Source organism: Sus scrofa, chromosome 2 (assembly GCF_054392235.1).
Source record: "Sus scrofa isolate SSC_HxYL_T2T_F1_AM1 chromosome 2, Sscrofa_HxYL_maternal_Yorkshire_Landrace_v2.0, whole genome shotgun sequence".
NCBI classification, from domain to species: domain Eukaryota; kingdom Metazoa; phylum Chordata; class Mammalia; order Artiodactyla; family Suidae; genus Sus; species Sus scrofa.
This window is the reverse complement of record NC_139384.1, coordinates 71,993,496-72,054,443: the sequence shown is the minus strand read 5'-3', so window position 1 is coordinate 72,054,443 and position 60,948 is coordinate 71,993,496. Positions and strand designations below refer to the sequence as shown.

The following is a 60,948-nucleotide window of genomic DNA, read 5'->3' as shown; positions in this document are numbered from 1 at the left end:
GAGAATCACTGCCCTGGAGTTTAAGAACTGGGAACACCCTGACAAATTATAGTCAACAGTCCATCCCTTACTTTGTTTAAATCTTCTGTCAGAACATTAAATCCCTATGAGTTCTGTTTCTCCTATGGAGAATGGAATTCAGAAAAGTACTGCCCCATAGGGCACACTGCTGTAAAAATTATATTTGATAGTCATAATAGTATGGTAACTAGTGGTACATGATAGTACATATGTCTTTTACAGTTACAAAATTTTATAATGAGAGATGTAGTGACAGTTCTCAACTTCTAATATAAGTAAGAAATTCCTCATTGGCTTGGAAAAACTGTAATGAATCCAAGGTGTCTAATACAAATATTTTATATAAAAGAGAAATTTTATCCTCTCCTTTGAAAGGTGAATAGTAATTTTTAGAGCTTTCTGTGGTCCTGCCCCCATGTAACACAAGTCAATGTTTTGATGACCCAGGGGACCTAGTGAAGACAAATCCTCAGTATTATCCTTTTGAGAAAACTTATACTCAGGAACATGATGAGGTTCTGGGAGGCTTAGAGCTTTGGTAGCAATGTAGTTCAAAGAGAAGTTGTAATAAAAACAATTCACCTAACTAATAATGCAGTCTCCTAGGAATAGAGAATCACCTTAAAATAAATTCCATTCTGTCCAGACCATTGTCTCCAAGGGAAATCAAGTAGTTAGAGGTTTAGAATAAAGTTACAAAGCAGGTGAGTCTGAGAGCTACACAGATACAGCAGGAGAGGATCACAGATGGTGGAAGCCAAGAACTTTTACCAGAGGTACCCTGAGAACCAACGCATAATAGCCCAGATGCCAGAGATGACTATGTTTGTTTGTTGGCTTTTTATGTTGCATTTATTTATGATGATGAAAAAGTGAACACTGCACTTGGAAATGCAACTTTAGATGTTGACAATTAAATGGTATTTGTGAAAGCTCAAGTAGAAGAAGAAACAGAAGACAGGAACTGCTTCCAATAAAACATGAACATAAGTCCAGGGATCTTATTGTTTAACAGATCAATAGGATATTACTTGTGAAGGGACATATAGTGGAAGTGAAGGCATTTCTCTTCATTTTAGGATGGGTTCTATTAGTCTATATTTCCACATTTATGAGTAACATCTAGACAAAAGACTCTTTGCAAATACATACTTACAATAGATGTGTATGTAACACACATGTCACAGCATCCTTTCTCCTTCTGGGTGTGCACATAAGAAAAATCTTATTTATGTATGTGAAAATGTTTATATTAATGAGGTTTACTTTGCCAATATTTTACTACCTGTCAGGCTGAATATAGTTGTGGATTTGGTTAACATTCAGTGTTTTTCTATTGACAAATGTCTCTAGAAATTTTGTTTTATATAATGGTGTCAGAAGACTGTTATTCCTTTTTTTTTTGTCTTGTGTCCTTTGAGGGCCACACCTGAAGCATATGGAGGTTCCCAGGCTAGGGGTCTCATTGGAGCTGTTGATGCCAGCCTAGGCCAGAGCCACAATAATGCCAGATCTAAGCCACATCTGCAACCTACACCACAGCTCACGGCAATGATGGATCCTTAACCCAGTGAGTGAGGCCAGGGATTGAACCCACAACCTCATAGTTCCTAGTCGGATTCATTTCCACAGTGCCATGACAGGAACTCCTACAATTTATTTCTTGTGATGAAAACTTTAGGATCTACTGTCTTCTAGCAACTTTCAAATATTTCATAATGCATTAGGAACTATAGCCATCATGTTGTATACACACAATCCATTAATTGCTCTTTGTATTGTAATTTTTCTTACTGAAAAAATTTAGTTGTCATTTTCCTATTCTTACTATGTCAGTCTTTGTGTAAACAAATGGAAAATGAAAATTATTTAGCATTCTTAGTGATAATAGATGCCTATGCTTCTAGTTTCACATCTGTTATTCTGTACTATTTGTTTGGGCTTTCAGATTAAATCTATTTTTAAAAGTTACATAATCTCTGGCCAGAATTTGGAAGACATCCTTTTTATCTTAGCACTAAACATAAGCTTTATATTCTATAAGCATATTTGAATCCATCTATCACCATGTCAGATGAAAGTATAACTTATATACTGCTTCTTCCCCACATTTTAAATGTCCTTCTATCATACTCTTTCATTTCCAAGGCTGTAACAGTTTAATGTTGAATTTGGGACCCATGTTTGTATTATTAAAATTTTACTATTTTTGTCTTTTTATCTATGATTTCTGGATTTGCAGTTTTGTTACTTACTGTTCAGAAAATACTGTACTTAACCTAATCTCACTGTCACCAATATTTTTTGTTCCATAAATTCTTAGTTTCCTTTAAAACCACCTTCTAAATTTTACACTTACACATATTTCACACACTTTTCCACAAATGGATGAATACAATCCTGAATACATCATGAAGGCCATTTATGTTTTAGTGAAGTCTTTTTCGTATAATTTGTCCCCTTCTCTTTCTTTCTCAAGAATACCTCAAGGGCTTGTCTCCATTTACCTAGTATAACTCTGGTTCTTTATTTCAATATCTGTATAACATAGCATGGTGTGGCTGATACACATGTGGGGGTCTATCATATTATTTCTCAAACAATTCCCGATATACCACTGCTACAAATACATCTGATATTGCCACTTTAAAACTTTGCTTCTCCAAGAGGACAATTTTGTCTCCCAGGGGACGCAATAATATAGATAGACTTTTTTTTTCTTTTTTTTTTTTTTTTTTTACTGAGGTGATACTGAGGTGTGGTGGGTGATGGGCAAGGAGGCTGCTAAACATCCTACAGTGCACAGGACAGAATATCTTGGGATATTCAATCTGTATAGTTTTTCATATCATATAGATATCACTGTTTCTGTCTTTGGGGAAAAAATGTATTTTTCTTTATTATTTTTCTTGGGCAACAAGGTGATGTAGGTGAAGGTGGAATGCTGACAAACCAAGGAAGCTTTTATTCATCACATTGTCTCAGGGGCACTTTGAGCTTATTAGATCTTTTTCCTTCATTTTATCTCTCTCTCTCTAACTCTCTTTCATACTTTTTATAATTTTTAAATACAGGGCAGAATGTGGTCATATCAAAAGGAATCCTAGTTTTACTGTTTTTTTCAGAAAATTGTGAACTGAAATTTCTGTGTACCATTTATATATCCTTTAGGAGAAACTTAATCTATCTGATTAGCTTAAGTTGTAACCACTCATGGCCTGAGGAGGGTGTTTCTTGATGATAACTGGGTGTTAGTAACAACATAGGAGGTCATGGCATGTGTGTGCATGCATGCACATGCGTGTGTGTGTGTGTGTGTGTGTGTGTGTGTGTGTATGTGTGTGTGTGTGCGTGCACGCATGTGTGTCTGTGCTTTGTGGAGTGAGCACAGTTCTCAAAGAAGCAATTGAACTCATGCATTAAGGTGACAGAATACATAGGCCAGAATTTAATCTACAGATGGTACTACGATTGAGATATGCTTTACTTCATAAGATGCCTTTGCACCAGAGTTAATAAAGTACAGGGAACAGCATGAGAACAAGGGATTCTCTCTTCACCGAAGTTGTAGCTGTAGCAAGGAGGCCACCTTGTCCCACAACATCCTCTAACACCATCTCTCATTACTCTTCCCTGCTGGCTTCCTTGTTTGGGTTTGAACATATGGAACAAGCATGTTCCTCAGGTTCTTTGCAGTGGCCCATCCCTCTGCTAGGCACACACTCCTCCTGAATTATGCTAAATCCTTCTCTCTCTCTCAAAGGCTTTTTTCAGATAATACCTTGTTTGGAGGCATTGCCTGAACAACAGCACACGTAACACTTCTTACCACTCTCTCCTTTCTACATTATATTTTTTCTTCATAGCATCTGTCACCTTCTGACATATTATGTGATATTTTAATTTGAATATAATCTTGAAATATCCTTGTATGTGTGGGATTTGTTTTTCAGTACTCTCCATTTATTTCCTACATGTTCTCAGAACATGGTTGGCACTCAATATATATTTCTCAAATGCATGAAATAATTTCTCACTAAAATTGTAAATACATGAACTCTTTGGAAATGCACTGAGAATAGGACAAAAGATACCCTCAAGGAGAACTTATCTGTACCTATAATATTAAAATCAAATTCTTGCCAGCAAAATATAAATTGAAGTGTTTCTGCCATGTGACATATGTACCTTGTGTGAAAGTTATGTCATTTTCTTTTCGTTTCCCAATAGTCACCTCCACCCCATGGAACCAGGGACTAATACCCACATTTAAAAATTTCTTCTAGAGGGAATTTCAGAGGAATCAGAACTTCGGCCCCTCATATATGGACATTTGCTTTCCATGTACCGAATCATGGTGTTTGGGAACCTGCTCACCATCCTGGCTGTCAGCTCAGACTCCACCTCCACACACCCATGTACTTCTTCCTCTCCAACCTGTCCTTTACAGACATCTGTTTCACTACCACCACCATCCCAAACATGCTGTGAACATCTAGACACAGAGCAGAGTAATCACCTATGGAGGCTGCATCACCCAGATATATTTTCACATACTCTTTGCAGGATTATATGACCTGCTCCTGGGTGTGATGGCTTATGACAAGTTTGTGGCCATTTGCCACCTCTGCACTATTTAGTTATCATGAATATCCAACTCTCTGGACTTCTGGTTCTGCTCTCCTGGACACTGAGTGACATGCATTTGTTGTTACACAGCTTAGTGATGTTGTGATTGTCCTTCTGCCCAGATTTATGATTCCCATCCTTTTTCTGTGAACTCAATCAGGTGGTGCAATTTGCCAGTTCTGACACATTTCTCATAACATGGTGATGTATTTTTCATCTGTTCTTATGGGTGGGTGTCATTTTGCTGGAATCCTTCATTCTTATTCTAAAAATGTTTCCTGTGTACATGGAATCTCATAGGCTCAGGAAAGTATAAACCATTTTCCACCTGTGCATCTCACCTCTTGGTTGTCTCATTATTTTGTTGTCCCATCTTAGGTACAATATTTTGTATTGTATAATAAGGTACAATTATTTTGTACTTTTATTGTACTTTATCTCTTCTTCATACCCACAGGTAAAAATCAAGTAAAAGAACCTCAGTGATATACACTTGTGGTCATGCCCATACTGAACCACTTCATCTCTAGTCTGAAGAATAAATACATAAAGACCATTCTGAAGAGATACTCTTTGTTGCCCAATGCAAAGGCCCAATTGTATACTCGGTGTTGAAGTGCTCTTGTTGCATGGCTTAAAGCTATGGAACCAGGAATTGTGATTCTTTTATCATAGTGGAATAAAACTTGCCCTTTTATTTATTTCCAAGGATATGCATTTTTTTAGTATTCAACTACTCTATGCAATTTCAATAGCTCGCTTTATTAAGCTTTTTCTCTGAATGATATATATGCAATTTGTACTTTTCCCTACTTCAAAACTGTCCTAATTTTGGATTAGAAATATTTGTAAATCCATTTCTTTGAAGGTACATCCTAGATGCAAGAATAACTACTCCTGAAATGAAAGATGTTCATCCCCAACAATTTTCTCTTGTCTTCCTGAAAGAATAGTCACGAGTTGCATTACTCATGTGAAAAACTACAGATGGCAACCTGGGCAATTTATGTTATTTTTAATAATCTTTATTGTATTGGCAGATATGAGAAATGGCCATAAAGTTATATGAGGATTTTTGACTATGCAGTGTGCAGATGCCCAATCTCTTATGTGGTTTCAGGATCAAGTCTATATGCACATACATATATATATGTGCCATAATGATCCAAAAGTGGCTCATTGGACAGCTTGAATACCTGCATAGTCATGTGGTTCAGGGTCACAGTTTATGAAAACCACAGGTCTTCCAATCTCCTACCTACCTGGAAGGAAACCTCAGAGGAGTCACTTTTTTTTCATTTTTTAATATTTTGTTGAAGTTGAGTTGATTTAAAATGTTGTGATAATTTCTGCTGTACAAAAAAGTGATTTAGTGATTAATGTACACATATCCATTCTCTTCCATATTCTTTTACTGTATACATTATCACACACAATTGGATAAAATTCTATGTGTTGTACAGCAGGTCTTTTTGGCCAGTTATTTCATATAGCACAATATGCATATGTCAATCCCAAACTCCCAGTTTATCCCTCTCCTGCAACCCATCCCCTTTGCTAAACATAATTTTGTTTACACAGTTTGTGAGTCTTATTTTTTGTTGTACAAATATGTTCAGTTGTATCCTTTTTAAAAGTTATATATATATATGTATATATATATATATATATATATATATATAAGTGATGTCATGTGACGTTTGTCTTTTACTATCTAATTTCACTTAGTGTGATAATCTCTAAGTCCATCAATGTTGCTGCAAAAGGCATTATTTCACTTTTTATGGCTTAATAATATTCTACTGTATATATCCACCACATCTTCTTTATCCATTACTCTTTGGATGGACATTTAGATTTCTTTCATGTCTTGGCTATTGTGAATAGTGTTATAGTGAACATTGGTGTGAATGTATCATTTTGAATTATGGTTTTCTCTGGATATATGCCCAGGAGTGGGATGCAACATGTTATGGTAGTTCTATTTTTAGTTCTTTGTGGAAGCTCCATTCTCTTATCCATAGTTGTTTCACCAATTTACATTCCCACCAACAGTATAAGAGGGTTCCCTTTTCTTGGTACCCTCTCCAGCCTACATTGTTTGTAGACTTTTTGATGCTGGCCATTCTGGCTGGTGTAAGATGTTACCTCATAGTAGTTTGATTTGCATTTCTCAAATAATTGGTGATGTTGAGCATCGTTTCATGTGTTTTGTCCATCTGTTATGTCTTCTTTGGAGAAATGTCTATTTAGATCTTCTGCCATTTTTTTGATAGGGTTGTTTTGTTTTTTCCTCTTTAGCTGCATGAGTTGTTTGTATCTTTTGGAGATTAATCCCATGTAAGTGTTTTCATGTGAAAAGATTTTTCTCCCATTCTGTGGGTTGTCTTTTCATTTTGTTTGTGACTTCCATTGCTGTGCAAAAACTTAAGTTTAATTGGGTTCCATTTGTTTATTTTTTCTTTTACCTTCATTATTCTAGGAGATGGAACAAAAAGATACTACTTCTGTTTATGTCAGTGTTTGGCCTATGCTTTCCTCTAAGTCTTATAGTATCTGGTATTATATTTATGTCTTTACTCTATTTTGTGTTTATTTTGTGTATGTGGTTTTAGAGAGTGTTCAGATTTTGTTCTTTTAAATATAGTTGTCCAGTTTTTCCAATACCACTTATTGAAGAGACTGTCATTTCTCCATTGTACATTCTTAACTTCTTTGTCATAAATTACTTGACTATTGGTTTGTGTGTTTATTTCTTGGCTTTCTGTCAATTTCCATTGATCTACATTTCTGATTTTGTGCCAATACCATGCTGTTTTGATCACTGTATCTTTGTAGTGTACTCTGGAGTTAGGGAGCCTGATTCCTCCAGCTCCATTTTTCTTTCTCAGGATTTTTTTGGATATTTGGGGTCTTTTCTGTTTCCATATAAATAAAAAACATTACTTTCTAGTTCTGTGAAAAATGCCTTTGGTAATTTAATAGGGATTAACTTGAATATGCAGATTGCCTTGTATACTATAGTTGTTTTGGCAATATTGATTATTCTAATTCAAGAGCATGGTATATCTCTGCATATGTTTGTGTTGTCTTAGATTCGTTTCATCAGTGTCTTATGGTTTTCAGAGTACAGACTTTAATCTCTTTAGTTAGGTTTATTCCTAGGTATTTCATTATTTTTCATGTAATGGAAAATTGGATAGTTTCCCTAATTTATCTTTCTCATCTTTCATTGTTGGTCTATAGACTTTAAAATTGATTTCTGTATATTAATTTTGTATGCTGCAACTTTATGTCATTCATTGTTGAGTTCTAACATTTTCTAATGGCCATTTAGGATTTTCTTTGTATAATGTCATCTGCAAACAGTGATAGTTTTATTTCCTCCTTTCCAATCTGGAGTCCCTTTATTTCTTTTTCTTCTCTGATTGATGTGGCTAAGACTTCCAATACTATGGTGAATACAACTGGTGATAGTGGACGTCGTTGTCTTGTTCCTGATCTTGGAATCTGTTCAGCTTTTCCCCACTGAGAATGACATTAGCTGTGGGTTTGTCATATATGGGCTGTATCATGTTGAAGTAGTTTCCCGCTATGTTCATTTTCTGGATTTTCTTTTATTTTTTAGGACTTCACTCATGGCATATGGAAGTCCCCAGACTAGGGGTCAAATTGGAGCTGTAGCCATGGACCTACACCACAGCCACAGCAATGTGGTGTCAACCCATTCAGCAAAGCCAGGGATTAAACCTGCATCCTTGTGGATACTAGTCAGATTTATTACTGCTAAACCAGGAAGGAAATGGAGGTTATTTGTTTTTTATCATAAGTGTGTGTTGGATTTTGTCAAAAGATTTTTCTATGTCTATTGATATGATCATATGGTTTTTATTCTTCAATTTATGGATGTGCTGTATCACACTGATTGATTTGCAGATATTATAGGATCCTTGAATTGCTGGGGTAAATCCCACTTGATCATGTTGTATTATCCTTCTAAGTATTAATGGATTAACTTTGATATATTTTGTAGAGCATTTTTTCCATCTATGTTCATCAGTGATATTGGACTATAATTTTCTTTTTTGTGGTACCTGTCTGGATGATATATCCATTGATGTAAGTGAGGTGTTCAAGTTCCCCACTATTATTGTGTTATCATCAGTTTCTCTTTTTATGGCTGTGAGATATTGGCATATATATTCAGGTTCTCCTATATTGGGGACATATATATTTACAATTGTTATATCTTCTTGGATTGATCCTTTGATCATTATGCAATGTCTCTTGTAACCATCTTTATTTTAAGACATTTGGTCTGATATGAGTGTTGCTACTCTAGCTTTATTTTTATTTCCATGTGCATAGAATATCTTCTTCCATCCTCTCACTTTCAGTTTGTTTGTGTCCATAGAACTGAAATGGTTCTCTTGTAGACAACATATATAGGGGTCTTGTTTTATTTTATCCACTCAGCAAGTCTATATCTTGGTTGAAGCAGTTAGTCCATTTACAGTTAAAGTAATTATTAATGTGGATGTTCTAATGGCCATGTTGTTCATTGTTTTAGATTTATTTTGTTGATCTTTTTTTACTTCTGTTCTTCTGTTGTTCTATTCTCTTATGGTTTGATGACTATCTTCAGTGTTGTGTTTGGGTTGATTTTTCTTACATGTGTGTGTATGTCTTAATAGATTTTTGATTTGCAATTACCATGAGGTTTTGATATAGGAATCTCCATATATACATATATGTATGATTGTTTTAAGATGATGGTCTCTTATTAGCAAATGCATTTCAAATATCCAGCATTTGTATCCTGCTCTTCTCATTATTGCTTGTTTTGTTATATATTGTGTGTAGGTGATTTCCTAACTTTATATTTGGCTTTACCAGTAAGTTTCTGATTAGTAATTTTCCTCTTTCTAGTTGTAACCTTTTCTTTTCCACCTAGAGAAGTTCCTTTAGTATTAATGTAAAGTTAATTTAGTGGTACTGAATTCTCTTAGTGTTTGCTGGTCTGTAAAATCTTTGGTTTCTCTTAAAGAATCAATTAGAGCCTTGCTGCATAGAGTATTCTTGGTTGCAGGTTTTTTTCCTTTTATCACTTTATTTTATTTTTTCAATGTTTTGTAACTCCTTATCATCCTTAATGATTTAGTGTTGATGGTTTTTCAACTGTTAATTGTAATGTTGACATTTTTTTGAAGGGAGGTGAGCTTGAGTCCTTCTACCCTGCCATTCTCTGAAGTCACTTTTTAATGTAATTATCTGAAATAAACTCTAAAAACAGAGTAATTATGAATGCTATATTTAAATATCATAACAAATTCCTAGTATGAGATGGAGTAGATTATTATAATTGATTTCAGTTCTGCTAACTTTTGTTTTGTAATAGTTAGCCATTTCTGCATTAGACCTCATCCAAACAGTAAATTATAATGACTACTATCATATAAGACTGTGTAGAGAGGAGTTATTCTGATCTGTGCTGGGCTCTTCATTAGTCTATATTCACTTGTAATTCTCTATTTGCACAGCAAAATCAAACTTCATTCTTAGTCCACTCCGTCACCCTCTCACATTTTCTCTCTCTTGCATTATTACAGTTAGAAATGATTACACTCTAATAAGAATAGTAAAATGCACCTGACGTTTACTTCTCCAAGAAAGCACTCCCTAACACTCCATACTTTGTGAGCATTCTTCACTCTTCACTCTAGAATAAAGCACACAGTACAGTAACAACAAGGACCACTGAGGGCAGTCCAGGGACCATCTGATGCCACCTTTGATGTTTTTGAAAATTTTCCCTAAGTAAAGAATTAGGAAGACTTGCATCCTTATCCATGGCCTTATTTTCCACTCCTAGATTATAAGAACCCTTTCTACTCTCTCTCAAGGGAGGGCACAGTCTTGAGGGCATTTATCTGTTGTGGCTTCCTTTGCCTGGCAAAGCAATAAATCCACTCTTTTCTACTTCACCCCCAAAGTCTTTCTTCATGTTTCTATTCATCACTGGTGCAGACGCCTAGGAATAGAGAATAAACAGAAAAAACTTCCATTCTATCCAGAAGAGTGTTTCCAAGGGAAATCATGTGCTTAGAGGTGGGAATAATAAGAGGAAAAGAGACCTAATGAGCAGGCATAGGAAGCTGTAAATATCTCCTCTGCTGCAGTCCCTCAGCCCCTGCAATTCATGCCTGGACACAATATGGTCCTTGCTCTTGGAGTCCTAAGTCTGGATCAATTCTTGAGCTCCTCCTGTTGTCTTGTTTTGAGATAAAGTTTCACCTGCATCATCAATCATTCAAGGAGGAATTTTCACTTCCACAAGAAAAGCTTTCTCTCAGATTTCCCAAGCAGGTAAGTCTGAGGGCTCCACAGACACTTCAGGAGAGGATCAGAGAAGAAGGAAGCCAAGAATTTCTACCTGAAGTCACAGGAGAAGCAACACTATAATAGCCCAGATACCAGAGATCACTGTAGTTGTTGCTTTCCCCATCACATATTTACTTATGATGTTGAAAAAAAGAACATGCAAATGGAAATATATGTGTCAATGTTGACAATTATATGATATTAGTGAAAGCTTAATTAAAAGAAGAAATGGGGAGTTCCCGTCGTGGCACAGTGGTTAATGAATCCGACTAGCAACCATGAGGTTGCGGGTTCGATCCCTGGCCTTGCTCAGTGGGTTAAGGATCTGGCGTTGCCATGAGCTGTGGTGTAGGTTGCAGACAGTGCTCAGATCCTGCGTTGCTGTGGCTGTGGTGTAGGCTGGTGGCTACAGCTCTGATTCGTCCCCTATCCTGGGAACCTCCATATGCCGTGAGAGTGGACCAAGAAATGGCAAAAAGACAAAAAAAAAAAAAAAAAAAAAGAAAGAAAGAAATGGGAGGCATAAACAGCTTCCATTTAAAGTTGAACATTAGTCCAAGGATCTTATTATTTAACAGGAGTAAGTCAATAGGGGTTACCATTACCTATGGAGTGGTATATAGTGAATAGAAGGCATTTCTCTTTATTTTGGGGTGAGTCCTATTAGTCTATGTTTCCACATGCATGAGAAAGATCTAGACCAAAGATTCTTTGCAAATACATCCTTGCAAGTGCTGTGTATGAAACACAAGTTATTATCTCTTCTCTCACACTCTTAAAAAAAATGTAGTTACATAGGTGAAAATGTATATAGTAATTAGGTTTACTTTGCCCTTAATTTCTTTACCTGTCATACTAAATATATTTGTGGATTGTTAGCCATTCAGTGTCTCTCCATTGAAAAATGTCTCTATAACTTTTTGTTTTATATAGAAGTGACACATTATTGCTATTTCCTTTTAAAATTGAATTTTTTGAAAGAATGAATTGTCTTTTTATAAAAACAGAAAATTTGTCTTTAAGTTCATATGCATGGGGGACTGTATAAATTTGATTGTCAAATCTATCAGTCAGTCACCCAGTATTCCTCTTAAAGGAGAATCCTAAGTATAATTGACATATAAAAATATGTATTAAAGGTGTACAGCATAATGATTCAACATTTGTTTAATATTGCCAAATCATCACCATCTGTAGTTACAATTTATTTATTTTAATGAATACTTTAGGATCTACTGTCTTTTAGCATATTTCAAATACATTATAAAGTATTACAAACTATAGTCATCACGCCATATATTACTTCCCATTCATTGCTTTTTTATTGCTTTTGTCTTACTGAAATAATTTAGTTATCACTTTCATTTTCTTACTATGTCAATCTTTACTGTAAACAAATGGAAAATTTAAGTTTTGACAATTTTAGCGGTAATATATAATACTTTATGCATGTCTATTTCTAGTTTCACACCTGTTATTCTTTATTGTTTCTTTGGGCCTTCAGATTAAACATATTTTTTAAAAGTTGCACCATCAGTGGCAAGAATTTGGAAAACATTCTCTTTATCTTTTCACTACACATAACCTTTATATTCTATAAGCATATTTGAATCCATCTATCTCTATGTAAGATGAAATTCTAAGTTATATACTGCTTTTTCCCCACATTTTAAATGTCCTTCTATAATATTATTTCATTTCCAAGGCTTTGGCAATTAAATCTTGAACTAGGGACCATGTCTGCATCATTAAAATCTTACTATTCTATGTCTTTTTATCAGTGAGTTGTAGATTTTTAATTTTGTTACCTACTGTTGTTCAGGAAACTACTTAACCTAATTTCACTGTCACCAATATTTTCTGTTCTCTAAATTCTTAGTTTCCTTCAAAACCTCCTTCTAAAATATATACTTTTTCTGTGGTTAAGAGATGCACACTTTTGCATTTGGAGTGGATAAGCAATGAGACCCTGCTGATGGCACAGGGAACTATATCCAGTCGATTGTGATGCAAAGTTAATGTGAGGAAAAAAAAATATGTATGTATGACTGGGTCACTTTGCTGTACAGCAGAAATTGACAGAATGCTGTAAATCAAATATAATGGAAAAAATAAAAATAAAATCATAAAAATATATACATATTGAACACTTTTCCACAAAATCAATGATTACAATCCTGAAAATATCATGAAGGCCCTTTATGTTTTAGTGAATTCTTTTTTCTAAAATTTGTCCCCTTTTGTTTCTTTCTCAAGAATACCCCAGGGGCTTGTTTCCATTCACCTAGTATAATCCTGGTTCATTATTTCAGTGTCTGCCTAACGTTTCATGGTATGGCCGTGATACTCTCACTTGTGGTGGTCTATCATATTATTTCTCAACCATTTCCAAATATATCACTGCTACAAATATATTTGAGGAGAGTTAATTTAAAACTATGCTTCTCCAACAAGGACAATTTTATCTCCCAGGGGACATTGTACAATATACATAGACATATTTTGCTACGAAACTGAGGTGTGGTAGGTGATGGGCAAGGAGGCTGCTAAACATCCTAGAATACAAAGGACAGAGGGCAGAACAGAGAACCATCTGTCCCAGAATATCCAACAGTGCAGAAGTCGAGGTGACCTGAGTAAATGAACATCCATGTTGGTAATATTTATAGCTGTTCTCGGGTTGTTTCCCCAGTGTTTCCAACTTCACATTTCTGCCAGCAAAATTAGAGTGTACCCCTTGTGCCTGGACTACTTTTTTTAACCCCAGTCCACATAGCAGCTCTGTAAATTTCTCCCAGACTGATGGTTGTGAAGGAGATTTATTGTTGTTGTCTTTTAAACTATCACTCACTTTAAGCAAAATTTCACTTATTTGATCAGCATGTTATTTTCTGTTATTACATGCATCTATATATTTTGTACCTCTTTCTCAACAGCTCTGTTTCCAATGATTTTTACAATTTATTGTTCTGTAATTAACTTTTTGTTGGGTACTTGTGACCATAAGTATGTTTTAAACTTTTGAAAGTTGAATATATCTCTCTTCTTACATTTGATTGTATCCCCTTACTTATGATAGTTTTTCTCCTGCAGAATTTACATGTAATTGTTAATATGTTCATCTAAAATTCACTCTTCTCTGGGGTCTTAAGTCCCTATGAACTTTTAAAGATATGTTAGGTAAGGAACCATTTCATTTCCTTACAGATAAATGGCCTTCTATTCCAGCTTTTACTCAACAATCCAGCCTTTTCTAACCAGATTAAAATACATCCTTCCTGTGGTACGTACTTGATAGGGTAGTGTTCATATCTAAGGGTACCAAGTTCCCAGTCAATCACCAGATAAACTAAGTCCTCTTCTAAATCCAAAAAGTTTAAGGTATATTACATGTTATTTTCTCTTAGTCAATGTCATTTCTAAATTAACTGTTAATTAATGTTTTAATTGTTCAATTACTGCTATTGTATATCGCATTTTAGTTAGTAGCTTGTGTTCCATTCAGTTTTGTTAAATGCATTTATATGAAATCGCCTTTTTACTTGGTTTGATAATTTTTGCCATTCCTTTTATTTTATACTTTCTTGTTTTGTTAAGTGTTTTTTTTTTCAATAAATGAACATGTATTTAGATACCTTTGGGAAAATAAGACGTGAAAAATGCAGGTGTAGTCTCTGATGCTTAGGATCTTGCATTAGAGTGGCAAAGTCACAGTTCAGTGAAATAAATGTGTATTTGATATAGTGTCCACAGGCTTAAGTCATTTGAAGAAATGCATAATAAAAGGATGAAATTTCATGTTGGTAAAAGACCAGAAATCATATTAAAGTGTGTCCATTGGATTTATTTAAAAAAGTAAAAACACTTAACCCAAGTATAACAAATAAAGTATGTACTATAAGAAAACAGAAACAGGGCTTTGCTTAATTCACTATGAGACCACAAAAAAATGCAGTTGGTCAAATCATATGTAAAAGGCACAGGACAAACAAATCTTCTGCTGTTTCACATAAAATGCCCAACTTTTGTTATATTTTATGTATTTCTGGTTTTGAATTATTATTTTACTTACTTTACTTATTTTTCTCTTCAGATATTCAATCTGTATAATTTTTCAAGCTATATAGGTAGCACTATTTCTATCTTACAATAAAAAAAAGGTATTCTTCTTTATTTTTTTTTTCTGGGCATCATGGAGATGTAGCTGAAGTTGGAATGTTGCCGAACCAGGGAAAATTTCTTCATCATATTGTCTCAGGGACTTATTAGCTCTTTTTCCTTCGTCCCCCAACCCCAACATCCATATCTCTGTATCTCTCTGATACTTTTTATACTTCTTTAAATACAGGGCAGAAAATGTCATAACAAAAGGAAACCCAAGTTTATTGTTCCCTTGGAAGTTTATGAACTGGAATTTCTGGGTATCATTTATATATTTTTTAGGAGAAATCCAATTTGATCTGAGCAGCTTGAATTGTAACCACTCATGGCCTAAGGAGGGTGTTTCTGGGTGAGAAGGGTGTGGTAGTATCTCAGCCCAGGAGGCCATTGTGTGTGTGTGTGTGTGTGTGCCTTGGGGAGTGAGTGCAGTTCTCAAAGCAGAAGCACCTCAACTCTTGCGTTAAGATGACATAATACAGAGGCCAGAATTCAATCAACACGTGGTACTAAGGTTGGGATCTGCTTTAATTCATAGGATACCTTTACACAAGAATTAATAAAGAATAGGGAAAAGCATGCAAATGAGGGATTCTCTGTGTACTGAAGTTGTAGGTATAGCAGGAAGGCTGCATTGTTCCTCAGCATCCTCTGACACCAGCTCTCATCACTCCTCCTCTCACTTATTCCTCTGCCCCATGGGCTTCCTTGTTTGGATTTCCATATATCAAACCTGCATGTTCCTCAGGCCCTTTTCAGGGGCTCTTCACTCTGCTAGGTACACACTTCTCCTGCTGGCATATTAATTATTTTCTTTCTTTCTTGAAGTCTGTGTTCAAATATAACTTTGTGTGCAGAATTTGTTTCAACTGTCTACAAAAAATAAAGCTTCCTACCTCCTGCTTTTACCAGATTTGTTTTCAAAATGCATGCTTCAGAGTATTTTTCACCCTCTGACATAATATGGAATATTTTTTATTTGAATATCATCTTTTTCCATCCTTGGATTGTGGGAGATTTGTTTTTCAGCACTATTTATTCAGTCAATGTGCTTCAAACATGATTGACACTCAATATATATTTCTTATTTCATGCTGAGAATGGACAAAAATTCCTAGTCAGAGATTAAGTGGGGATATCCTCAAGGAGAAGTTATCTCTATGTAAATTTTTTTGTGTGTGTGACTTTTTTGCTATTTCTTGGGCTGCTGCCATGGCATATGGAGGTTCCCAGGCTAGGGGTCGAATCAGAGCTGTAGCTGCCAGCCTATGCCAGAGCCACAGCAACGCAGGATCCGAGCCGCGTCTGCAACCTATACCACAGCTCACAGCAACGCCGGATCGTTAACCCACTGAGCAAGGGCAGGGACCGAACCCGCAACCTCATGGATCCTAGTCGGATTCGTTAACCACTGCGCCACGATGAGAACTCCATAAAATATAAACATCATTTTCTTGCCAGTAAAATAGAAACTGAAGTATTTCAGCTATATGAGTTATGTCAGTTTAGGTGAAAACTCGTTATGTTATTTTCCTTTTTTCCCAATAGTCACATCCATCACATGGAACCAGGGAACAATACACACATTTCAAAATTTCTTCTAGAAGGACTTTCAGAGGATCCAAAATTGCAGCCCCTCATATTTTCACTTTTCCTCTTCATGTACCTGATCACTGTGTTTGGAAACCTGCTCACCATCCTGGCTGTCAGCTCTGACTCCCACCTCCACACACCCATGTACTTTTTTCTCTCCAACCTGTCCTTTGTAGACATCTGTTTCACCTCTACCACCATCCCAAAGATGCTATGGAACATTCAGACACAGAGCAAAGTCATAACCTATGAAGGCTGCATCACCCAGATGTATTTTTACCTTCTCTTTGGAGACTTAGATGACGTGCTCCTGAGTGTGATGGCATATGACAGGTTTGTGGCCATCTGCCACCCCCTGCACTACATGAGCATAATGAACCCTGGACTCTGTAGACTGTTGGTTCTGATATCCTGGATAATGATGGCCATGTATTCCTTGTTACACACCTTAATGGTGTTGCGATTGTCCTTCTGTCCAGATTTGAAAATACCCCACTTTTTCTGTGAACTCAATCAGATGGTACAACTTGCCAGTTCTGACACATTTCTTAATAACCTGGTGATGTATTTTGCAGCTCTCCTCATGAGCGTTGGTCCTTTTTCTGGTATCCTTTACTCTTACTTGAAAATATTTGCTTGCATTCATAGAATCTCATCAGTTCAGGGGAAGTATAAAGCATTTTCTACTTGTGTGTCTCACCTTTCAGTTGTCTTCTTATTTTACTGCACAGGATTAGGAGTGTACATTAGCTCTGCTGCTACTCACAGCTCACACTCAAGTGCAATAGCCTCGGTGATGTACACTGTAGTCTTGCCCTTGCTGAACCCATTCATCTATAGTCTGAAGAATAAAGACATAAAGAATGCATTGAAGAGTTTATATTTGGTACCAGGTATAAAATGGACAATTATCCTGGGTGTGATGAAATGCCCTTGAATGCATGACTCAAGTTCTCTGAACCAGAAATAGGAATTCTTTGATCATTGTTTAATAAAATTTTATCCTTCCATTTATATTCTGGGATTTCCATTTTTGGGGATCAGCTTCTGTATATAATTTGAGACCCCTTTATTAAGCTTTTCCTCCCTCCAATATATAGGCAGTTTTTATCTTCCTACTTCAAAATGTTCCTACCTTTAGATTAGAAATGTTTGAATTCCATTTCTTAGTTGGGGTATTCTAAAATTATTGAAAATAAATCTTCTCTTATGATATATGGCATTCCAAGTAACTCTTCTCTTACTCTCTAAAAGAATTGTCATAAGATACATTACTCCATAAAAAAATACACTTGATACTAATGCAATTTATCATATTTTTGATAAGTTTGAATGAAGCTGAGCATATAGAGAAAGGATACTAAAGTTATATGAGGATTTTTGTCTAATCAAAATGTTGCCCATAATCCTTGTCTTGTTGAAGTGGCAACATCTATATCATCTATATATAAATATATATATATATGTAAATGTGTATATATGTCCTCATCTAAAAGGATGGATGATGAAAGAGATTGAATGCCTGTGCATTCCTGTGATTTTTTTTGTTCCTTTACCTAAACAAGATGATGGGTGTTAACTAAACTTATTGCTATAATCATTTCACAAAAATGTTGTCATTATGCCATCTGTATACATTAAGCTTATACAGTGTTGTATGTCAAACACATATTTTTTAAAAAGTATGAACAAAGCCTATGCTCTGTTTGTAGCCTTTTACATCCTCTTTTCTAACAAACATTAACTCCATCAAAAAAGTCCCACTAACTCTGTATTTACAATATATCCATAGTTTGTCAATTATATCTTGATACAAGTGAAAAAAAAGAGCTCTGAAAAGAGTCTTTGTTATAGCAGCTATAAAGTAACAAACTTTAGCAGCCATAAAGGGCTTGAAAAGTTCCCTTTTTTTCAGGATGCAAAATATTGGAGCCAGAATTTGATAGTATTTGATCAGATTGTGAAAGCAGAACTTTCTTCTTATCTTTATTTCCTGAAATTTTCATTTATTTGATTCAACTGGTCCTACCTCTGAAGTAAGCCACATTTAAAAGTTTACTTTTCAGTCTGGTTTATGGACAGTTTTCCCCTATGTCCATTTCCTACTTTCTCAATGTTTTCCCCAAGCCTCATTCAAAATATTTATAATTCACATTTATTTCATGGGTCATGTGGATTTCTTTGGAATAATTTCTTCTGCAATGACATATATCAAATAAAGTTTCTCTTATTCACTTGAAAGAATTGTCATGAAATCTTATACTATTGGAAAATAAATATATTTTATTGGTAAGGCAATTGATGAAATTTTAAATAGTGGGAACTGAGACTACTGTGTTTCAGTTTTATGAATACCCTTCCTTTACATATCACTATCTTAACTGATCTTTTTGAAAATGGAGTCTTCCAAATTATAGCTTATTTTACAGATACTTATTAGGTTCAGTTCTTCTCATTGAAATTATTGTCTCTTATTTGGCTCCACTGGTAGTGCCTATGATAGTCACTGACAAAGGATAATTAACTTCAGGTTACTACATGGAATCTACACAGAAACACAAATTTGAATCCATTCACTTTATATGGCATTTGAGTCTGGGAAAATCTTAAAGATGATGGAAATTTTAAACTACAGTTTGTGTTACTAAGAACAATATTTCATTCTCAAGATCTATACCTATTCACTGAACAGACTTTAGTGTCCACGTGAATGTGTCCTTTTTTCATGATGTTGAAGGATTGGTAGGTGTGTTTTTGATGATAAATTATGTGTAAGCTCCCATGAAGTGAGTGAAAAACTTTTCTTTCAAAAGTGTATGCATAGAAGATTCTTGGTGGAGAACACTAAACCTATGTACACCTGACTCTGAGTACTACAGCCTTGCTACCCAAACTGTGATACCCAGACTAAGACCTTTAGCACAAAATCCATGAGGGGGCTTGTTAGAAATGCAGTCCCTGGTCGCACTAGAGACCTGATTATTCAGAATTTTCATTTAAATCAGAGACCTTGGTTATTGGAATGCACAAGGAGTTTATAGGTATTCTGGTCTAGAATAGGTTTTCTCACCATCATATTCTTGACTTTGGGAGCAGGATAAATGTTTGTAGTGGGTACAGTTCTGTGATATATAGGAGATTAGTAGCATCACTTCATGTATCACCAAATATTCCCAGGGGCAAAATCATCTCCAGTAGAGAATTACTGCCCTGGAGTTTAAGCACAGCCTTGACATTCCAATCAAGACTCCATCCCTTATGTTGCTTATACCTTCCAGCAGAACATTAAATCCCTGTGACTCCCATTTCTCCAATGGAGAATAGAGTTCATAAAATACTACCCCTAGAACACACCATCAAAAAAATGAAATTTGACAGTCTCTATAGTATGCTAGCTAGTGGTACATAATAATATCTGTGTCTTTTAAAGTTATGAAATTGTACAATGAGAGATGTAGTGAGAGCTCTCAACTTCTGATATAAGTGAGAAATTCCTTACTGGCTTGGAAAAACTACCATGAAACCAAGGTGTATAATACCAAAGATTTTATATTAACAGGGAAATCTTATCCTTTCCTTTGAAAAGGTGAATAGAACTTTTTAAAATTTGGATAATTTAAAACTTTTTAAAATTACAATATAGTTGATTTATAATTTTTCTTCAATTTCTGTTGTACAAAAAGTGACCCATCACTTACATGTGGAATCTAAAGAAAGGACACAATGAACCTGTTTGCAGATACTGACTCACAGACAGTGGGTGGAAGAAAACAGGGCCCTAAGCCTCAAGCTTGAAATGCCTAGCTAGAGGAAGGAAAGAGAATAGATTGTAGAGCTCATGGAAAACCATGACCTCCTTTTGGAATGCCAAGAAGGTTATGCTAGGGAAGAACTTTAGATAGTTAAGGTTTATGGTCCCTGTGAGGGGAACAAACAGGCCTGTTGTAAAGGTTAATATATGCCTTCCTGAGATAAGACCTGGTGATTGTTAGAACAGACTCTGTTAATCATAATCCCCCCAGTTTATGTGGTCCCTGCAAATTTTATCTGTAGTCTCTGCACCCATGCTTTTTGTTCTCAATCCTAATAAAATAAAGACCCTGAGTTTGCTCAGGGTTCTTGCTTGTCACAGCATTAGCCTCCCTGTGTCTTCTTCAAGCTGATCTCCAGGCACAGCCTAAGTTCTGATTGTCGCATATGACAACAATTGATTTCAAAAAACTTATGGTTTCCAAATGAGACAGGTTGGGAAGTGGGAGATGGGCCGGGGGGTTTGGGATGGAAATGCTATAAAATTTGGATTGTGATGATCATTGTACAACTATAAATGTGATAAAATTCATTGAGTAATTTTAAAAAGTTATCCAGTCACTTTGGATCTCTTTGTACAACAACAAGGGTAATAATATTTTCTAAATTTTTGATAGAATTCACCTGTGTAGCCATCAGGTTCTGGACTTTTGTTTTTTGGAAGATTTTTAATTGCATTGTCAATTTCAGTTCTTGTGATTGGTCTATTCATATCTTCAGTTTCTTCCTGATTCAGTCTTGGTGGGTTGTACCTTTGTAAAAATCTGTCTAGTTCTTCTGGGTTGTCCATTTTATTGGTATATAATTGCTATAGTAGTCTCATGATTCTTTGTATTTCTGTGGGGTCAATTGCAATTTCTCCTTTTCATTCCTATTTTTTTTGAGCTCTCTCCCTTTTTTTACTTGATGAGTCAGACTAAAGGTTTGTCAATTTGATGATCTTTACAAAGAATGCATTTTTGGTTTCATTTATCTTCCCTATTGTTCTTTGTCTCTATTTCATTTATTTCTGTTATGATCTATGATTTCATTCCTTCAACTAAATTTGGTCTTTGCCTGTTCTTCCTTCTCTAGTTGCTTTGGAGAAGTTAGTTGTATATTTGAGATTTTTCTTCTTTCCTGAGATAAGTTTGTATTGTTATAAACTTCCATCTCAAAACTGCTTTTGCAGTGTCCCATAGGTTTTGGATTGCTGTATCTTAGCTGTCATTTGTATCTAAGTAACTTTTGATTCCTTCTTTGATTTCTTCAATGATCCATGGGTTGTTCAGTAGCATACTTATTAGCTTCCAGTAGTTTGTTGGGGGGGGTTGCTTTTTTTTTTCTTTTAGTTAATTTCTAACCTCATAGCATTGTGGTCAGAGAAAATGCTTGAAATAATTTCAACTTTTAAAAATTTACCTAGGCTTGATCTGTGGCCCAAGATGAGATCTATCCTGAAGGATGTTCCATGTGTACTTGGGAAGAATATATATTCTGCTGCTTTGGGATGGAATGTTCTATAAATATCAGTTAACTATCTGGTCTATGGTGTCACTTAATGCCTGTGTTCCCTTGTTGATTTTCTGTCTGAATGGTCTGTCCATTGATGTAAGTGGGCTATTAAATGCCCCCACTATTATTGTGTTGCTGTTGATTTCTCCTTTTATGGCTGTTAGCAGTTGCCTTATATATTGAGGTGCTCCTATGTTAGGTGCATACATAATTACAGTGTTATATCTTCTTCTTGGATGGATATCTTGATCATTTTGTAGTGCCCTTCTTTGTCTCTTGTGACTTTCTTTATTTTAAAGTCTATTTTGTCTGATATGAATATTACCACTCCAGCTTTATTTTGATTTCCATTTACATGTAACACCTTCCTTCCCCTCACCTCAGTCTGTGTGTGTCCTTAGGACTGAAGTGTGTCTCTTGTAAAGAGCATATATGTGGGTCTTGTTTTCATATTCATTAAGCTTCTCTGTGTCTTTTGTTTGGAACATTTAATCCATTTACATTCAGTGTAATTATGGATAAGTATGTGTTTATTGCCATTGTGTTAATTGTTTTGGATAATTATTTGGGGTCTTTTTTTCTTCCCTTATTTTGTTATCTTCTCTTGTTCTTGTCTATCTTTAGGATTGTGTTTGGGTTGCTTTCTCTTTTACTTTTTCTTTTTTCTTTTTAGGTGTATGTCCATTAGAGTTATTTGGTTTGTGATTCCAATTAGATTTGAATATAACCAACAATATATCTACAGAATTGTTTGGGATTGTGGTTCACTTATTTTCAGATGTATTTTCAATGTTCTGCATTTGTCTTCTCCTCTCATGTTTGCTATTTTTGATATATTTGTCAATGGGTTGTTTTCTATCTTAATATTATCTTTGGCTTTACCAGTGAGTTTTTCATTTGAAATTTTCTTGTTGATAATTGTGGCCTTTTCTTTTCTGCCTAGTGAAGTTCTTGGTCATTGCTGTAGAGCTGGTTTGGAAGTGCTGAATTCTTCTTGCTTTTGCTTGTCTGAAAAGCTTTTGATCTCTCCAGTGAATCTGAATGAAAGCCTCAATGGATATTGTATTCTTGGTTCTAGATTCCTCTCCTTCATCACCTTAAATATACCTTGCCACTCCCTTCTAGCTTGCAGATTTTATGCTGAAATATCAGCTGTTATTTTTATGGGCATTCTCCTGTATGTTGTTTGTTGATTTTCACCTTGTGGCTTTTAATATTTGTCTTTGTCTTTAATTGTTGTAGGTTTGATTAGTTTGTGTCTTACTGTGTTTCTCCTTGATTTAACCTGTTTGGGAATTCTCTATGCTTCTTCAACCTGAGGGTGTGCTCCCTTTCCATTTTAGGAAAGTTTTCAGCTATAATCTCTTTGAATATTTTCTCTGGCACTCTCTCTCTCTTTTTTCCTTCTGGCACCCCTGTGATACTAATGTTGGTACATTTAATTTTGTCCCATAGATCTCAGAGACTCTACTCAGTTCTTTTCACAATTTTTTCTTCATTTTATTCAGTGGGAATTATTTCTACCACTTTGTCTTCCACATCACTTATTAATTCTTCTGTCTCTGTTATCCTGTTGTTGATTCCTTCTAGGATGTTTTTCATTTCAGATGTTGTGCTGTCCATTTAGTTTGCTTTTTTTTCCTTCTTCTTTTAACTTTTTGTTAAACATTTCTTGTAATTTCTCTGTTATGTGCCTCCATTTCCACCACCCCCCAATCATCTTTACAATCATCACTTTGAATTATTTTTTAGGTAGAATACCTATCTCTTCTTCATTTAGTTGTTTTTGTGTGTTTTCATCTTGTGCCTTTGTCTGATAGCCATTTCTTTGTCATCCCATAATGTCTAACTGTATATGTTTATTGTGTCCTTGGCAGCAGGTATGTAGTTGCAGCAGCTGTTGCCTAGTCTTGGAGTTTTCAGGGCTGGTAGAGGCTCATGTATTTCCAGAGCTCATGATGGGAGCTGTGGTATTACACTTTCTCTCCTGGAGCCAGGTGGCTGCTAGGAATGGGGCCCAACTCCCAGGATCCTTTGTGCTGTTTTGAAAATAATTTTCTCTACCCCCTTGGTAAATCAAGACTTTATGCCCACTCAGGGGGCCCCATGTGTACTCCTGAACAGCCTGCAGTGTTTCCAAATCCACCTTCTGCCCCCTAGATGAATTGATTCTTTCCACCCACCTAGGAGGTCCCTTCTGACTCCCAGGATCCTTTGCATTCATTCAGGAATAACTTCAGTGTTCCCCTACTCTGCTTCTGGCTGGGGTTGCAGGGCCAGTACTATTCATGAGTTCCCTCTACCTCCCCCAAAGATGTTCTCTGCTTGCTCCACTTTCTCTGTTGCCTTAAATGCAGTGGGCCGCTGTGCAACTGTTGCTAAGCAGCCACTGCTGGAAGGAAGATCCTGTAGATGGAGCATTTGTCTTCTTGCAGCTGGAGAGCACTCTCAAAGGGAAGGCTATAGTGGTGGGTACTGCCCCTTCCCTACAGAACCCCCTAACAATGGCATCTGGTTTCCAGACCTGACTGGGTTTCCTCAGCTTACAGCCTCAAATGTGGTCATTCCAGACTCTAATAGCTTCAGGTTGTCTCTGAACTACCAGTTCTACTTTTTCCTCCCACATAGCCAGGCCCAGGTCTCGTTCTCAGTCTGATATCCAAATCAGGAGTTTTGATTCCTGGCCCCTGGTCACAGAAGGAAAGTGCAAGGCAGTGAGATTGACCATTTGTAGAGGAATGTTTCCATTTCAACTGCTTTATACTGATTACTCTGTTCCTCCCCAGTACTCTAAAGATCCCCCTCTGTCTTGGCTGATTTCTTCACTGGTGTGGGGAACTTCCAAGGGTGCAATGGTTTTTCCCCTTCCAGCTTCCTCCAAGGTGTACCAGTCCCATCCCACTTCATTTCTTTGTTCCTCTCTTTATCTTGTGCTTTATTTTGTCCTACGTAGTTCCATGAAATTTTTTCTGTTCTATCAGAACTGTGGGTTATTTTATCAGCATTAAGAAAATTTTTTATTGGAATAGTTCCGCATAGAAATGGATTTTCAATGTATTTGTGGGAGCAGATACACCTCATGTCCTACTCCTCTGCTGCCATTTTTTCTCACCTGTAAGTAGTAATTTTTAGAGATTTCTGTGGTTGTGTCACCACATTACACATCAAACTTCGATGATCCAGGGGAACTAGTGAAGACAAATCCTCAATATTATACTTTTGAGAAAACTTGAACTCAGGGATGCGATGTGATGAGGTTCTAGGAGGCTTAGAGATTTTGTAGCGGAAGAGTTAAAGGAGAAGAAGCAATAAAAACTGAATTTACATAACTTATAATGCAGTCTCCTAGGAATATAAAATCAGCGGGGAAAAAAAAAAACAACTGTATTTTGTCCAGACTGGTGTCTCCAAGGGAAATCATGTAGTCAGAGTTTTAGAGTAACAAGAGGAAAACAGGCCTAATGAGCAGGCATAGGAAGCTGTAAATATATCCTCAGCCTCTGCAGCTTTTGGTCAGACAAAGCATTGGATTTGCTATTGCAGTCCTAAGTCTGGAAAGGAGTCCAGTGCTTGATATTTTCCTGTTAACTAAAGACAGAGCTCTCATCAGCATCATCAACCATTTAGGGGGGAATCTTGGCTTAAACAGAGAAAGCTATCTCTCAAAGTTCTGAAGCAGGTGAGTCTGAGGTCTCCACAGATACTGCAGGATTTAGATTGGATGATGGAAGCTGTAAACTTTTCCCTGAGGCCACCTGAGAACCAGTGTAGAGTAGCCCAGATGCCAGAGATCACTGTGGTTCTTCACTGGATTTCCTAATAATGCATTTATTTATGATGGTGAAAAAGTGAACACTGAACTTGGAAATGCAAGTGTCAATGTTTACAATTAAGTGGTATTAGGTGAAGCTCAAGTAGAAGAATAAATGGGAGACAGAAACTTCTTCTAGGAAAAGTTGAATGTAAGTCCAAGTATCTTATTATTTAACAAGAATAGGTCAATAGTGTATTACATAGGAAGTGGCATACAGTGAAGGGAGGGTATTTATTTTTATTTTTGGAAGGGACATATTGGACTATGTTTCCATATATATAAGAAAAATCTAGACCAAGGACTCTTTGAAAATCCATCCTTGCAATATCTCTGTATGAAACATACATATCACAGTCTCTTAACTCATAAGAAAAAAAGTAGTTACATATTTGAAAAGTGTAATGATGTTTACTTTGCCATTACTTTACTACCTGTCAGGCTGAATATAATTAAGGATTATTTAGCCATTCTGTGTTTCTTTATTGACAAATGTCTCTTTAACTTTTTGTTTTATGTAGTGGTGTAATAATATTCTTATTCCTTTTTAAAATTGAATTCTTTGAAAGAATGATTTGGTTTTTTACAAAAGCTGAATGTTTGTTATTTAGTGTATGTTTGAGTATGTGTGTGTGTGTGTGTGTGTGTGTGTGTGTGTGTGTGTGTGTGTGTTGTGGAAACTGTATTAGATTTTTCCCCTGTGGCTCAGTGGGTTAAGAATCTGACAAGTATTCATGTGGATGCAGGTTCAATCCCTGGCCTTGCTAAATATGTTAAATAATCCAGCACTGCCATGAACTGAAGTGCAGGTCACCAACGTGGCTAGAACCTGGAGGTCCTGTGGCTGTGGTGTAGGCCAGCAGTTACTGCTCTGATTTGGCCTTTAGCCCAGGAACTTCCCTATGCTGTAGGTTTGGCCTTAAAAAGAAGAAAATAACATAATTTTTATGGTCAAAACTATCAGTCAGCTATATATCATTCCCTTCATTTATTTAAAAAAATAATTTGAGATCTAATTGGCATATAACAATACATGTGTTATAGCATATAGCAAAATGATTCAATAGTTGTTTATATGGCTAAATGATCACCACAATAAACCTGGTTAACATCAGTCATAACAGAGGTTACAATTTATTCCTTGTGATGAGAACTTTTAGGATCTACTGTCTTCCAGCAACTTTCAAATATGTTATAAACTATTATGGACTATAGTATAGTAATCATGTGTTTATATTACAACCATTGCTTTTTTCTGTTTGCTTGGTTTTTTGGTGTTTTTTTTGTTTTGTCTTTTTGCCTTTTCTAGGGCCGCTCCTGTGGCATATGGAGGTTCCCAGGCTAGGGGTTCAATCGGAGTTGTAGCCACCAGCCTATGCCACAGCCACAGCAATGTGGGATCTGAGCCGTGTCTGCGACGTACACCACAGGTCACGGCAATGCTGGATCCTTAACCCACTAATCAAGTGGGATCGTTAACTCACTGAGCAAGGCCAGGAATCAAACCCACAACCTCATAGTTCCTAGTCAGATTCGTTAACCACGGCACCATGATGGGAACTCCACAACCATTGCTTTTTTAATGCTACTTTTCTTACTGAATTTAATTGTCACTTTCATCTTCTTACTATTTCAGTCTTTGCTGAAAACAGATAGAAAAATGAAAATGCTTTAGCATTCTTAGTGATAATTAATAATACTTTATGAATGTTTACCTCTACTTTCACATCTGTTATTCTTTATTGTTTCTTTGGGCCTTCAAATTAAATCTATTTTTAAGAGTGGCATCATCTATGGCCAGAATTTGGAAGATGTTCTTTTTATCTTAGCACTAAACATAACTTTTGTATTCTATATGCATATTTGAATCCATCTATCATGGTGTCAGATGAAATTATAACTTATATACTGCTTCTTCCCCCACACCTTACATATCCTTCTTTTATTTTCTTTCATTTACAAGGTTTTAACAATTCAATTTTGAGTTGGGGCACGTGTTTGTATCATTAAAATTTTACTATTTTATATCTTTTTATAAGTTAGTTTTAGATTCTCAATTTTGTTACCTACGATTATTCAGGAAACACCTTACTTAACTAATTTCACTGTCACCAATATTTTTTGTTCCATAAATTCTTAGTTTCCTTTAAAACCTCCTTCTAAAACATGCACTTACACATATTCACACACGTTTCTATAAATGGATGAATACAATCTTGGTTACATCATAAAAGCCCTTTATGTTTTAGTGAGGTATTTTTTTTACATTTTGTCCCATTTTTCTTCCTCAGGAATACCTCAGGGGCTTGTTTCTGTTCACCTAGTATAAGTCTGGTTCATTATTTCAATATCTTTATAACATTTCATTGTGTGGCTGATACTCACACATGTGGTGGTCTACCATATTATTTCTCAACCAATTCCAGATATACCACTACCACAAATACATTTAGAGACTGTTCATTTATAACTATGCTTCTCTGCCAAAGATGCTTTTGTCTCCCAGGGGACATTGAACAATATATGTAGACATTTTTGGCTCTGAAACTGACGTGTGGTAGGTGATGGGCAAAGAGGCTGCTAAACATCCTACAGTGCACAGGACAGAGGCCATCACAGAGAATCATCTGGCTCAGAATATCTAATATGCAGAAATCAAGGTGCCATAAATTAAAATATATCCATACTAATATTTATATCCATTCTTAGGTTGTTTCCCCAGTGTTCTCAACTTCATATTACTGAAAGAAAAATTTAAGTGTACACATCCTGCCTATACCTCCTGTTAAAAATTTTTACTCCAGTCAACCTGGCACCTCTGTGTTTTTCCACTCTGATAATTGTGAATGAGATTTCTTGGGTTTTTAAAAAAAAAAAACTATTACTCACTTTGAACAAAGATTCATGAATTTGATCAGCATGTCATTTCCTATTATTACCATCAACTAAATATTTTGGGCCTATATCTGGACTGTTATCTGTGTTTCCAATGATTTTTACAAATTATGGTTCTGTACCTTTTTGTTTTGTTTTGGTGTTTTTGACCATAAAGATTTTTTAAACTTTAGAGAGTTGAATGTATCTTTCTTATTACATCTTATTTTCTCCCCTTAATTATGACAGCTTTCCCACCTGTAGAATTTAAGTGTAGTTTTTGATAATTAAATCTAAAATGGAATGTTCATTGGGGTCTTATATCCCTATAAATTTTTAAGATGTGTTAGATAAGGAGACACTTCATTTCCCTCCAGATAGATGGCCATTTATTCCAGCTTTTATTCAACAGTCCAGCCTTTCCAACCACATTGAAACGCAGTCATCTGACACAGTACTGTTTATATCAAAGGGGAACAAATTCCTAATCATTTACTAGAAAATTTTAGGTATATTTTATGCTATATTCTTAAATCAAGATTATTTCTAAATGAAATATTAATTCATGTTGTAATTATTCATTTCCTGATATTGTATATCATATTTTAGTCAGTTTTTCATGGTGTTCCTTTTGGATTTGCTTAACACAATTACATGAAATCATCCTTTTACCTGGTTTCACATTTTTTGCCATTCTTTTTATTTCATATTCTCTCATTTTCTTATTTTTTTAAAATAAATGCACATGTATTCAGATACCTTTGAAAAAATAAGAAATGAACAAGGCAGGTGTACTCTCTGATGATTAGGATCTCGCATTATAGTGGCAAAGTCACAGTCCAATGAAATAAATGCATCCATGACATAGAGTCCTCAGCCTTAAACCATGTAAAGAAATTTATGCAGAATAAGAGGATGAAACTTCCTAACCCGCCCAGGCCTTATAGAGCATGATTTATAAAGGCCTGTGCATGTTGGGAAAATTCCAGAACTAGAATTAAAGAGTACCCACTTCATAGTTCATACTGTAGCACAGTGGGTTAAGAATTCAGCATTGTCTCTGTGGTGGCACAACTTCAATCCCTGGCCCAAGGCCATGGGTTAAGGACCCAGTACTGTTGCAACCGTGCTGTAGTTGCAGCTGCATCTTGGATTCATTCTCTGGCCTGGGAACTTCCATGCTGTGGGTGTGACCAAGAAAATAAGGATACCCATTGGATTTATTTTTAAAAAGTAAAGACACTAAGCCCAAGAATAACAAAGGATATCCCATAAGAAAACAGAGACAGTGCTTGATTTATTCATTATCAGATGAAAAAAAAGCTTAATTGGTCAAAAAATATGGGAAAGACATTTTGATAATTAAATCTAAAATGGAACGTTCCCTGGGGTCTTATATCCCTATAAATTTTTAAGATGTGTTAGATAAGGAAACACTTCATTTCACTCCAGATAGATGGCCATTTATTCCAGCTTTTATTCAACAGTCCAGGTCTTCTTCTACTGTTTCACATAAAATATTCAACTTTTGTTGTATTTTCTATATTTCTGTTTTTGAATAATTAGTTTACTGCCTTTGCCTATTTTTCTCTTGAGATATTCCACCGGTACATTTTTCACAACACAGATATCGCTGATTCTGTATGTGCAAAAAATAGTATTTATTGTTAATATTTTTCCTGAGGCTCAAGGAAATATAGCTGAAGTTGGAATGTTACCAAACCAAAGAAACTTTTTTCATCACATTGTTTCAGGGGCCATTTGTTCTTATTACATCTTCTGTCTTTAATTCTCTTTCCCTCTCTCTCTCATACTTTTCATATTTATTTAAATACAGGGCAGAACATGGTCATACCAAACAGGAAACCCAAGTTTATTGTTCCTTTGGAAGCTTATGAACTGGAATTTCTGAGTATCATTCATATATTTTTTAGGAGAAAGTCAACCTGATCTGACCAGCTTGAGTTGTAACCACTCATGGCTTGAAGAGGGTGTTTCTGGGTGAGGAATAATTGGTAGCAAAAACACCATGAAGGAGGCCATGGTGTGTCTGGGCCTGTGCCTTGTAGAGTGTTTGCAGTTCTCAAACAGAAGCACCTGGACCCATATATTTAAGGTGGCATGATACAGAGGCCAGAATTCAATCAACAGATGGTACTAAGGTTGAGATCTGCTTTAATCCATAGTGTCCCTTTGCACCAGAACTAATAAAGTACAGGAAACAGCATGTGAACAAGGGATTATCTGTTGCCTGAAGTGGTAGCTGTAGCAGGGAGGCCAGCTTGTCCCTCAACATCCTCTGACACCATTTCTTGACACTCCATTTCATCTTTATTCTTCTGTCCCACTGACTTTCTTGTTTGGATTTGAACATATGGAACAAGCATCTTCTTTAGGTCATTTTCAGTGGCCCTTTCCTCTGCCAGGCACACACTTCTCCAGAAATCATATTAACTAACTCTTTCATAAATTCTCTTCAATTAGAAGATTGTTTGCAGGCCTTGCCTGAACAGTAAGCAAGGTTTCAAGCAACACTTCCTACCACTCTCTGCTTTATAATTGATTTTGTTTTCTTCATAGCATCTGTTAATTTCTGACATATCATATAATATTTTTGTTTGAATATCCTTCTCCACCCTTGGATTATGGTTGATTTGTTTTTAAGCACCATTTATCCCCTGCCTGTTCTTAGTACATGGTTGATACTCAATATCAAATACAAGAGAGAATTTCTTAAATACAAGAGAGAATTTCTTTTTTTTTTTAATTTTTGTTGTTGTTGTTGTTGCTATTTCTTGGGCTGCTCCCGTGGCATATGGAGGTTCCCAGGCTAGGGGTCGAATCGGAGCTGTAGCCACCGGCCTACGCCAGAGCCACAGCAATTCAGGTTCCAAGCCGCGTCTGCAACCTACACCACAGCTCACGGCAATGCCGGATCCTTAACGCACTGAGCAAGGTCAGGGACCGAACCCGCAACCTCATGGTTCCTAGTCGGATTCATTAACCACTGCGCCACGACAGGAACTCCAAGAAAGAATTTCTCATTAAAATGTAAATACTTGATACCTAGAAATAAACCTACCTAAAGAGGCAAAAGACCTACACTTTGAAACCATAAGACACTAATGAAATAAAGATGAGACAAATGGATGGAAATATATACCTGCTCTTGGTTTGGAAAATTGATATTATCAGAATGACTATAGTGCCCAAAGCAATCTTACAAATTCAATGCAATTCCTATGGAATTACAAGGTAATTCCTAACAGAACTAGAACAGAATATGTAAAAATTTATATGGAAATACAAAATACCCTGATAGCCAAAGAAGTATTGAAAAAGAAAAATGGAATTGGAGGAATCAGGCTCGCTGACTTCAGACTATACTGTAAAGCTACAGTCATCAAAACAGAATGGTGCTGGGACAAAAACAGAAAAATAAACCAGTGGAACAGAATTGAAAGGCCAGAAATAAACCCAAGCACCTATCATCAACTAATCTATGAAAAATGAGGCAATTGATATAATGGAGGAAAGATAGTCTCCTCAATAAGTGGTGCTGGAAAAACTGGACAGCTACATGTAAAAGAATGGAGTTATATCATTCTCTAATTCCATACACAAAAATGAACTCAAAATGTATTAAAGGCCTAAATAAATGGCCAGATATTATAAAACTCCTAGAAGAAGATATAGGCAGAACACTCTTTGACATAAATCACAGCATCATCTTGTTTGATCCACATCTTAGAGTAATGACAATAAAAGCAAAAATATATCAATGAAAATGAATTATATTCAAAACTTTTGCACAAGAAATAAAACCATTTTTAAAAATGAAAAGACAACCAATAGAATGGGAGAGAATCTTTGCAAATGATGTAACCAACCAGGGCCTAGTCATCAAAATATACAAACAACTCGTACAACTCACCACAAAAGAAAAAAAGTCAACCCATTGAAAAATGGGCAGAAGACTTACATAGATATTTCTCCAAAGAAGATATACAAATTAGGCACCTTAGGCACATGAAAAAATGCTATCACAAGTTATGAAAGAAATGCAAATGAAAACTACAATAAGGTACCACCTCACACCAGATAACATGACCATCATTAACAAATTAACAAATATTATAGAGGGTTTAAAGAAGAGGGAAACTTATACCACTGTTTGTGGGAAAGTAAATTGGTACAACCACTGTGGAAAACAGATGAAGTTTCCTAAGATAACTAAATATAGAACTACCATATGATCCAGCAATCCCACTCCTGGGCATATATCCAGAAAAAAACTAAAGTTTGAAAGGATACATGCACCCCTATGTTCACTGCAGCACTACACACATTGGTGAATCACATTTTCTTAATCTATTTATCTGTAAAGACATTTTCATTGTTTCCTTGTCTTGGCACATACACACACGCAATGGAATACTAATCAGACATTAAAAGGACAAAATAATGCCATTTGTAGCAACATGGATGCAAGTAGTGATTCTCATACTAAGTGAAATAAGTTAGAAAGAGAAATACAAACACCCTATGATATCGCTTATATGTGGAATCTAAAATATGGCACAAATGGTCCTATCTAAAAAACAGCAGCAGATTAGAGACATAGAGAACAGACTTGTGGTTGCCAAAGGGAAGAGTGGAGGAAGTGGGAAAGACAGGGAGTTTGGGGTTAGTAGATGCAAACTATTACATTTTGAATGGGTAAACAACAAGGTACTAATCTATAACACCAGACTATATCCAATCTCTTGAGCTATAACATGATAGAAGAGAATATGATTAAAAGAATATATGTTAATATATGATGGGTCATTATGCTGCACAATAGAGTTGACATAGCACTCTAAATCAAATATCCACTGATAAAAATTAAGAAAAAACCCTCTACATATATAAACTCCTTGGAAATACACCGAGAATGGGACAAAATTTCTAGTCAGAGATGTAATATGGTTTACTCCCAATAACTTATCTATATTTAAAATATTAACATTAATTTCTTAACAGCAAATTAGAAATTGTATTTCAGCTATGTGGGTTATGCTCATTTGTGTGAAAATTAGTCGTACGATTTCTCTTTTTTCCCAATAGTCACCTCCACCCTATGGAACCAGGGAACAGTACACACATCTCAAAATTTCTTCTTCTGGGATTCTCAGAGGAACCAAAACTCCAGCCCCTCATATTTGGGCTCATCCTCTCCATGTACCTCATCACTGTGTTTGGAAACCTGCTCATCATCCTGGCTGCCAGCTCTGACTCCCACCTCCACTCACCCATGTACTTTTTTCTATGCAACCTGTCCTTCGTAGACATATGTTTCACTTCCACCACCATCCCAAAGATGCTGTGGAACATCCAGACCCAGAATCAACTTATAACCTACAAAGGCTGTATCACCCAAATATACTTTTACATACACTTTGCAGGATTGGATATCTTTCTTCTGACTGTGATGGCCTATGACCGGTTTGTGGCCATATGTGACCCCCTGCACTACATGCTCATCATGAACCCCCAGCTCTGTGGGCTTCTGGTTCTGGTGTCCTGGGTGATGTGTGCCATGTATTCTTTATTACACAGCTTAATGGTGTTGCAGCTGTCTTTTTGTATAGACTTGGAAATTCCTCACTTTTTTTGTGAAATCAAACAAGTGGTCCAACTTGCCTGTTCAGACACCTTTCTTAATAATATGGTGATGCATTTTGGAGCTGGACTTCTGGGTGGTAGTACCCTGGCTGGTATCCTTTACTCTTACTCTAAGATAATTTCCTCTATATGTAGAAACTCATCCACTCAGGGGAAGCATAAAGCATTTTCTACCTGTGTATCTCACCTCTCAGTTGTCTCCTTATTTTATTGTACTAGCCTAGGAGTGTACCTCAGCCCTTTTGCTACCCACAGCTCACAGTCAAGTGCAACAGCTGCGTTAATGTACACTGTGGTCACACCCATGTTGAACCCCTTCATCTACAGTCTGAGAAATAAAGACATAAGGAGGGCTCTGAAAGGATTCTCTGGGATGGAAACATTTACCAAAGGAGCCTTTGTCCTGAGACTGAAGAAATGCATGGTATAGCAGAACTCAAAGCCTCAGAGCCATATATTGTAATTCTTTGATCACATTGTGGAAATAGTACTTGCTCCTTCAATATATTGCCTGTTATTTCCATTTCTTTGGATTCAACTTTCTTTTTTTGTTCTTCATATTTTTAATTAAAATATAGTTGATTTACAATGTTTCTTCATTTTCTGTTGTACATCAAAGTGACCCAATAGCACACAGCTACCTCTGCTATACAGTAAAACCCCATTGTCCATTCATTCCAAAGGGTACAGTTTTCATCCAGCAACCCCAAACTCTCTGTCCATTTCTCTTCCGCTCCCCAGTCCCCTGGAAATAAGTCTGCTCTCCACGTCTGTAATTGGTTTCTGTTTTGTAGATGGGATAATCTATGCTGTATTAGATTCCACATACAAGTGATATCACAAGGTATCTGTCTTTCTCTTTCTTTTTTTTTTTTTTTTTTTTTTGTCTTTTTGCTATTTCTTGGGCCGCTCCCGTGGCATGTGGAGGTTCCCAGGCTAGGGGTTGAATTGGAGCTGTAGCCACCGGCCTACACCAGACCCACAGCAAGGAGGGATCCGAGCCACGTCTGCGACCTACACGACAGCTCATGGCAACGCCGGACCCTTAACCCACTGAGCAAGGGCAGGGACCGAACCCGCAACCTCATGGTTCCTAGTCGGATTCGTTAACCACTGCGCCACGACAGGAACTCCTCTTTCTAACTTACTTAGTTTGATAATCTCTAGTTGCATCCATGTTGCTACAAATGGCATTATTTTGTTCCTTTTTATGGCTGAGTAGTATTCCATGTATATATGTACCACTTTTTCTTAAACCATTCATCAGGTAGATAGACATTTGGATTGTTTCCTTGTCTTGGCTATTGTTAATAGTGCTGCAGTGAACATAGGGATGCATGTATCCTTTCAAATTGTAGTTTTTTCTGGATATATGCCCAGGAATGGGATTGCTGGATCATATGACAGTTCTATATTTAGTTTTCTGAGGTACCTCCATGCTATTTTCCTTAGTGGTTGTACCAATTCACAATACTACCCACAGTGAAGGAAAGTACCTTTTTCTCCACACCTTCTCCAGCATTTGTTATTTGTTGACATGTTAATGATGGCCATTCTGGCCTCTATGAGGTATTACCTCATTGTAGTTTTGATTTGCATTCCTCTAATAATTAGTGATGCTGAGCATTATTTTCTTGGGACTGTTGGCCATTCATATGTCTTCTTTGGAGAAATGTCTGTTTAGGTCTTCTGCCCATATTTCCTTTGGGTTGTTTTGTTGTTTTTGAGCTGTATGCACTGGCAATATATTTTTGAGATTTATCCCTTCTCTGCTGCATTGTATGCAAAGATTTTTCTCCCATTTTCTGGGCTTTTTCATTCTTTGAATGGTTTTCTTTGCTGTGCAAAACTTTTGAGTTTAATTAGGTCACATTGGTTTATTTTTGTCTTTGTTGTCATTATTTTAGGAAGTGCATCACACAGGATGTTGCTGTGATTTATGTCAGAGAGTGTTCTGCCTATATTTGCCTCTAAGATTTTTGTAGTATTTGCCTTATATTTAGGTATTTAATCCATTTTGAGTTCATCTTTGTGTAAGGTGTTAGTGTTCTAATTTCATTCTTTTACATGTCGCTGTCCAGTTTTCTCAGAACCACTTATTGAAGAGACTGTCTTTCTTCCACTGTATGTTCTTGCCTCCTGTGTCATAGATTAGTTGAGCATAAGTGCTTAGATTTATTTCCGGACTTTCTGTTCTTTTCCCAATATTACCCACCCCTTTTTTTGGTGCCAGTACCATATTGTTTTGATAACTGTAGCTTTGTAGTATTTTTTGAAGTCAAGAAGGCTGATGTCCCCATTTCCTTTTTTAAAAATATTTATTTGTTTTTTGGGGGTCTTTTGTGTTTCCATACAGATTTTAAAATATTCTGTTCTATTCTCCAAGTCCATGATTTTGGACTTGGAGAAAAGACTTGTGGCTGCTTGATGGGAGAGGGAGGGAGTGGGAGGGATGGGGAGCTTGGACTTATCAGACACAACTTAGAATAGATATACAAGGAGATCCTGCTGAATAACATTGAGAATTTTGTTTAGATACTCATGTTGCAACAGAACAAATGGTGGGGAAAAAATGTAATTGTAATGTATACATGTAAGGATAACCTGACCCCCTTGCTGTACAGTGGGAAAAAAAATAAAGAATATAATAAAAGCACATTTCTAAAATCCCCCCCCCAAAAAAAATATTGTGTTCTAGTTCTTCTAGTTTTGTGAGGAATATCCTTTGTAATTTGATATGCATTGCATCAAATCCAAAGATTGTTTTGGGTAGAACAATCATTTTGCAATCTTGATTTCTCCAATCCAAGATCATGGTATATCTTTTCATCTGTTGGTTCTGTCTTTGATTTCCTTCATCAGTGTCTTATAGTTTTCAGAGTATAGGTCTTTTGTCTCATTAGGTAGGTTTATTCCTAGGTATATTATTCTTTTTTGATGTAACGGTAAATGGGATGATTTTTCAGATTTCTCTTAAATGCAATCAATTTCTCTGTATTCATTTTGTATCCTGCAACTTTGCCAAATTCATTCATGGGTTCTAAGTTTTCTGAAACTGCCTTTAGGATTTTCTAGGTATATTGTCATGTCATTTGCAAACACTGATAGTTTTAATTCTTCCTTCCCAAATTGGATTCCTTTTCTTTCTTTTTCTTTTCTGATTGCCATGGCTAGAACTTACAAAACTATGTTGAATTGTAGTGGTGAAAGTGGACATCCTTGTCTTTTGCCTGATCTTAGTGGAAATTTTTCTCTTTTTTGTCATTGATAATGATGTTAGCTGTGGGTTTGTCATATATGTTTCTTGTTATGTTGAGGTATGTTCCTTCTAGCCCCACTCTCTGGAGAGAATTTATCAGAAACTGGTGTTGAATTTTGTCAAAAGCTTTTTCTACATCTACTGAGGTGATCATTTTTTTTTCTTTTTCAGTTTGTCAATGTCCTGTATCACACAAATTGATTTGCAGATATCAAAGACTTCTTGCATCCCTGGAATAAATCCCACCTGATCCTGGTATATGATCCTTTTAAAATATATTTGTATTTGGTTTGATAATATTTTGTTGAGGATTTTTGCATTTATGTTCAGCAGTGATGCTGGCCTGTAATTTTCTCTCTTTTATGGTATCCTTGTCTGTTTTTGGTATCAGGGTGATGGTGGCCTCATAAAATTAGCTTGGGAGGGTTCCTTCCTCTGCTATTTTTTGGAAGAGTTTCAGAAGAAAAAGTACCCTTTTCAGAATGCTTGATAGAATTTGGCTATGCAGCCATCAGTTCCTGGACTTTCCATACAATTTAATTAACTTGCTTCATTAACTCCTCTGCCCTGTCAAATAAGATATTTTTCCTTCTGGACTTTTCCACTCTTCCGAATTTTTCACTACCTTAAGTGAAATATGTGGAAATTCCCATATATCTCCTGAGACTACATTCATTTCCTAAGAATAATTATATATGTGTGTGTGTGTGTTTGTGTGTGTATACTGAGCAATGTTCCTTTCATTTCACTAAATGAATAAACAGAGTTTTGCCTCCTCTTTGAAAAAAAACTAGGCAACTAAAGCCAATTATGTAATTTCATAAGTGTATAAAGTATGAAACCATTGTTTATAGCTTTTTGTTCATCATTGCTTTTTACACATCTACCATAATTTCTCTTTCTGACAACATAGACTTTAAAAGATAGTGTGTTTCATAAAAGGTCATTCAGTTTTATTCCGTCTAAGATTTTGGTTTTTTACTGTAGCTGATATACAATGTTATGCCAATCTCTGTTGCACAGCAAAGTTACCTAGTCATTCATATATCTATCTATATGTCTATGTCTCTATCTATCATCTATCTGTACAAATACACACATATACATTATTTTCCTCATAATTTTATGTGAAGATATTGGATATAGTTCCCTGTGCTATAAAATAAAATCTCATTGCTTATCCATTCTAAATCCCATCTCAGATCCTGTTCTTAATTTAAAAAAATATTATTAGAGCATAGTTGACTCTCAAACTTGTATTAGTTTCAAGTGTACAGCAAATTGGATGTTATGCATCTGTGTGTGTGTGTGTGTGTGTGTGTGTGTGTGTGTGTGTGTGTGTCTGTGTGTGTGTACACATTTTTCCACATAGGTTATTACAAACTAATAAGTGGATTTCCCTGTGCTGTACAGTAGGGTCTTGTTAATTACCTATCTAGGTGTCCACATTGTTTATCAGAGACACCGTCAAAACTGATCATCAAATGTATGTCTCCAATTGTAGTCTATGTGAAATACAAATTTTAATAAATAATTTGACATATGAAGTTAGAGTCAGAGATGACCTTCACTATAATGAAGCATATTTGTATTGGATTATTACTATGCAAACTATTTTTTCATGGTGTACATTTACTTATTAAGTAAGCTCTGTGTGTAAAGTGGTTTAGCATTAGGGTGAAGGCTTTTTTGGTGTAATTATTATTTTATATTGAATTGTTTTTCTGCTTCTGCTTTAAAACTTCTTTTATTGCGCATGAATGTGATTCCTTTCATTGCTCCAAATGAAATGTCTTCCCCATTCTATGTTTTGTCACAAGCACTGAAAGGATGCTAAATGAATTATATATATACCATATGGCATATTGACTCTGTGACCATATATAACATACTATAACTCTGTGATTCAGAGTCATAAATTTTGAAGAAACAGGCATATTCTTTTAACCTTTCATAGTTACTCACAAGGAAACATCAATGGAGTCATTTTTAATAGAGTTATATGAAATAAAATCAAATAACAGTAAACTACAAATGCCATTCAAATATCAGGACAGCTGCTTAGAATGAGAAAAAATATAATAATTCCCCTCAGTTCTATTCACTTTGATTATAGTATCAGTTGGCTTCATAACAAGCTGTACTAAAAGCAAATGGTTTAATGTAATGCATTTATTGTCAAATAGGATTATAGGATGAGGAGGTGTCTGAATTCTGATTGACTCTTCTTCATGGGTCTATTGTCAGCTGTCAGGCTCTATTTTGAGTTTTTAATGCTCATCCATGATGTGTGTGCTGTTGTACTGCTGTTCTGTCATGAATCACATTATGTTAATATCTTTCTTTTATGTATGTAGGTCAGTCTTTAGTTGATAGGAAAAAAGTGGATTTATGGAATATTAACTGCTTTATTTCAGTCACACTGTTCCTATATCCACATACAATATTTTGCTTTCTTTCTAGTTAGAAGAATTTCCTAATTTTAGGAGTGACTAAGCTACATGTGCTTCACTTCCTACCTTGAACCATGTACCACTAGAAATTTTAAATTCTTAACTAATTCCAAGAATAATTATATAATAAATTGTACATTTTAAAAACATACAATTCAATGAATTTAAAAAATTAACATTACATGTTACATGATTCCATTTGTGCATAATTCAAAAAGGTACAAAATAAGTTTTAATTTCTTTGTAATGTTATTGTTAATGATGTAATTGCCCTGAGCCAATGTTTTACTTATTTCAGAAGGAAATGTGAGATGATAAAACCTAAAAGAATGTACCTAAAAGAATATATACACACATTCATTTTTTCAAACTATCTTCCATCATGTTCTATCCCAAGAGACTGGATATAGTTCCTTGTGCTGTATAGTGAATGGATTGTTCATCTATTCAAAACATAATAGATTGCATCTACCAACCCCAAATTCCCCATCCATTCCACTTCCTCCCCTTTTCCCCTATTCAAAGACAAGTCTGTTCTCCATATCTGTGAGTTAAAAGGTCTTGGGATTAGGATGTGGACATCTTTTGGAAGCTCTTGTCTGCCTACCACAAAGGCTTTTTCAGGTAGAAATTATTTGATGTCTCTCAAGCACCTTTATATTATTAAAAAATCCAGAGAAGTATTTAACACCACCTAAAAAGTTGGCGAAAAACCTCTCTTTAAAAATCACATTCACAGAATATTTTTGGTGAAGAGCTAAATCTACTAATACTAGATTTTAACACAGGACAATAACTTCACTACTCAAATGGCCCACTGCAGCATCAACAATACTTAGGAGCTTTCTCTATCTGTCTTACTTCACTTAGTATGATAGTCTCCATGTTGAAAAACAAATACCATATGATATCACTTATACGTGGAATCTAAAATATGGCACAAATGATCCTATCCACAAAACAGAAATAGATCATGGACATGGTAGAACAGACTTGTCATTGCCAGTGGGGAGAGGGGAGAGAAGGGGATGGACAGGGAGTTTGGGGTTTGTGGATGCAAACCTTTACATTTAGAATGGATAAGCAATGGAGTCCTACTATACATCATACGAACTATGTCCAGTCTTTTGGGTTAGAATGTGATGGAAGAGAGTAAGAAAAAAAAAGAAAAAAAGAATGTACATATATATATATATATGACTGGTCAATTTGCTATACAACATAAATTGAAGGAACATTGTAAATCAACTATACTTTAAAAACAATACCTAGGAGTTTGTTTTAAATGTAGAGTCCCCACACCCCCAGAATCAGACATGGTGAATCAGAATTTGCATTTTAAGTACTATCCATGGTAATTTGTAGGAGTAGTGAATTTATAGAAGTGACAGTCTAAGGTAAATTTTCTCAGCTTCTCATTGATGAAATTTGGAGCAGTATAATTGTTTGTTTTGGATACTGTCCTCTTCATTACAGGAGTGCAACAGCATCCCTTCAGAGAAGTCAAATAGCCTTAGCTGGAAAATTATCTCTGGTTGAGAATCACTGCCCCAGTGTTTGAGAACTAGAAGCATCCTGAGAGATTCCAGTGAAGACTCCTTCTCTTACTTGGTTTAAACCTTTGAGCAGAATATTAGTGCCTCTCAGTGCCATTTACACACTGGGGCTATGTTATATAAAAGGACAATATCACAGAGTGAATTTCTGCAACAATGAAATCAGACAATTTCATTGTGCTAAGGAAAGCTATGATACATAAAAATAAGTCTCATAATTATAAGCATTTCTTAACGAGGGACTGGAAGACTGTTTTTAACTTCTGATATAGTGGAGAAATTCTACTTGTTTTGTCGAAAGTGTCAGGAGGCCATGAAGTGTAGTACCTGAGGTTTTATATGAAAGGACAAAGTCATCCCACTTATAAAAAGGGAAATAATAACTTTTATAGAAATATCAGCAGCTATTTCTATATTGCAATGATTGGAAGATCCAAGGGCAGTAATCAGAAGATACTCTTAAATCTTAGACCTGGAGAAAACTCTAACTCAGGCTGGGATAAGGTGTTAGGAAGTTTAAACCGCTGGATGTAGAAAAGTTAATGGAGGAGGAATAAAAACTGAATTCACCTGCCTTATAACCTGGTCCCCTATGTTAGAAAGAGAGGGTAAAGTGAGCTATAAATATCTCATATTCTGCCATCCCCTCAGTTTCAGCAATCTTAGGCTCCTCAGGACATGTTTCCTTTGGAGACCTAAGTCTGGCTGGGAAACCTATCCCTTCCTCCTTCCAGAAGTGTCTTGTGGGGATGGAGATTCCATCTCCATTATCAACCATCCAGGAGGCATTTGAACTTCCACACAGAGACCTTTCTCTCAGAGTTCCCATCAAGGTGAGTCCAAGAGCCCAGCAGACACTGTAGGAGAGGATTAGAGAGGATGAAACCTCAAACGTTTATCTGAGGTCACCTGTGGGCCAATCCAGCCTAGCTCAGATACCAGAGATTACTGTCATTTTTTGCTGGCCTGATATATAAATAAGTGTCTTTAGTTATGAACTTAAAAGTCAATCAAATATTGATATCAGTAACACAGATTCAAGGCTGCCAATTAAATGATAAAAGTGGAAGTCCAACTGGAAGAGGGAATAGGAAGCATAAAGGGCTTTCAGAAAAAGAAGAATATATTCCCACAGTATTAGAAGTTAACAAGAGCAGAGAAATAGGGTTTTAGCTGTAGGGGGGTAAACAGTGAAATGAGGTCATTTCTGTTTATTTTAAAATGAGAGAAAGACAAGTATCATGTGACATCACTTATATGTGGAATATAATAAACATAACACAAAAGAACTTATTTATAAAACAGAAAAAAACTCACAGATTTCAAAACAGATCTTATGGTTACTATAATTTAAACCATTAGGGGGAGGGAAGAATTGGAATGGGAGAATAACAATATATACACTACTGTATAAAATAGATGATTAACAAGAACCTATTGTGTAGCACAGTAAAATCTACTCCAATAGTTTGTAATAACCTATGAGGAAGAAGGAATGGATATATTTATATGTATGACTGATTCACTTTGCTGACGCCTGAAACTAACACAACATTGTAAGTCAACTATATGCCATTAAAATGAAATTGTTTTTTGTTTGTTTGTTTGTTTGTTTGTTTTTGTCTGTTTGCCTTTTCTAGGGCCTCTTCCTGCGGCATATGGAGGTTCCCAGGCTAGAGGTCGAATCAGAGTCGTAGCCACCAGCCTACGCCAGAGCCACAGCAACACAGGATCTGAGACATGTCTGCGACCCACACCACAGCTCATGGCAATGCAAGATCCTCAACCCGCTGAGCAAGGACAGGGATAGTACCCACAACCTCATGGTTGCTAGTTGGATTCGTTAACCACTGCGCCATGACGGGAACTCCAAAATGAAATTTTTAAAAGAAGAGGCATTTATGACAATTAATGAGAGAAATATCTAAATCAAGGGATTCATGCAAATACATCCCTGCAAAAGCATTTCTTGAAATATTTATATCACGGTATCTTTTCTCACTCTAGGTATTCACATTTAAAATATATTTAACATGTGAAAAGAGATTTGCTAAAGAGCTTTACTTTGCAATTTTTTTACTGCCTGTGAGACTGCACATATATATAGGTTTTTAAATATTTCTTTGTTAGCCATTTACCACTTGATCAAAATCGTCCAGGAGAAACCTTTGCTTTGGAGTAGAGGGCTTAGTGCAGTTGGTATGTTTACATTCCTGTCTTTGATCACATTCTTTCAAAAAATAAATTGGTTTTATTTTTTCACAAATAATTGCTTGCCATTTAGTTCTTTTATGTAGGTATATGTATATTTGTGATAATGTTTGATACTATATAAATTTTGTGTTGTCAAAATTATTAGTCATATAGTTTTCTCTCCAATAAAGCTTTTTTACTTTTTAATTTTTTACTGAAATAATTGAGTCACTTTAATATTCATCACTTGAATAACCTTGTTTTAAACAAAAATAATACTGAATAATCTCCTTTATTCAGTGCTAATACATACCTTTTTATACATATGCATATACTAGTGCTAATGAATAACTTTTTATACATATGCATATACTAACTTCCTTTCATCTCTGTTACTCCTTATTGTCTTTACAGCCTTTTGTGCTGGCATGTATCTATAAACAATGTATCACATTTGGCCATCATCTGGAAGGCACTCTTCTTTACAATTTGAATAAAGGTCACTATTATCTTCCATAAAAGAATTTGAATCCATAATCTTCTGTAAGAGAAAAATTATAGGCTGTATATTCCTTCCTCCTTCCTTTTTAAAATCCCCTCTTCTGTATTGTTTTGTTTCCAAGTTACTGGCAATTGAATATTGAATTATTGCCACATGTTGATATCATTAAATTATTACTACTTTCTATCTTTATAGAAGTTAATTATAGATTTCATTCAATTACATAACATTCAGTTACTTCAAAACTGCTATACTTAACTAATTTCATTCTCACTGATATTTCCCCATGTGTTCTTAACTTTCTTTTAAAACTTCTTTTTCTCTATTATATACACCTACCTATCCACACACTTTTCCATACTTGCATGCATAGAATCCTAGGCACATTATAGGTGATCTTTATGTTTTAGTGCAATCTCTGTTGTTTTGTTTTGTTTTTCCTACCTGGGTTCCCTTTTCCTCAAGGACTTGCTTTCAATCAAACTAGGACAATACTGGTTCATTATTCAATAGCTGTTTAATATTTCATGATGGGGCTGTGCTACTCACACTATCCATGATCTTCCATAATGTTTCTTTTTAAAGTTCTATTGTATCATTGCAGCAAAAATATTTGAGATTGTTTAAACTCTGGTTCTGACAAGAAGAAACTCTGTTTCCTGTGGAACACTGAGCAATGCTTGTAGAAGTATCTTCCTATCACACTGGGGAGGGAAGGGGGAGGCCAGGGATGCTCTAGACATCCTACAATACACAGGACAGACCCCACCACAAAGACCAGTCTCCCCTAGAATGTCAGTAGTGTTGAGACTGAGAAACCTCGAGTTAAAGAATGTCTGTACTTTAAATATCTGTACTATTCTTAGATTGTTTCAGAAAGATTATAATGCTTTACATTTCTGTCACCAAAAATAGGTAATATGGGAGTTCCTGCCATGGCTCAGTGGTTAACGAATCTGACTAGGAACCATGAGGTTGCAGGTTCGATCCTTGTCCTTGCTCAGTGGGTCAAGGATCTGATGTTGCCATGAGCTGTGGTGTAGGTAACAGACGTGGTTTCGATGCCATGTTGCTGTGGCTCTGGTGTAGGCCGTCAGCTATAGCTCCAATTAGACCCCTAGCCTGGGAACCTCCATATGTCATGGGAGTGGCCCTAGAAAAGGCAAAAAGACCAAAAAAAATAGGTAATATGCCTTTGCCACTAGTTTAAAAGTACCACTACAACCATGTGACACTCTTTAAGTGAATTAGAGTGGAGTATGACAACTCTTTAAGTGAGTTAGACTGGAGTGTGATAACTCTCCAGTCAAATGAATTTAGACTGAGAATACACTGGAAAAGATTGTTGTTTTCTAATCAGTTACTGCGTTTGATTCATATATTTGATCACCATTTTGATTTGCCTGTTATTATTAGATACCCACATAATACATGCCTATTATGCTACAATTGTCACCTGCAAAATGATTTTTCAAACAAATTTATTGGAGAACAGTTGACTTACAATGTTGTGTTAGTTTCAGGTGTCAGCAAAGTGAATCAGTTATACATATGGATATATCCATTCTTTTTCAGATTCCTTTCCCATATAGATTATTACAGAGTATTGCCTAGATTTCCCTGTGGTATACAGTAGGTCCTTGTTACTCTTCTATTTTTATATAGTACTGTGCATACGTTAATCCCATCCTGCTAATTTATCCCTCCTCCCATGGTTTTCCCAGTTGTGACCATATTTTGATTTCAAAATCTTTGAATCTGCTTCTGTTTTGTGAATAAGTTCTTTTGTATCATTTTTATTATATTCTGCATTCTATCGATCTCATATGGTATTTGTCGTTCTCTGTCTGACTTATTTCACTTAGTATGATAATCTCCATGTCCATCCATGTTGCTTAAAATGGTGTTATTTTGTTCTTTTTATGGCAGAGTAATATTTCATTGCATATACATCCCACTTCTTTATCCATTCCTCTGTGGATGGACATTTAGGTGGCTTCCATATCTTGGCTGTTGTAAAGAGTACTGCAATGAACGTTGTGGTGCATATATCTTTTCAAATTATGGTTTTCTCTGGATATTTGCCCAGGAATGGAACTTCTGGATCATACGGTAGTTCTATGTTTAGTTTTTTGAGGAACCTCCATACTGTTCTCCATAGTGGTTACACTGTTACACATTCCCACCAACAGTGTAAAGGGGGAAATTTTCCATGCACTTTTCAGGATTTATTGTTTGTAGAATTTTTGAGATGGCCATTCTGACCAGTGTGAAGTGATGCTTTGGAAGTTTTGATTTGCACTTCAGTTCTCTAATAATTAGCAATGCTGAACATCTTTTCATGTGCTTTTTGGCCATCTGTCTGTCTTTAGAGAAAAGACAGTCTCTTCAATAAGCGGTTGTGGGAAAACTGCAGAGCTACATGTAAATGAATGAAATTAGGGAGTTCCCATTGTGGTACAGCAGGTTAAGGAACTGACATAGTCTCTGTGAGTGACTGGCCTTGCTCAGTAGGTTAAGCATTTAGCATTGCTGCAAGCTGCTGCATAGATTGCAGATGCAGCTTGGATCCATTGTGGCCATGGCTGTGGTGTAGGCCTACAGCTGCAGCTCCAATTCAATGCCTAGCCCAGAAACTTCCATATTCCACAGATGTGGTCATTTAAAAAATGAAATTAGAACATTTTCTTACCTAAAAATAAACTCAAAATGGATTAAAAACCTGGATGTAAGTCTGGCTACTATAAAACTTTTAAATGTTCCCCATTGTCTCAGCAGTAAGGAACTCAACTAGTATCCATGAAGATGCAGGTTTAGTCCCTGGCCTTGCTCAATGGGTTAAAGGATCTGGTGTTGCCCTGAGCTATGGTATAGGTAACAGATGCAGTTTGAATCCTGAAATGCTGTGGCATAGGCCAGTGGCTACAGCTCCAATTTGACCCCTGGCCTGGGAACTTCCATATACTGGGGTTGGGGGGCCCCCACAAAAAAAAAAAAAACTTTATACATAGGCAGAACATTCTTTGCAGCACTATATTTTTGGATCTACCTCCTGGAGTAATAAAAATAAATAAATAAATAAATAAATAAGACCTAATTAAACACAAAAGCTTTTGCGCAGCCAAGGAAACCATAAATAAAACAATAAGATAAGCCACAGAATGGGAGAAAATCTTCGCAAATGAAATGACTGACAGGGATTTAATCTCCCAAATATATAAATATCTCATACAGCTTTATATATTTAAAAAACCAAACAACCCAGTCAAAAAAAAATGGTCAGAAGTTCTAAACAGACCTTTCTTCAAATGGCCTAAAAAATTAATGTTTCTTAGTTGGCATTTGGGGGACATGCTCATCATAAAAAATGTTTCACATTTTATTTAGTTAAATATGTTTATCTTCTTACCTCTGAGATTCTTGCCTTAATTAAGATTCTTTGGCTTACCTTTGGATTTTAATATGTTGCTTTCTAGGTATTCACTAAAAAGTATTGGTTACTGTTTCAGTGAATAGATAATCCTACTGATTTTTGTTTTTGAAAATATGACTGTTAGAGGGGGATATTTTCATCTTCTTCTAGTAGATATCCACTTTTGCCAGCTCTTTTTCAGTAATATAAACTTGCCAAACAAATTGAAATACAGCTTTCCCATATGGTAAATGTACTTCTAGGCTGAGACCTTAATCCTGATTCACTCAACAGATAACTTAGCATCTACTATGTGCCAAAATTTCTAAGAAAGGTATATATTATTTTCATTTATGTCTGTACCTTAGCCAATTTAATTACTAATTCATGTGACATCATAAAATCATTACCATTGAATCTTGCTTCAGTTCCTTTTTCATTGAGGTATAGTTAATTTACTCTATTTTATGTTTCAGATGTACAACATAATGACTCAGTATTTTTATAAATTATATACCATATAAAGTAATTGTAAAATATTGGCTATATTCTTATGCTGTATAATATATACTTGTAGCTTATTTACTTTATACATAGAAGTTCCTCTTAATCCCCTACCATTCTCCTCCCTCCTTCCCTCACTTTCCCTGCTGGTAATAGACAGAGAAGGTCACGTACTGTATGTAATCACTTATATATGGAATCTTAAAAATGAATGACTATAACCAAATGGAAATGATATATAGAGAGAACGAATGAGTATTTCAGTTAGTTTTTGATGCTCCATTCAAAATTTTTAGTGCAATTTTTCTGAAACTACTCTATTTAACCTGGTTTCATTCTGGCCGTCACCATTTTCTAACTTTATATTTACTTAAATGTGTTCCTATGGAAATGCAGATATATTCACAAATCTTTCTGAAATTAGAAGTGAACAAGGGAGGTAAAGTCTCTGATGGCTGGGATCTTGAATTACAGTGGCAAAGTAACAATACAGTGAGATAAATATGTGTATGATGTAGTGTTCTCAGGCTTAAATCATTTGAAGGAAGTTACCCAATGTAAGAGGAGAGATATTCATCATGTGATCAGGATTTATAGAGCATTGTCTGGAAGGTATTTGCATAATGGACAAAAACAAGCACCAGGATTAAAGTGTACCTATTGAGCCCAAGAAAAACAAACCAAAAATACCCCATAAAACTGACAGATTCCATCTACAAAACAGAAACAGACTCACAAAGAACAGACTTATAGTTGCCAAGGGGGAGGGAGGTGGGAATGGGTTGGACTGGGAGATTGGGGTTGGTAGATGCAAACTGTCACATTGAGAATGGATAAGCAAGGAAGTCCTATCATGCAGCACAGGGAGCTATATCCAATGTCTTGGGATAGAACGTGATGGAAGATAGTGTAAGAAAATGAATGTGTGTGTGTGTGCGTGTGTGTGTGTGTGTGTGTGTATGTGAGACTGGGTCATCATGTTGTACAGAAGAAATTGGCACAACACTGAAAACCAACTATAATTTTTTAAAGTAAAATGAAAAAAAAAAAAGAAAACCGAAAAGGTCTTACTTCATTTCCTCTCAGACCACACAAAACAAACAAACAAACAAAAACTGGTCAAATAATATGGAAAAAGCTCAGGAAAAACAAGGCTTCTACTGTTTCATATGACATACCCAATTTCTGTTTTATTTTGTATATTTCCTTTGTGAATTGTTCTTTTATTCACTTTGCTTATTTTTCTTCTTTCTTTTGGGATAGTCAATCTGTAAGGTGCTTCACACCATAAAGACCTTTATTCCAAGGACAGAAACAGGGACATCGCTTTGTGGTATCCTTTATTCTTACTCTAAGGCACTTTCCCCCATGCATGTAATCTCATCATTTCAAGGGAAGTATAAAGCTTTATTCACCTGTGCATCTCCCCTCTCAGTTGGCTCCTTATTTTATTGTATGAGCCTAGGATGTACCTTAACTCTGTTATTACCCATGGCTCACATTCAAGTGCCACAGCCTTGGTGATGTACACTGTGGTCACACTCATGGTGAATCCTTTTATCTAGAGATTGCAGGGATAAGGACATTACAGGGGCTTTGAAGAGATCCTTTGGTTGACAGGTAAAAAAGAAACAAATATCTTGGGTGTGATGCAGTGCCCTTGACTGTATACCTCAAACACTCGGAACCAGAAATTGCAATTATTTGATCATTGTTGAATAAAATTTCTCCTTCCATTTATTTCCTGGGATTTTCATTTTTTAATTAAACATCTCTATACAGTTTCAGTAACTCACCTTTTTTTTTTTTTTTTGGTCTTTTTAGGACTGCACCCATGGCATATAGAGGATTCCAGGCTAGAGGTTCCATAGGAGCTACAGCTACAGGCCTACACTGCAGCCACAGCAATGCAGGATCCAAGCCTCATCTGTGACCTACACCATGTCTTGCAGCAACACTGGTCCTTAACCCACTGAGTGAGGCCAGGGATTGAATCTGCATGCTTATGGATGCTAGTCAGATTTGTTTCTGCTGAGCCACGACAGGAAGTCCAGTCACTCACTTTTTAAAGTATTCCTCTCTGTCTGATAGATAGGGACTTTTTTCATTTGTATTTTTTCCGGTGTCACAAATCTTTCCTATCTTTGGATCAGAAATATTTAGTAGTCCCCTTTTCTTTCATGATGTGACATTCATTTCTTTTTTTTTTTTTTTTGTCTTTTTGTCTCTCTCTCTTTATGTCCACACTGGCAGCATATGGAGGTTCCGAGGCTAGGGGTTGAAGCGGAGCTACAGCTGCTGGCCTACGCCAGAACCACAGCAACTCGGGATCAGAGCTGTGTCTGCAACTTGCACCACAGCCCACAGCAACACTGGATCCTTAATCCACTGAGGGAGACCAGGGATCGAACCCACATCCTCATGGATGCTAGTCGGGTTCATTAATGCCTGAGCAACAACGGGAACTCCAACATCCTTTTCTTAAAAATAATTTCTTCTCAAATAACATATATCAACCCAATCAATTTTTCTCTTGTTTCCTGGAAAAATAGTCATGAGCTATATTATTTGTTTTAAAAATTAAATATGACTGACAACCAAGGCAATTTCTATAATTTTTTAAATTTTTTATTTAGAAAATTTTATTAAGGTATAGTTGATTTAGAGTGTTGTGCCAATTTCTGCTGTACAGCAAAGTGACCCAGTCATATATACATATGTATATATATGTATGTACATATATAGACACACATCTCTTTTCTTATATTATCTTCTAATCATGTTCTATCACAAGAGTTTGGATATAGTTCCCTGTGCTCTACAGTAGGTCCACATTGCTTACCCATTCTAAATGTAATAGTTTAAATGTAAACTAAATGTAAACTCCCAGTCCATCCAATTCCCTTCCCTGGCCCCCTTGGCAACCACAAGTCTGTTTTCTATGTCTGTGAGTCTGTTTCCATTTTATAGTAGATGAAAGTAAAAGATCACAATTTTTCACCCTTGTTTAAATCATTCCTTTGTATATCAGTACTTTATCTGCTTGTTCTGATAATTTAGACTTACTAATAGTGTGTTTATAGGTAGACACTGAGTTTTATTCTTCTCATTAGGATCCTATTCTCTTAAGCGGCTCAGTGTCTGCAGTGTTAACTATAGTGACTGGCAAAATCATACCCAAATACATGTCTCCACATGGAGTCTATGCAGAAACATAAATTTGAATAAATAGAATGATTTTAATAGGATTTTGAGTCAGGAGAGAACTTAAAAATAATAAAGTAATATTTTAAATTTAATTTGTGTTACTAAGTAAAATATTTCTTTGTCATGTTATACATTCACGCATTGAATTAGGGGAAATTGATGTCCCTGTATAAGGGAGCTTTTCACTGGGGTGAAGGTTTATTTGACATGTTTCAATATTTGAACCGAATTATCTTTCTCTTTCACCTTGAAAATTGTATACTCTTATATATATATATATGTATATATATAATGCATATATATATTCTCAGATATAGTATCATATCAATTCTCAGATATAGTATCATTTTACCCATACATATTTAGGCAACTTCAGCATGTCCCTCTAAAAGAAAAGGATGATCTTATATTTTACTTAATTTTTATTAATATACTTATTCATCTTCTTTATCTATGAACATTTATATAGCAGTTTCAAAATTACCATACCAGAGTTCCCACTGTAGCTCAGTGGGTTAAGGACCCAGCATTGTCTCTATGAGGATACAGGTTCAATCCCTGGCCTCGCTCAGTGGGTTAAGGATCCAGCATTGTCATAAAAGCTGTGGTGTAGGTTGCGGATGGAGCTCAGATCCTGTGTTGCCATGGTTGTGGCTGCAGCTCTGTTTAGACCCCTGAACTTCCATATGTCACAAGTGTGGCCTTAAAGTAGAAAAAAAAGTAAGCATACCAATATTAGTACTAAAAATTAAGATGACTGAGTACATGTTAAGATTTCTCTGAGCATCCCTTGTTATTGTCATCATCCTTGAGATATATCTCACTCGAGATATACTTTCCAAGTACTGAATTTTAAAGTCATCTAAAAAAATTCAAGAAGATGATTTTTAAAACAATACATTAGTGCACATAAAAAATTAAACACTGCAAACCAATGTACCCCCTCTCCCTGGAGCACAGACTTCTCTCTTGGTCTCTGCCATTTTGCATTGTGGATTCTGAGAAATATTCATTTCCCTGTAAGCTGAGGTTTTCACTCCACTCAAATGAATATAGGAAGGACTGATTAGGTCCTCCTCAACAGCATCCTATCTGCCTGCCTGACTGGCAGATTTCACTGTAAACCCCTAATCACAATGGTAACCACCTGTATATTTGCACTGTCACTTCTCTTCTCCGAATGGAGGAAAGAACTGTAGAAAATGAAAGTCCTTCGGTTGAGAGGATTAGAAAAGAGCCTGCTCAGACAATGTCCTGGGCTTCTGGAAAATCACAGATAACCCCACCTCCATCTCTTCAGGTCCCAAATCTCAGGAAACAGATTAAAATTCTCAAATGCATGAGACTAGATGATGAAACAGAACAAATCTTCATTTTTTTTCTTTTTACAGCTGCACGTACAGCATATGGAAGTTTTCAGGCTACAGCTAGATTCAGAGCTGCAGCTACAGGTCTACACCACAGGTGGATTCAGAGCTGCAGCTACAGGTCTACATCACCACATCAGATCCAAGCAGCATCTGTGACCTAGGCCACAGCTTTTAGCAAAGCTGGATCCTTAATCCATTGAGCAAGGCCAGCAATTGAACCTATATCCCCACAGATACTAGTGGGGTTCCTAACCTACTGAGCCACAACAGGAACTGCAAAATGAATCTTTATTATGCAAGAGTCTTGAAAACTATATCAGTATAAAAAGGTGCCTCTCTGAGTGCATCCATGGTGAAAGAACACAGACAAAACAAGTTCTTCAAGCTGATAATTGTTTGTTACCTACGCCTCTATAACACATAATAGTGAGGTAAGAATGCACTTGATACTCATTTAATCCCTGCATTTTCCACTCTAGTTAGAGCCTTTGAGTAATCAGACTAGATGTACCTGGGACATGGTGTGTTGAGTTGGATTTTGTTTGAAGACTGAGGCTTTATTCAGCAGTGTGTCAAAAATACAGTTTATTGCTTCATTATTAATGAAGGGTAAATGTTGAGGTTAATTTTTCATCACAACTCTAAGTGGTCTTTCAGGGGGAGTTATGAAATTTATGTATTTTTTTGTATTAAAGATGTTTTAATTCATAGTGCTGCTGATAATTAAGTCTTTTCCTTGATAATAACTCCCAAAGAGAAATACCTAGAATTGGTCTCTACTTCAAAATTGATAGAAGCAAAACACAGTTTATTTATGTTAACCATTTTAAATTTTACACATACATGTAGATATTTATTACTTGATCTGTTCATTTGATCTGTTCATTTGATCTCCTCCTCAATGCACAGTCCTAACTCATGCTTGTTTGGTTATATGTTTAGTCACTCATTACTCACAAGTTTTCTTTTTTTTTTCTTTCATTTTAAAAATGTTTATTCTGTCATTTGCCCTTTGTTTATACATTTTTTTAATTTTATTATTATGACTGACTAGGAGTCCACTGAAGTACTGAAATGCTGTTGACTCTCTTGTGATGAATTTTAATCTTGTAAATCATCTTCCCTGCTTTGCAACACTTAGAGAAATATAGATGAAATTCACCCCCAAATTTTAGGAATAATGATCAGGACTGTTAACTTCACTCCTGGTTCCATTTTATTGTCATCCTCACTTTGAAATTTATGGCCGTTCTCTAAATCAGATAAGGCATCTATTGTATGGTATGTATCTTTACTAATGCCAATGATTACTTACTGCTTTAGGAAAATTAGAATGTAAGTTTAGTCAACATATTGATAATAAATAAGCTTCTCATATGATTCTTTTTTACTTTTTTACTTTTTAGGGCTACACCTGTGGCATATGGAAGTGCCTAGGCTAGGGGTCAAATAGGAGATGTAGCTGACAATCTATGCCACAGCCACAGCATCATGGGATCCAAGCTGCCTCTGTGACCTACACCACAGCTCATAGCAACCCCAGTTCCTTAACCCACTGAGCAAGGCCAGGGATCAAACTCACATCCTCATGGATACTAATTGAGTTCATTATGCAGTGAGCCAGATGGGAACTCTGCTTCTCATATGATTCTGAATGTCATTTTATGATTACATATTTTAAAACCTTCTTCTTGAATGAAAAAGACAATCCATGGGAATCAAATCCCATTATTGTAGGAGTCAAAACCAATAAATTACTAGAATTAATTTTGATATTCTTAAAGTTTTTTAGATGCTATAAAAGGCATTACCAAGTATAGAGTTTGCCACTGACTGTTAAAAGAACTCAATAAGTTCTAGAAAGTTCTCATTCCCAATCTTTAGAGAATGAACATAAGTTAGGTTTTCTTTTAATTACTTACAAAGTGTGTTTATCGTGGAATGTTTGAATGACTGTGAAATCTACTCATACATTGTACCATTACAAAAAAAGTCAATTTAAACTGGATCTTAGACTTGAATTAAATTGTGATTTTATTGTGATTAATACAGTCAATGGTTTTTCATCATGTTTAGCAAGAAATCTATGCACTCACTGATCCTAACAGTCAGTTTTGTTTGCCTCCCTGATTGTACTTCTCTCTCTAATTGAAGAGGGTTTACCAATGTTCTGGAGATATCAGGAGCTGTTGATCCTTGGAACAAAATAATACTTTAGAGGTCCACAGAACATAGGTAAGACAGGTCCCTGTGTTGCACATAGAAGAAAATGTTAACTCAAAGTTAGCATCTATTCAAGGAGTTTAGACTTCTGGAAGGCAGGTGAGTTCTTGAGAAGAAGTAATAAAAATTGTATTCATCTGACTTCTAACCTGATCTTCTGGGAACAGAGAATCAGCAGAAAAATGTTTCCTTCTTTCCAGTGTCCCACAGGGAAATGATGTGCTCAGAGGTGGGAGTAACGATGGAAACAGTGACGAATGAGCAGACGTAGGGAGCTGTAAATAGCTCCTCTGCTGCAGTCACTCAGGCTGTATAATCTTCAGCTGCAGCCCCTTGTATTTGGACTTTTCCTTTCCATGTACCTGATCACTGTATTTGGAAACCTGCTCATCATCCTAGCTGTCAGCTCAGACTCCCATCTCCACACGCATGTACTTTTTCCTCTCCGAATTGTCCTTTGTAAACATTTGTTTTACCTCCACCACAGTCCCAAAGATGCTGTTGAATATAATGACTCACACCAAAGTCATCACCTATGAAGACTGCCTCACACAGATGGATTTTTCCTACTCTTTGTACAGATGGACAACTTCCTTCTGACCATGATGCCCTGTGATCTCTTTGTGGCCATCAGCCGCCCCCTGCAATATACAGTCATTATGAACCCTATTCTCTGTGGACTGCTGGTTCTAATCTCCTGGGTAATAGCTGCCCTGAATTCCTTCTTACAATGCTTACTTGCATCACAGCTGTCCAGTCTTGGATTTCTGCACAGTTCCCTTGTGATGCAGTGGATTAAGGATCTGGCATTACTGCAGCTATGGTGCAGGCTGTGGCACAGTCTCGATCCTTGATCTAGGAAATTCCACATGTTGAGGATGTGGCCAAACAATATTTTGTCTTATAAAAAATTTATCTCTCCAAGTATGTTTCTTTTACAATTTCCTTAAAGACTTGTCAAGTTGTATTACTCACATGGAAAAACCACATTTGGTTGCTAAAGTAACGTATAATTCAGTAGCTAAGTAAAATCCGAAACCAATGTTTTCACTTTGGGTCTGTCATTCTGTGTCACTACCTTAACTGTTCTTCCTATAATATTGACTTTATTCATGCCACTGAGTTTTATAACTTGTCTCCCAGTGATATACAATTATACAGCCTCTGGTCCTCAGTGCCTACATAGGGACTGATAAAAATTGATTACTGAATATATACCTTGCAGTGGAGCCTACATTGAAAGGCAAGTGTGAATAAATAGATTGAATGAATGTGGTCTTATTGTCAGAGATGACCTTAAATATAGCAAAATTTTAGGCTCACATTACACCTCACATTTCATTATTTCTTTCCCATATGTACATCTATTTATTGATGTATGGAAGATTGGTTTCCACGTGTGAAGGGGGCTTGTACACTGGAGTGAAATTTATGTTTTTTTCCTGGATCATTCCTTCTTTGCTTCAAAATTCCTGTGCTGCCTACAATTATGACCCTTCTATTGCTCTGAACAAATTATCTCCCCTTTTCTAAACTTTGTCACGACCACTAGAGAATCAGAAGCAGTGGGTGAACAATATCATGGTAAACCATCACATACTTCCTTCCAGCTTAGCTCACTTCAATATTCATGGTCTAATGATGACTCACAGGAAAGCTTACATTTCTACCCAGTCATGTGATTCAAGACAACCATTTGTTTTTCTTGTTTAACATGCTTGTCCTCCAACCTGTCCAAGTTCCCTGGAAAGAAACCATAATGTAGCCAATTGATAAGATAGTTACCTGAAATAAATTTAAGCAATAATCATGAATATGGTCTCCAAATCAGAACATAGGACCACAAAAGCAGTAGATTAATACACATGCCTTCATCCATTGCTGTTCTCTTTCATTATTGTATCAGTTAGCTATTGCTATATAACATGCTGACCTAAATCATGTGGTTTATTAGAGTGCCTCTACTACCAAACGCAGTTGCATGGTGGGATTTTCTCTGATCCCTGTTAAGATGGTCATAAGTCCATACACCTGCACTGTGAACATTTTATAATCTTATCCCCCCATTGTGCTCATGCCACACCAATGCGCTCACCTCACATCAATAAATTCCATAATAGTTCCCAGGAGATAAATCACACTAATCTATATCTATATTAGGTACCGGTTGTGTCCCACACATATCACCTAACTTCTTTTTGTTTATGTGCTTTCTCAGCCCAAATACCAACTGCCAACTCCTGGAGTCCATTGCCCAAAGCATTATCTGACAAACAACCTTGTATGATCAACCTCTGTCAACTTGCATGGCTATTTAATAGGTGAAGTAATAACCTCTATAATGTATTTCTATGTTCTTATGTAGCAAGTCCACACCTGACCTTTAGAAATCCACTAAGATTTTACCCAAACCATTGCTTGTATGATTGTCCTGCCTTACCTCCATGACCTATTCCAAGCAAGCTGTTTCTCAATCCACATCTCTCATTGGAGACTTTCTTTAGGTTCAGGCTAGGTGGTTGCTCTGGCATCATGCTTTTCCTGATGGAGAACACCTCAGTGCCAAGAGATGCTTTGGCTCATGATTTTTACCACAGGGGAAAGTGAGAGCATAAGAGTGAATGAATAGCTTCCTCAGCCATGCAGAACACTGCCAAAGAGACCCAGAATTTTCATACCCAGCCAGAAAACCAAAGTGTGCTTTACGACAGGTGCCAGAGAGACAGTGCAAGAACAGCAGCCAGGACTCTTTGAAGAAAATTCTGACAACTGCATCACTATCTTCCTCAGGAAGCCCAGCGAAGAATGACTAGCAAAATACCTATACAAATCAATGGCACTTATCGCAGAAATAGAAAAATCAATTCTAACTTTGATAAGGAACCACAAGAAACCTTGAGCAGCTAAAGCAATTCTGAGAAATAAGAACAAAGATGGAGACGACACTTCCTGATTTCAAATGATCACAAAGCTATAGCTATCAAAATAATATGGTACTAGCATAGACACAGACACAAACACCAATGGAACAGAACTGAGAGACAAGAAATAAACTCATGCATTACAATCAACTAAAATTTTACAAAGACACTAAGAATGCTCAATGGAGAAAGGAAAATCTCTTTGAGAAAGCTGGATATTTACATGTAAAATAATAAAGCTGGAAAGCTATTTTACAATATTCACAAAAGTTAACTAGAAATGAATTAAAAACTCAAATGTAAGGTCTGAAACAATAAAAATTCCCACAGAAACTATAGGGGAAATCCTTCTTGACATGGATCTTGGCAAATGTTTTTTGGATGTGACACCAAAAGCACAAGCAAGACAATACAAGTGGAATTATATCATACTAAAAAGTTCCTCAGGGCAAAAGAAACATCAATATTAAAAGGAAATCTGTACAATGGGAGAAAACTATATGGACATGAAATATCTAATGTGTAGTTAATATTCAAATTATATAAGAAATTCATGCAACTCCATAGAAATAATGCTAATACTACCCCAAATAAAAATAGATGGAGTGGAGTTCCCATAGTGGCTCAGTGGGTTAAGAACCCGACATCATCTCTGAGAAGATATAAGTTCAATGCCTGGCTTTGCTCAGTGGGTTAAATATCTTGCATTGCTTTAAGATGTGTCTCAAATCTGGTGTTGCTGTGGCTGTGGTGTAGGCCTGCAGCTGAAGCTCCAATGTAATTCCTAGCCCAGGAACTTCCATATGCCACAGGTGTGACCATAAGAAGAAAAAAAAAAAGAATATATATATATATGCAGATGGTGAGGGTTTAACTAGAAAATTTCTCAGTGAAGACAAACACAAGAAAAGATATGCAACATCACTACTGATCAGGGAAATGCAAACCAAAACTACAGTGGGATACCCTCTCACATCTGTTAGGAATGGTATAATAAAAGATAATAAATGCTTGCTAGCATATGGAGAAAAATGAATTCTTGTACACTGTTGGTGAGAATGTAAATGGGCACAGCCATTATGAAAAAGAATAAGGAGTTTCCTTAAAAAATTAAAGTATAATTACCATAGGATCCAGCAATCTCACTCCATATATATATATATACAAAGAAAATAAAACTTATTTCTCAAAGAGATATATGCACCTTCATGTTCGATGTTCATTTCAGTATTTATTTATTTATTTATTTTTTGTCTTTTTGCCTTTTCTTGGGCTGCTCCCACAGCATATGGAGGTTCCCGGGCTAGGGGCCTAATTGGAGCTGTAGCCACTGGCCTACATCAGAGCCACAACAATGCAGGATCCGAGCCGTGTCTGCGACCTACACCACAGCTCATGGCAACGGAAGATCCTTAACCTACTGAGCGAGGCCAGGGATTGAACCTGTAACCTCATGGTCTCTAGTTGGATTCGTTAACCACTGTGCCACCACGGGAACTCCCAGTATTTATTTTAAATAGCCAAAACATACACAGAAGCAAACTATGTCTCCATGAATGAAAGGATGTGTAAAGAAAATGTGATAGACATATAATGTCATTAGAGATTAAAAAAGAAAGAACTCATGCTATTTGCCAAACAATGGATGAACTTGGAGAGCATTTAATAAATAAACTAAGTCAGACAAAGATGAAACTCTACAAGCTCTCTTAAAGGATGTATCTTAAAAAGCCAGACTCATAGAACAAATAGATGGTTGGGTGTGAAGGAAAGATGGAGATATTGATCAAAAGTACAAACTTGCAGGAGTTCACGTCGTGGCACAGTGGTTAATGAATCCGACTGGGAACCATGAAGTTGAGGGTTCGATCACTGGCCTCGCTTAGTGGATTAAGGATCTGGCATTGCCGTGAGCTGTGGTGTAGGTTGCAGACGCGGCTCAGATCCCGTGTTGCTGTGGCTCTGGCGTAGGCCAGTGGCTAGGGCTCCGATTTGACCCCTAGCCTGGGAACTTCCATATGCCATGGGAGTGGCCCTAGAAAAGGCAAAAAAAAAAACAAAAATAGACCAAAAAAAGTACAAACTTGAGGCTATAAAGAAGAGAAGGTCTGGGGATCTAATGTACAGCATGGTGACTAGGGTTAGGAATACTATAATAAATACTTGAAAATTGCTGAGAAAGTGTTGCGGAAACCACAAAAACTGTGGCAACAGAGGAGACAAACAGCACTCGGAGATATGGAAAAGCAAGGTTTATTCAGCATCGGTGCAGGCTCAGAGGAGTCACCTCCAGAGTCTGAGCACCAGGTCTTTGTTCTCAGTAACTTTTATACACTACAAGGTCTTGATTTTCCCATGTAAGCATCCCAGACCTCCCCCATCCCCAAGCAGACAGTGTTCCTCCCTAAGAAACTGAGCAAGCAAGGTTACAGAAGCAGAACTGATAAGCAATGCTGGGTACCTAATTAGCAGGGCTGCTGGCTTGGACAGAAAGCACACAGTTGTTACATTATTACAAGAAGGGTGGCATAGTGATGAGCACAGCTGGAAAGGCTTGCAGCTGCCTTCCTAGCCAAGGGGGTGTTGTTCTTTAGTTAAAACTCCATTTCAAAAGTATATTTTAAACATTCTTACCACAAAAAGTAATTATAGCAAGTGCTAGATGTGTTAACTAATCTTATTATGGTAATAATTTCACAATTATTCTGTATCAAGTCATCATATTGTGTGCTTTAATTAAACATAATATATGTCAATAATATCTCAATAAAGCTGGAAAATTTTAATTTAAATCTCAGAGCAAGGAGAGAGGATGTAAAACCTACCTGGAGGCCTTCCCAACGTGGCGCAGTGGAAATGAATCCAACTAGGAACCACGAGGTTGCAGGTTTGATCCCTGGCCTCGCTCAG

General features: G+C 36.2%; 2 protein-coding genes and 1 pseudogene across 2 annotated transcripts; all 3 read left to right on the top strand.

Annotated features, from left to right (window-relative positions):
- The first annotated feature begins 768 nt into the window (after window positions 1-768).
- Window positions 769-5,719, top strand: LOC146405453 (olfactory receptor 7A17-like; annotated as a pseudogene).
- Window positions 5,720-16,711: 10,992 nt separating this feature from the next.
- Window positions 16,712-17,719, top strand: LOC146405452 (olfactory receptor-like protein OLF4). The gene has a single exon (XM_085015259.1). It carries the CDS (start codon window positions 16,712-16,714, stop codon window positions 17,717-17,719), a length of 1,008 nt encoding a protein of 335 aa, XP_084871385.1.
- A 16,153-nt stretch (window positions 17,720-33,872) lies between these two features.
- Window positions 33,873-34,868, top strand: LOC110259623 (olfactory receptor 7A17-like). The gene has a single exon (XM_021085105.2). The coding sequence runs from the start codon at window positions 33,894-33,896 to the stop codon at window positions 34,866-34,868; it is 975 nt and encodes a 324-aa protein (XP_020940764.2). The 5' UTR covers window positions 33,873-33,893.
- Window positions 34,869-60,948: the final 26,080 nt, after the last annotated feature.

Excerpts from the sequence above, each read along its gene's own strand:
- LOC110259623 (XM_021085105.2), top strand. The coding sequence starts at position 33,894 with ATGGAACCAGGGAACAGTACACACATCTCAAAATTTCTTCTTCTGGGA.
- LOC146405452 (XM_085015259.1), top strand. The coding sequence starts at position 16,712 with ATGTTATTTTCCTTTTTTCCCAATAGTCACATCCATCACATGGAACCA.